This window comes from Chiloscyllium plagiosum, unplaced genomic scaffold, assembly GCF_037043375.1.
Source record: "Chiloscyllium plagiosum isolate Xiang-an unplaced genomic scaffold, Cpla_swu_hap1 HiC_scaffold_40, whole genome shotgun sequence".
Taxonomy (NCBI): Eukaryota; Metazoa; Chordata; class Chondrichthyes; order Orectolobiformes; family Hemiscylliidae; genus Chiloscyllium; species Chiloscyllium plagiosum.
In genome coordinates, this window is record NW_028270178.1 from 23,895,433 (window position 1) to 23,967,521 (window position 72,089).

The following is a 72,089-nucleotide window of genomic DNA, read 5'->3' on the forward strand; positions in this document are numbered from 1 at the left end:
TGCTGAACAAAAAGGACTTGCCAACTGTTGGGTTTGTGCAGAGGTCGCACACCATGGCGAATCTGGGATCCCTACCTCGGTAATACCGCTCACCAAAAGAGAAGTGTACGATGTACAACAATTTGACTCAGGCTCAAATGATACAAAGTGGAATTTTGACAGGGGTGAATATAACTTTGCGGGATGGTTCCCTAGATCAGCCCCGAAAACCCAGGGTGCTGTCGATGGCCTAAGAATTTCCCCACTGAAAGGAGCAGTAAATACCACCTGTTTCTGTAATCAGAATGACGCCCTCACCCTTCCAATTAGGAAAATCATCTTGTGTCTACACCAGCCAAGCCACTGCCACAACCGTTACCCTTATATTAAATGGAACATATTGGGTATGCGGCCTGAAGGCCGATCTATTTATTCCCGGGGAAAAATACATTTGCGTAACCGAATATATCGGAATGCATACATGTTATGATGTCGATGAAACGCTGCCTCAAAGTCCGAAAGGCTGGAGTGGCTGCTGTTACCTCACTTATATAGTTCCTCACCTCCGATTAGAAAAAACATGAGCACACCTGAGAAAGGAGGGGGGAATAAGACATAAGGCCCGAGAGGTCTCTGAAGGAGACCGTCTGTTGTGGATACTATTCCCAAACTACGGCGCTGCAAGGGCAGGGCTAGAAATACAGAAACTGGCGGCTGCCCTTGAGAAGTTAATTAATGAAACTGTCGACGTAATGGGAGAAACTCAGTCCCAAATATCGGCCATAACCACCGAAATGATTGCCACAAGATTAGATTAGATTAGATTACTTACAGTGTGGAAACAGGCCCTTCGGCCCAACAAGTCCACACCGCCCCGCCGAAGCGCAACCCACCCATACCCCTACATTTACCCCTACCTAACACTACAGGCAATTTCGCATGGCCAATTCACCTGACCTGCACATCTTTGGACTGTGGGAGGAAACCGGAGCACCCAGAGGAAATCCACGCAGACACGAGGAGAATGTGCAAACTCCACACAGTCAGTCGCCTGAGGTGGGAATTGAATCCGGGTCTCTGGCGCTGTGAGGCAGCAGTGCTAACCACTGTGCCACCGTGCCGCCCACAAAAGAGTAACAGCTTTACAGAATCAAATGGCTTTAGACTATCTCTTGGCCGAAAAAGGGGAATCTGTGCTCTGATTGGTAAGGAATGCTGCATCTTCATCCCAGACACCTCTTCCACAGTGGAAGATTAGGAAGAAATAGTAAAGAAAAAGAATATAAGAGAAATTGGGGATGAACTTCGAAAAGATGAGTATTGGGGTTGGGGCGACTGGGGACTGACTGGTTGGGGAAAGTGACTAGTTAATTTAGGCATTTATGTATTACTGATGGGATTTAACATGTTAAAGTGGATAATGAGTAAGTTGGTAATGTCTTTAGGAGGACAACAATCAATGTTGGTCATGACAACAGCGCGTGCACAAGAAAGAGAGAGTGGCAGATGACTCCTAGAGTTTGAAAAAAAATCACCTGATGAAGGAGTGTCGCTCCGAAAGCTAGTGTGCTTCCAATTAAACCTGTTGGACTATAACCTGGTGTTGTGTGATTTTTAAGTTTGAAAAAAAGGCAGACTTCGGAGGGCAGAAATGGCAAGATTGTGAACCTCTGCACCTTAGGGTGAAAAGAGGGCAGAAAATAAAATTGCAAAACAACAAATGGTAAAAGAAAAGAAATAGGGGAGTTGTAAGAAATGGGGAAGCGTGTTTTCGCAGATATAGCAAAAAGGCAGTGATAATAAGCTTAAGTATAGTGCTGATAAATCGAGTGTAAAGGGCAGCTGCAGACAATGATTAAATCAGCAAGCACTAGGGAAATGTATAATTGGGTACTGACTTTAGTGCATAATTATTCTAGTAAATTATTTCTTTCATCATGATAGTTTAAATAATTTAGTCTCAGCAAAATAGCTGAGATAGCTGAAACACATAAACTTGGCAAAAAAGACACATTGTTAAATTGTATATTCAGGAACGGAATGTACCTATGAACAATGGAAGATGTTACAAGCAAACAGATAAAGGGAAAGGAACATCAAGATCCAAGTTTAGCAAAATCTCCCATATATCAGCACTTACAGAGGGAAGGGTCACCAACTTGGAGAAGGGGGAGAATAATAAGAGCGGATCGCAAGTTAGTCAGAGAATAAAATTGATTGGGTAATGTAGGAGTCAGAAGAGGTGACCTCATGCAGCTCAAAAGTATAACTGTGTACCAGTTTGAATGTTCATTGCTCATTTGCTTCTGCATTTGATGCCCTTTATTGCAAGATCATAGAATAAATTGTCTTGTTTCCAGTTTTGGTGGTCTCGTCTAGTTTTATTAAATTTGTTTCTAACAATCATCTTTCTATTACTCTCCATGTGCACCTCTCCCTGTTACTGAGTATTAAATCCCATCCTCTGTTCTTGTATTTAACCCTCTCCTTGTTGCCCTTGTATTTAATCATTTTCCTATTACTTTCTATTTAACCCTCTTCTTACTGTTGTCTATTTAATCCTCTCCCTATTATTCTCTATATTATTCTCTAGTGAATTCCCTCCCTATTATAATCTTTGACCATTCCCACCCCACCCATCTATATTTAACTTTCTCTCTCTTCCCCGGTGCCCTTCAATTATTGTTCCCTGAATATATAATGAGAGATCAGGTGTCCCTGATTTATAAGAGTCCGAGAAGTCCATAAACATTCTTAACAGTTCGAGGCCCTGATCTCTACCGCCGATAGGTCCATGTCTATGTAATTTAGAAATGGCCACCATGACTTGTAAAATTGCTCTGTTCTGTGGTGCACCATACTTGTCAGATATTCTGGGGGATGTGCTCCATCACAAGTCTGCACCATCCTGTATGACCTGGAGATATTTCTGATATCCAGTTCATTAGAATGTTCTTCCTCACACAGTGGGTAAGAATGTTAAATAACCTCTTCCTGTGCTCACACAGAGAGGGCAAACTCGATAATCCCAAAAGAAGGGATACCGGATCCTCCTTAACTTTCATTCCCAGGATTTTCTCCAGCTCATTTACGATGGCACTCCAATATCAATGAATCTTGTAGCAGGATGAAAAGCAACGTGTGAGGGTGCCTGTGCTGGTTTTCCATTTGGGAAATTTCGGAGAAGACCCTTAAACTTTGCTAACCTCTCTGGTGCCATATGGGCGCTGTGAAGGATCTTCAATTGCACAGCTTGTGCTTTACTGCATGTCGAAATTTTCTTTACATCCCCTCATATACCCTGCTATGTGTCCGATGAGATTTCTTCCACTACCTCCGGATTCCAGATCTCATAGAGTCTCTCCATATCCCCCAAGACACTCCCTCTCTGCAGATGGTATGTGGTAGGAACAGAGTGAGCGCCCCCACATCGGAGCACCCTTCTCTCTATATCCGACCTGTGAGGCTAAGCCAAGAGTGGGGTCTTCTTCAGTACATAAACCCTAACCTGGAAGTATCGGAAAACACCCCTATTAGGAATCCTGTATTTCTGACTTAATTGGTTGAAATACAAGACCTCTCACTCTAATAAATCTCCTAAACAGGAGATTCCCTTACCCTCCCATGCTCTAAAGCTGGAGTCCATTGACCCGACATAAACCCTGGGACTCCCACTAATGGGGTGAAGGGCGAAGCCTTAAGTAAATTGCCCTCAACCTACCGTATTATCCTCCATGCATCCACCGTATTTAAGATAATTGAGCTCTCACAGTACTCAGCCACAGATCCACATCTTGTTCATAAACAGTAAGTTGATGAGGGGACATCTCGCCTGCCAGGTCTCAACATCAAGCCATATCGACCTCGAGTCCTTACGCACCCAGTCACCCACATATGACAGCAGGTTGCCTATTTGGTATCTCTTCAGATCTAGGAGTTCCCCCCACCCCATATCCTGTGGAAGTTGCAACTTGGTAAACTTAATTAGGGGGCGCCTACGGCACTAAATAAAGGTTCCAAGCCAACTGATAAACCTCCACAGCAACTGTCTGGGTAACAACAACAGGAGCATCCTGATGGAATATAACAACTGAGGAAGTACATTCATTTTAATCAGAGTTATACGGCCTAGCCACGATATTGGTAGCATCTCCCACCATGGAAGTCCTGCTTTATCTTAGCTGAAAATGTGTTGCTGGAAAAGCGCAGCAGGTCAGGCAGCATCCAAGGAGCAGGAGAATCGATGTTTCGGGCATGAGCCCTTGAATGCTGCCTGACCTGCTGCGCTTTTCCAGCAACACATTTTCAGCTCTGATCTCCAGCATCTGCAGTCCTCGCTTTCTCCTCCTGCTTTATCTTATCAAACAATTGCACAAAGATAGTTCTGTGCAGCTGATGGAAGATAGGGGTAATAAAACTTCCCGGATAGAGAAAACCTTTCTGTGATGACCTAAAAGGAAATTGAATTCCATCCTCCAGCTTTGGTACTTCCACCAATCCTCCCCACGGGCATGACTTGCGACTTTGAAAAATTTATCCTGTATCCGATAAACTGTCGAATAACTTAACCTTGTGTATTAGCCAGGGCACGGATTTTCTGGGTTCGCCAGAAACAGAAGGACATTATAATTCCTCACGAGCTAGTCCGGAGCAGCCCCTCGGAGTTCTCTGACACAATCTCCGAGACTGCGGTCCTTCGTTCGACCGCTTTCACGCATTGATCCAACGCCTGAGTCCAGTTCTCATGCTTTGTCAGCACGGCAATAATCAGTTCCAGCGCTGTTTCGATTTTTTGCAAACTCTGTGAGTCGGTGCTGCTGCTCCACCGAGCTTAAAGGCGCCACCACGGGAGTTGAAGCAGTGGCTACGGGTGTGCCCGACACAGCAGGGGAGTTCTCTGCCTGCCTGCACAGCCCGAGCTCCCTTTCCTTTCGTCGTCTTCATTTCGACTCCAGAACCTCCAAATCGAAATTTAAAAGGTTCAAGTTGCTCTGCCTGCTTTATACTGAAAATCTTCCTCAGGACTGGCTAATGGGTTTGGGGGATGTGGTGAGTTAGGTACACACCTTGCATGGGGTATGGCACAGATCCCAACACAGCAGACGTTTCAGATTGCCACCATCTTGATAGGTAACGTAAGTGAGCAAAAAGTTGTCAATTGAATTTGGGAAATGATGAAGTCGTTCGTTTTGGAAGGTAGGATAAAACAGCAGAGCATTATTTAAAAAGGAAACGCTGGGGAAAACTGCAACACAAAGGGACTCGCAGTAGTTGTGCACAAAGCACAGAAAATACAAGACACAGGTACAGCAGATATTCAGAAGGCCCTTACGGGAGGTTGCTAAATAAGATAAAAGCCCATGGTATTCCTGGCAAGGTACTATCATGGATAGAGGATTGGCTGACTGGCAGAAGGCAGAGAGCAGCAATAAAGGTATCTTTTTCAGGTTGGCAATTGGCTACTAGTGGAGTTCCGCAGGGGTTAGTTTCGGACCACAAATATTCAAGTTATAAATTAATGATTTGGATGATGGAGGTCATTTTTACAAAATTTGCACACGATGTAAGGATTGGTGGATAACAGTTAGAGTTGAGGTAGCACAGCAGCTGAAAAAGGACGCAGACAGATGAGGAGAGTGGGTAAATAACCGGCAGATGGAATACAATGTTGCAAGTGAGAGTTGATGAACATGGGTCAGAAAAATAGAAGTGCAGACTATTTTGTAACAAGGGGAAGTCTTTGGAAACCTGAAGCTCACAAGCGATTTGGAGTCCATGTACAGGATTCTCTTCAGGTTAATGTGTAGTTTCAGTTGGCAGTTAGGAAGTGTTACAAAGGGGAACAGGTGGGTCACTTCTTATAATTAAACCAAACAAGTCCCAATCTGCTTTGGTGGAAGGAGAGTTTTCCTTCTAATAATTAAACCTGAAACAACCAGAGAAGCTCACTTTGCCTCTCGTAATTTGTTAAAAGTGTGGTTAAATGAAAGGATTCCCTGGTAGTCAGTTTATAAGTAACAAGTAACAGTTTATTTATTTAAGCCTAACAGTGAACAAATCAACAGAATTACAAACCATCTGAACAATTTCCCCCAAACTAATAACTCTTCCCTAACTGAGCATGCTGTTCCAATAAACCTAGGTCGCACATAAATAAATCTAAGTAATAATAAAACAATAAATTAAAACTTTGTCTCTCAAAGTTCACCCAGAATGGGTTTTTCAGATTGCTCTGCCTTCTCCACAGTCTCTCAGCATCTTTTCTGATCTCAAGTCACAAATGACTTTCTTCAGCTGACCCTGCTTTCAGGGATGTTTTGTCTGCCATTCCTTTTGTCTGGAGTATTAGATAAACTTGCCATGGTACTTTTTATGGATTGATGGTGCTTTCTTTGAGAGATGAAAGTTGTTACCTCTTCAGATGGCAGTTGGCTCTCCACAATATTCCAAATGTCCTCGTTTTTATATCCTTAACAATCTATTAATTTCATTACAATCTGATTGGTTTGAGGTAGTCAAAGCCATAAGATTTAAATTTAATTGGGTTTTGGAATCGAGGACCTAGTCTAAATTAATTGCGAATATTCAAGCTGGTTGCCGTAACATCAAGACAAGCCTAAGGTTTCCAATCACACAACCAAATAATACGTTTCAATATCAGAATTGTCTGTAATCTGCAGCTGCTTGCAAATACATTTTTCTGTATTAATCTCTAAGCTTAGAAAAGCACTTGACCTCTTAAAGGGGCCACACACTCTTTCCTCCTGTCATTTTTACAAACAAATTCTAGCTTCCTGCCTTCCACTTCCGGAGTACTCTACACAACTTCATAATAGGCAGCAAATGCAATGTTAGCATTCATTTAAAGATAGCTAGAAAACAAGAGTAGAAACACACTGCTGAGGCTGGATCAGGCTCTGGTCAGACCGTGTTTGGAATATTGTGAGCAGTTTTGTACCCTGTATCGAAGGAAGTCTGTGCTGGCATTGGAAGTGGTCCAGAGGATGTTTACAAGAATACCACATTCACCTACTTCCCATATTAAACTCTGCTACTGTTCCCACGTTTCAGCAGCATTTTGAGGTTTAATGTGTCTATACGAGTATATATATTACCATAATGTGCTCACCAGAACTGCACACAGTGCACCAGCTGTATCCTCACCAAAGCTCCAACATGACCTTCTATAATCAGCACCATGATTGATACAACATGTGTCCCGAGTGCCTTTTGAACGAATCTACTAAACTATCATGACACTTTCAGTGATCTGTGGGCAAGCATCCCAAGATCCCACTGTTGCTCTGAGCTTCCTCGTGCCCTGCTTTTCATTCAATATTTCCTTGTCATGTTTAGTTAGTTTGACTTGGGTTTTTGAACCAAGTAACAGTTCAACCTTTAGGATTTCTGTGGTAAATATACTGATATTTAGATCTTTTCCAGTTTCTCAGAAATACTCCATTGAAAGCGATCTGTGCACTTGATGTAGGGTTCACTCAGCCATTTTTTAGGAGAGGAAATGTCATTATGAGACAGAGACATAGCCACAGCCTGAAGGGCACAGAAACACACCCACACAGAGAAATACACTCAGACTGAGAGAAAGGAACATACTGACAACAGAAACACCCCCAAACACGCTTGCAATCCCCCCCACACATACACAAACTCACACAAATCCACACAAAAACACACCCCGCCCACACGCAAACACAAACACACACACACACAGACAAACATACACATTGAAACTTCCCCCTTCCATCCCCACACTTGCATGCAAACACACGCACACACACACACAGACAAAGTTAGATGTGGGTTCACACAGACTCAGAAACACACCCACGCACATAAATACAATCAGACTGAGACATAGGATTATACCATGAAACAGGAAGGCACCCAAACCCCCACACATATGCTCACAGACACGGACACACACAGACACACAAAAACAAAAACTGTTTCTCTCTCTCTCTCTCACACACACACACACACACACACATATACACACACACACACACACACACAGATATGGAAACAGACTAACACAGAAACACACACGCTCCCACAGACACACAGAGGAATACAAACATACTGCAGAATGCAAACACAGCAACACACAGACAATTAACGCACAACTTCACACTCACACACAGAGAAACACAGTTATACTGAGATATAGGAACAGATGGGTACACAGACTGGGTACACACACATACACACACACAAAAAAAAGTCATCCTCTATTATAGGAACACATTTATTCACAGACACTGAATCACACCCAGATCCTCACTCACACATAAAACATATATACTAAGAAACATTACACACCTACCTGCCAGAACTCTCAGAAGCATTCCTGTATGCACACGTGAGCACACAGATAGCCACAGAACTATACACACTGTCAGATACAGATAGAGAGCAACACTTTTAAACAAACACAGAGACGCACCCATAAAGAGGCACAGAGTGATCCTGCCAGAGGCACAAAAAGATCTTGACATGCAAACCAAAAGCCAAACACAGTTTGAAAAATACATGCACCGACATAAAAAGGTGCACAGCCAGGCAGAGACACACCCTGCATTCACGCAATAATGCACCTGCACTCAATGACAGGCACACATCGAGGAACCGAACCAGTATGACACGCTGACACACACAAGCAAAAACAGCATATCCTGTGCACAGGTGGAAATGCAACATAGACAATATGCAAAACATACATAATACACACAGCAACATATCCAAAGACAAAAACTGAGGAACATGCACACAGTAACATCCCCACAAAAGCAATGAAACATACCCATACATAGACATACACAAACACCCTCACACAATGGAAGAGAAATGCACAGGAACACATACACGCACACACACGCACACACACATACACGCAGATGTAAATAATCAAAGTGCAGGAGATGGAGGGACAGTGCACTCACAGAACTGTAATGAGTATTGTGACAAGATATTGCTGGCGGGGTCCGTGTAATTTGTATTTGTTGCAGAATTACATCCTGGGGTAAAAACAGAGAATGTAATAATCAGGAATGGATTTGAACCAATGCACATGAACATATACAAGTATCTGACATAGTTTACGATAGCAAGATTTTTCAGCAAACACAGATACATACCCATAGAGAGGCACAGAGACATAGAGAGAGACAGAGATAGACAGAGAGAGAGAGAGAGAAAGAGACAGAGGAAGAGGAGAGCAAGAGAAAGACAGACAGGCAAAGTGAATAAGAGAGAGAGAGAGAGAGAGAGAAAGAGACAGTGAGGAACACAAACAGACAAAAATTCAGAGATGGGGAGAGAGAGATACAGAGACAGAGAAAAGGAAGAAGGGAAGGACAGAGACAAAGATACACAGAAAGAGGCAGAGGAAAAGAGAGGGCAACATCCTTGTGATGGGAGGAGACAGGAGCTGGGCTAACGAAACTCTCTCAAAAATAAAGAAAAGTGAACGGAATAATAACCAACTCAGATGAGGGGATCACCAGCACCAAGAGACTTTCTCTTGTTGGAATAAGGTGTTTATTGTGAGCTGACAGAGAGAGTCTGACAATCATTATGGTTCAGGAGGGACTGTTTCTGACCCTCCCCCTCCTCTGCTGCAGGGGAAATGCAGAGATCCCTCCTGCCGGTCTTTAACACTCATCCACAGGGCAGTCAGTGAAGACCCAATGTTCCAGCTGAACCCATCACTCACAGCCAGTCTGTCATTTTGAATCACTCCTGCAGCCTCTTTCCATCCCGCCCTGCTCTTGACAATCACCTCTTTCTCCTTTACCCACTGCCCCGTTGTCACGTCCTTCAGTATTGTTGAGGGTGGAGGTGTATAAATTATTTTTCAGATTTTTGGTGGTGGGTATGTGAGTTGGTTGTGGATGGTCCTCAAGTGCACATGGAAATGTGGGTTTGATGTTACAGTTGGATGAGCTGAGATCTTCTGGGCTGGTAGGAGGATCAGACTTGAAGGGCTGAATGGCCTCCTATTGCTTATTGTCTGTGTGTCCCCGTGTGTCTCAATCCGTCAGTCAATCAGGGATAGCAGTGTGTTCCTGAGCATGGTGAATGGTGACCCATCCTGTTCCCCCCTCCCCATCCACAGCTGGGTGTTATAGTCAGATCCATGTGATTGTGCTGATGGAATCCTGACCGTACATATGCAATTCCTGCACTGGGAACATGCGGCTGTTTTTGGAGCTCTCTCAGTTGTTTTGCTGAGTCATTAAGTGAAGAATTTACATGACAAGTTGGTGCACGGCATTCTTCACCTTCGCTCTGAATTTCGACAGAGTTACTGCATAAAATACTGTGTTTGTGCTGCAGCTGAAATCTTTGAGCATTTCTCCGGCCCATGTAAATTGGGTTAGAGACCTGCTCCTCCAACGATCTACTCCTTTAATGCTAAAATACAGGATGTTTGCACCGTGCATTATCCATAGAAGTATAAAGCTGATGGATATGGTGAAGAGGGAAATTACCGATTTCTTCCGATTCTCCATCTCTGCGTCTTTGTGACTCTCTCCTTTCCTCTGACCCCTCAGGCTCTTGCGGACTCGACTGCTCACTAAAATGTACCTGACCGTCAGAGAATTTATCAATAGGATTAACACAAATGGGATGAAAGGGGTTAAAATGATACCAAACCACTTAAACCCGAGCCACCTGGGATCAGTAAAATAACTTGACCTTATTTGGCAGAACCACCGAATATTGCCAATTATCCTCCTAGGTTCAAACCGAAAATAGAAAGGAATGTTTTTTGAACAGAGCAAAATGCCAGTTGTAGCCAGAGCCAAAGCCAAGGTCTTCTCTGTCCAAAATTTTCTCTTCACTTTCAGGCAGTAAATGGCCACAAAACGATCAAAGGAGAAAAGAACAGTGAACCAGACGGAACAGTCTGAAGCTGCATTAACCAAGACAAAAATAGCACTGCATGCAGGGGTTCGGTCCAGATAATTCAATTCGTAGTAAAGGTCTTTGAGTCGCCACAGCATGATGTGCATGATAATGAACAGTACATCCGCCATTGCCATTGCCAATAGGCAGCGCGTTGTGCAGTTAGAGAGGCCGCATTTTCCCCGTGAGAGAACCAAAATCATCAGGAAATTAACTGAAAGAGACAGGAGGTCAAATACAAATCAGAAATTACTGATCAAACATTCTCTGAATCTGCCCAGAGAGCAATTGAAGATCTTCATATTCACATTGGGCATGGAATTGACAGATGGCAAGGAGGTATACTTTTTAAAGTGGAAGGTTAAAAGTTTGGATTTGAGGAAAAGGCTTTCACCCAGAGTGTGGTGGGGGTTCTGCTAATTCAGTGCTTGGGACAGTAGTTGAAGCAGGAAACCTCACAACCTTTAAAAATTACTTGGGACGAGATTAGATTTTGTCTAGTCTTGATAGCACAAGCTTGATGGACTGACAGTCCTCTTCTGTACATTCAGGTTCCATGCTTCTACGAATTACTTCTGGGAGGTAGGTGGGGATGTGAAACATTTTCATGTGATAAATCAAAGGCTGGGGATACTGGAAATATGAAACAGAAACAGAAATAGCTGGTGAAATTCAGCCGGTATAGTAGTATCTCTGGAAAGAGAAACAGAGTTAATGCAACCATTCTTCAACAGACCACCTTTGTATGAACACTTGTTAAGGAACTCAAAACAGCAACTCGGTTTTCACCTTGCACATGGCCCTATCATTGAAAACAAAGGACAGGGATTGACTTCTAAAAGGGAATTGAGATTGAAAATGTTGATATCACTCTACAATGGAACATTTGTTTGACTGCTCTTAACATAATGGGAGTAGTTAGAGTCAAAGAGATGGAGAGCACAGAAACAGACCCATTGATCCAACTCATCCAATTGACCAGATATTCTAACCTAATCTCTTCCCATTTGCTCCCATATCCCTCCAAACCTTTACTCTTCATTTATCCATCCAGATGCCTTTTAAATGTTGTAATTGTATGAGGCTCCATCATTTCCTCGGGCAGTTCATTCCATACATTCGCCATCCTTTGCGTGAATAAAGTATTAACTTAGGTCCTTTTTAAAACTTTCCCCCTTCACTGTAAGCTTATGCTTTCTATTGCTGGGCTCCTCCACCACCCAGGGCAAAAACCTTGTTTAGTTATCCTGTCCATGCCCCTCATGATTTTATAAACCTCCGTAATGTCACCTCCTCAGCCTCCAACCCTCCATTAAAAACAGACCCAGAGTCTGCAGTACCCACTTCTGCCGAAAAGCAGTCCCAGCCAATTTAGCCTCTCCCTATAGCTCAAACCCTCCAACCCTGGCAAGGTCCTTGTAAGTCTTTTCGGAACCCTTTCCAGCTGTCACCTTCCCTGTAAACATCTGCCCCCCAATCAACTCTTGAAAGTTCTTGCTCATATTATCAAAATTGGACTTCATCCAATTTAGATCTTTAACATTTAGATCAGTCTCTACTTTTCCGTCACTAGTTTAAACTAGTAGTATTCTCATCGCTGGCCCCCACCTCTACCTCAGTCACTTGTCCTGCATTATTTCCTAAGAGGAAGTCAAGTTTTGCACGTGCTATTGTAGGTGAATCCACATACTGAATCAGAATATTACCACATACACATTTAACAAATTCCTCTCCATCTAAACTATTCATAATGTGGTAGACCCCGTTTGTGCTTGGAAAGTTAAAACCCCCGACCATTACCACCCTATTAATCTTACAAATAACTGAGATCCCCTGACAAACTTGTTTCTCGATTTCCCACTGACTATTGAGAGGTCGAGAGTGCAATCCCAGTGAGGTAATCATCCCTTTCTTAATTCTCAGTTCCACCCAAATGACTTCCCTGGATCTAGTCCCAGGAATATCCTCCCTACGTTTAGCCATAAAATTTTCCCTGATCAAAAACGCAACCCCCCCACCCCCTTCTCTCATCCTCTTTCTTTCCTCCCAACAGCATTTCTATCCTGCAAGTTTAAGCTGCCATGTCCTGTTTGTCTCTGAGCCACATCTGTGAAATTGCCATGACAGGCCAGTCCCGTGTTCCTAACTATGCCCTCAGTTTATCTACCTTCCTTGTTAGTCCTCTTATATAGGAATAAATGCAATTTAAATAGTCACTCTTGCCTCATTCTCTGCTTTGTTCCTAACTCTCCTGACTGTTTGACCTGATGCTTTCTCTTTTGGATTCCAACGATCCAAAAATGTGAACCATTCTGCCCTGCACCAGCTCCTAGACCATGCATTCATCTGCTCTATCTTCCTATTCCTATCCTGACTAACTCGGAGCTCCTGGAGGAACCCAGATATTACTATCCTCGAGAACCTCCTCTTACTTTTCTATCTAACTTCCTGCTTTCTCCCTTTAGAATCTCATTCTTTTCCCTTTCAATGTTGTTAGTTCAGATGTGTACTATGAATTCCTGCTGGTCCCACACCCCTTTGAGAATATTCTACTCTCTCTGAGATATCCTTGATCCTGTCACCATGGAGGCAACACCTCATTCTGATTCCTCGCTGTTGGCCGCAGACATACCTCCTGTGCCTTTGACGAGAAAGTCCTGTATCACAACTGATCATTCGGAACCTGACATAACCTCAATGCATTCGAGCAATACTCGATACCAGAACCTTGGCTGTTCCTCGGAGATTCCATCACCCCCTACATTTTCCAAACCAGCATATTTGTTTGAGATGGGAATAGCCACAAGAGACTCCTTCAGGATCAGCCTCTCCTACCTTTCTTGGAGGTAACCTAACCGTATCTGAGATTTTTCTCTCTTACTATAGCTGCTATCCATCACACCCTCGAGCTCCTATAAATCCCTCATTGCCCGTCACTGTTGCTCCAACCGATCCATGCGATGTGATAGGATTTGCAGCCAAACACACTTACTGCAAACATAATCATCAGTAACATGGAAGTTCTCACTCATCTCCCACATCCGACCGGAAGAGGACATCAGTCTAGTGAAGGCTATTTTTGCACATGAATTATCTACAGACACTGATAATACCACTGTCTTACTGCTCTAAAAGACACAGCTCCAGGCTAATGTAGTGCCTGCGTTTTATATTTTTACATTTTAATCAAGACACAGATCTCAATAAAACCTATAACCAAAAAGAACTAACTCTACTCACTCTTGTCGATTTACACAAAACATGTCAGCAAGGTTACATTTAAAAACCATGCACTTATCTGCTCTGTGCTGTGAACTCTCCCACACAGGTTCCTCCGGGGTCAGCTGTGATTTTTGCTGTTTGTTAATTTTTCTCAGGTGCACACCGATGCCCAGAAGTACATGAACTCAAACAGCAAAAGCAGTAGCTGTGCGGATTCATGGGTGTGTCCGACAGCAGTGTCAGTTTCTTTCTCTTCTCTCTGTCTCACTGACCATGTGCTCTCCAACATTCTCTCTTCCTCCTTTTTAAACTGTTGTTGCTTTGATCTTTCTTTTCCCCAAATTTCCAAAACAATGCAGTTTATAAAACAATGATTTTTCTTCCAGGAATTAATGGAAATAATCTATGATACCTAAAATACTGCAAAAATGGATCAGCTCTAACAGCCACAATCATTTCTGGCCTTCCAGTTAGGATTATTGAGAATTGCTTGTGCACTATATTACAAAAGCATGAGTTGTTGCACTTGAGAAAATGTAATTATTTGATGGAGAATGTTAACAGAGCTGAGAGAGCTTTGTTTCCTCATTAAAGGTACAAGCCATGATCTAAGCCTTCTCTGTGAAGGAAAACTGATGAACGGTTAACTCACTGAATCCCACATTTATTTTGGAAAATGAACAATTCCTTGCCATGTTTTAATTTTGCTTGTACATTCAGTCAACAAATAATGCAAAATGCAAGTAGAGCAACGTGACTTTTTTTTCTTGCATTCTCTGCATTCTTTGACTTAAATGATTCTAGAATGTGCTTGATGGTATTTTATGAATAAGCTACACACTGCAAAATAAAACAGGCAGTTCACTACTGCAATTACTGAATGTGACAGCTCCAATCCATTGTATAACAAAAGGTGATATGATAAAAATCAGGTCTGTCTGACTCTCTGTTGTGTTCTGATCATGTTGGGGCAATTAACGTTTAAAGCGATAATCTGAATACTCAGCAGTTCGTAGTCAGTATAAAGTTCCTCAATACTTGTTTTTTAAAATAAACACTATATTTTGTGAAGAGAATAGCTAAACAAGGCAAGCAATATTAACCTAATGAATTGATAAGTTCTTATGTTCTAAACGTAGTCAATATTATTCCTCCCCATGTAAATATTTTTATGCATTGTAAAACTGTAAAACTACAAACATTTCTTCAGAGAACAACTGGAAGGTAGCCATAGCCCTCTGGAGTTTACTTTTAAAATCCACAGTGTTCCAGTGTTGGAAACAGACAACACAGAAACAGGCCATTCCGCCCACCAAGTGAATTCACATGAATGTTCCTCAGTATTCTACAAACCCAAAGAACCGCAGGAAGATTATGACACTGAACAAGGTCATTCATGTCAGCATCAACTGAATAAACTAACTATCTGCTCTGAACCCATTTTCCAGCACCTGGTCCACAGAGTTGAAGGTTTCTCTACCTCAGGTGCAGATCCAAGTTCCCTTTAAATGAGTTGAGGGTTGCCACCTGAAGACACCCACCCAAACTTGGCAGTGAATTCCAGACACACCATCACCTTCTGAATGAAAGGGTAGGCCTCATGTCCTCGATAATCCTTCCATCAGTTTTTCTCACTCTGTGTCTCCTGGTGAATGGTCCTGCATTTGGGGTGACAGGTTTCCATCTAACACCCTGATTATTTTGTACATCTCAATCACGTCAACTCTCATTCACCTCTCTTCTGGGGAAACTTCCCTCAATGTTGCAGTGATTTCCACATACTAACTCCATTCGTGTAAATCTCTTCGATACTTTCCTAAGTGCAATTCTGTCTTCACGGTGAGGTGATGACCAGGACTGTACACAAAACCGCAGCTGTGAGCCACACAGTGTCTCATGTAGTTCCAACGTTATAGGTCTGGCAGGGGATGAGGGGATTTGTTTTGCATTGGCTGTGGTGCAGAGTGACAGACTCGTAACTTTGGGAGAGGTAATATGGAATTACATCTCAGTGTGGATGGCTGATCAGGGTCTCGGGCACCTAATGGATCTGGATGGATGTCGTTGGGGCGCAATCTATTTGAAGTGTGGGGTGACTTTATCAGTTTCAGGAGTCAGTCTAAATGTTTAATAGCCACACGTCTGTTCTGACACAGGCTGATTAATTATTGAACAAGTCAGAGAGCAGACTGAAATCCAGCTTAATGGATCATAACCTTATTTGTTTTGATTTAACAACGCGATCTCGTGAATCACTGCAAATATTGCTTCCACAACAAAACAGAAGTTTATTGCAAAGAAAATGATACAACAGAATAAACCAAACTCCATACTTATACTGCATATTCACAGGCAATGAACACGCAGAAAATCTATAATTCTCATTAATCTCAAAACAATGCATAAATGAAATGAAAGAACACAACTTTTATACATAATATAACACCCGACCCCAAGTGCCATTCAAAACAAAATAACCCTCATGTAATATTCACCCCAGAATCCCTGAATCGAACACTTGGTTAAATGACTTGTGACTGCCACTTCTGAACTGGAACTGCAGTAAATTTCCTCCTGGAGCTACCGCGAACCTAAGCTTTAATCAATCTCTTCAGAGATTTTTTTCGTCCCAACACCTCTGCTGGGACCAACACACATTCATTCCAAGGCAATGTCATTTACTAAAACTCTTACTTCCTTCGCATGAGCTTTACACATTCACTCAGTTCCAGGGTCTTACAGGAACTAAAAGAAATGACAAAAATGATAAAAATGACAGTAAAGCTTTCTCAGCTCAAAGTTTCTTCCTTAATCACGAATTCCAGAACTCTCCAACAAATCTTTCAGGCTCCATTAATACCATGCTGGGTTGCAAACATCAAAAATAATCAAAGGTTCACTCGTGCACAAAGCCATTCAGCCTGCAGCCAATCCTCAACTTATCTGCAGTATAAGTATAGAGTTTGGTTTATTCTATTGTATCATTTCTTTTGCAATAAACTTCTGTTTTGTTGTGGAAGCAATTGTTGAAAAAACATTTCTGTGATTTATAGAAATAACTCCAAGTTAGCCATTAGCTTCAGATGCACAGAGAAGCCCATTGCTTATCCACTGAACAAACCAGAACCAAACTCAAAGTGAATGATTTTGCACTCTTTATATCAAAATACCATTGCTTATATATTTTTCCAAAGAGATCCCTTTTCTTAATTCCATCGAAATTCTCTGCAGTCTCCGTTTGAAATGGAGATTTTTGGAACGTTCCCAGAAGAGATGAATAATTTCCCAGGCAGTTCCTGCGGAATCTGCGATGATGGGGGTTCCACGGGGTCTCTGTAATCTGAGACGACATGACTGATTCTCTGCCACTATGTGACTTTTGGGCACAACATGCCCATGTATCATTGTCAGTGGCAGAGCGAACCAGCAGAGAATCCTCACATAGATTGACACAAATTCAATGGTACAAGGCACTTACCAGGAATTGTTACAAATGGAAGGGTCGTGTAAAACATTTTCCGCACATGATGAATTGAGAACGTCATTTTCTTCATGAATCTCTTTGTGCAGGCAATCTCTCTGTACTCAATGCCGAGGTGATACAATCTCAAAGCCTTTCCTTTATACCTGTTGCCACCGCCTGGGGCACTGTTACATTACAATGTGGTCTAATTCATTTATTTAAGAATTTGAACAAACGAGAGACAGCAGTGAGTTAACTCCCAGTTGACAAAGAGTATTTTTAGAACTGAGGTATACTGGATGATACAAATCTCAATCTGTCAATGACAAACATTGGAAAATGCTTATTAAATAAAATCATAGAACTCTTACAAAGTGGAAGCTGGTCAATGGGCCCATCGAGTCCACGCTGACCCTGCAAAGGGCATCCCACCCAGACACACCCGCTGGCCCTGTGAGGCAGCGGGACTAACCACTGAGTCACTGTGCAACCCTGTATACCAGCACTGACACACCAACACCATCAATCCAACACTGTAATCTAATTTTATTTCAGTGACTATTTGGAAATTAAATTCCAGTTGTTGAGTGTCTCTCTGAGAAATGTTCTCCTCAACAGTGGGATGTAGCTTCCCCAGTTATCAGCAGCTGTTCTGTGAAGGGCTGATAGTTTATTAATGGAGGTGACACATTGTAGGTTTTAATAAATCCCACATCGTAATAGAATTGCTAACCTTGCACGTATAAAACATTTGAATTAAATGTAACTTCTCCAATTAAGGTAATGATTGAAAGAAGTAAAACAAGTCACTGAAAAATAGCTTCATAAGCTTCAGTCAATACTGATCCGTTGAAAACTTTACTTATCTCAGACCTTTCTAAATGTGAGGAATTTAACCCTGTGTTTGGAACACTTCATTCCCTCATGATTGAACCCTTACTGTCCAGATAGCATTCTGATCAATCGAAGCTGGACTCAAACGGACATGGGCTCTCAACTCCCCAGTATGTTTTTCTTGTTTTTCCCTATTTGTTGGAAAGTCAAACATGTGTATTGTACCTTTAAGAGAGCATGAAGTCTGTTTTGGCAGTGAGAATTTGCAGGCACCTGGCATATGACTGAATAGCAGTCCCAGAAAAATCTCTTCAGACAAGACTACCAACAGAAAATTGAAGATATGTAACATTTGGCTGTTATGTTCACAATGTTTTTAATTAAACCAGTTTAAATTATACACGATAGGACTAAAATAAACCGTATTTGAATTTGACTGTTTTGACAACATTGAACTAATAAGACAATCTGATGTTTGGGGTAAATAAAAAAACAGACACTTTGAAAGCCAGAGAGATAGTGACAAACTGCCATCTAGAGAGAGACTGCTATCGAAAACATTCTCTATCAAAGGTTCCCTTTTCATATGGAACATCTTTGCAACAAAAGCCTGAAGGCTACCCAGGGAGCTCTATAGATGAAAGATTACAGACACTGACTATGACAGCTGCTGCCTGGTTTTGAAAGGTAAGTTGATGTCATTTTAATAGGGCTATTTTGTGGATCAGTATATTGTTCTCGAGTGAGAGGTAGACAACAAACATTTAAGAGAAAGGAGGCTTGGAGTTATAAATCATTGTTGTTTAGTGTTTGCTTTTAGTGCTAAAGACTAAATTGATATTTCTTTCATTAAGAATTGGAAGTGAGTTTGCTGTCACACATACTTGAGCAGATTATGAGGTGAGGTGAACTATCCTGCATGTTTAATTTAATTAGCAGTAGAGTTCAAGCTGTATTGTAACAGTTTGGGTGCTTGACCAGGGTTTGAATCGATTTGGATGGATCAAGTCTGAGATTTGCACAGATATGGGGTAGAAAAAAATCCCAGCAGATTTAAACAGTTGTCGATTAGGGTCCTCGATCTTTAAATAAAACGCAGGTGAGACAATTTGTTTAATTTCAGTGACTGGTGTTTGCTTAAATTAAAAGTGAGAAAAATGGCTCTGAGGGTTGCGAAAGAGGTCCATTGTGTGAAGAAGATTCCCAAATTTGCCAAGATAGTGTAGAAGGACAGAAAAAGACCATTTGTTTAGAATCAGCAAATAGGATAGAATTAGGTTTGACCAAGGACAAAAGTAAAGATGAAATTGTTGAGAGTTACTCAGCCACTTAGGGGTATCAGAGCAACAGGCAAGTACAGTAGACTTAGAAAAAGCTTAAATTGGAGTCAACATATAAACAAAGAGACAAAGAAAAAGAGTTAGAGAAGAAAGAGAGAGAGGAAAAAAAAGAGAGAGAAGGGACTTAGCTGAGCAAAGACAGAGAGAAGAAAGGGAGAGAGAAAAAGGGAGAAAAGAAAAAGGAGAGAGAATTTGAAGGTCAGAATGTGACTAAGTCAGGTAGTTCAAGTTAACAAGATGGAGATGAAGAGAGAAGGCAGTGATATTTAAATATATTAAAACTGCTACATTTTGTTGTGAAAGATGTCGAAAATGTCTTTATTTCTTTTGAAAAATTGGCCAGACAGATAGAGTAGTCAGAGGACTTGTGAGTAATGCTGGTTCAGACTAAGCATTAGTCTGGTAGGCAGAGCTAGTGAGGTATTTGCCGTGCTGTCAGATGAGGGGGCAAGAGATTATGAAGAAGTCAAACAGGCTGTTTTGAGTGCTTATAAACAGGTACCAGAAGTATATAGACAGCGGCTCAGAAACATAAAGAAGGAACCAAGTCAGACATATGTTGAGAAGGAAAGAGGTAAGTGTGGTAATTTTGACAGATGGGTATGAACCTTCAAAATAGCTCTATGAGAGATTATTCTGCTGGATGAGTTTAAAAACTCACCTCCAGATGTGATCATAATTCATGTGGTCGAACAGAAAGTTCAGGAAGTGCGAAGAGCAACAGAGATGGCAGATGTATACACATTGGTGTATAAGTCACAGTTTCTGGCAAGAATCTCACCCTGTGAGGGACAGAAGTTGGGAGAAGGAGAAATGCTACACTAACAAAGAGTAGAGAATGCCGGGAAATGTTTACCACAAGTTAAAAAACAAGACCAAGATGGTGGAAAGGAGGTGAAAGGCCTCAGATGTTTTCACTTAACATAGTGGGACACACAAAACTACAGTGACAGTGGTTTCAGAAGGACACTGAGAAAAGGGGTTTTCACCACCAAAAGGTGGAACACGAACAATCACAGTGCTGCTAGTTAAAGGGAGGCAGTGGGGGAAATGATTTGATTGTGGAGGTCCCCTCCTGAGAACTAAATGTGGAAACCAGTTATTGCTAACCATAATAGATGTGTCTGCAAGATTTCTGGAGGCAAATCCATTACGGGGCATTACATCAAAAGGGTGGAAGAGGAGTTAGTAGCTTTCTTCACGTGGTATGGGTGACCTAGAGAGATGCAGTCATACCACGGGTCTAAATTTACTTCTAGGCTGTTTAAGAAAGTCATGGATAGCTCAGATAGCGAGAACTTTACATCGTGTGAAACATCCTGAATCCCAGTGAGCTTTAGGTTAGATTCAATTCCCTGCAGAGTGGAAACAGGCCCTTCAGCCCAACAAGTACACACCGACCCTCCGAAGAGTACCCCACCCAGACCCATTTCCCTCTGACTAATGCAGCTAACACTGCGGGCAATTTAGCATGGCCAATTCACCTGACTTTCACATCTTTGAAGCAAACCCACGCGGACGCAGGGAGTATGTGCAAACTCCACACAGACAGTCGCCCAAGGTAGGAATCAAACCTGGCACCCTGGTGCTGTGAGGCAGAAGTGCTAACCACTGAGCCACTGTGCCACCCCTTTAGGAAGGTGGCATCAGACCCCGACGAACATGTTGAGAGCATACTCTCAGGATTACCCGAATGATGGGGAGAATGGTATTCCATTCATATTGTTTGACATTGGAGATGACCCAAATGGAATCTACTCATTTTGAGTTTGTATGCAGACACGAAGTGAGAGGCCCTTTGAAATTAATTAAAGAGAAATTGACAGGACCAAAGTCAGAGAACTCACATTTGGATTATGTATCAGAGGTGAGGGAGAGATTAATTCGAGTAGGTGAGTTAGCTAAACAGCACCTAAAGAGTGCACATTATAGAATGACCAAGGGTCAGTTAGACTCGAAAAGTCAGCTCTTTTCTCTGCTGCCAGACCTGCTGAGATTTTCCAGCATTTTCTCTTTTGATTATAGAATGAAACAGGTAGCAGAGAAGAACACTGAGATTTGGATGTTTTCCTGAGGGCATGACATATTAGTATTATTACCAGTGATAGGAGATCCCTTCAAAGCCAGGTTTAGTGGTCCCTAGCAAATTGAGAAAAAGTTAAGTCAGGTGAACTGCCTGGTAAAGATGCCAGATAGAAACAATACTGTATCAGATATGTCATATGAACTTACTAAAATCTTATTATAACAGGGAGAAGGATTTGGAGAAACAGGTGTTAGTCACTGTCCCACAGAGTGCAGAATCAAATCCAGGTGTTGTGGAACTTGATATGCCTCAAAATATATTAAATAATGAGGAAGGACTTGAGAAGTGGGTTAGGTTTATAAACTATCTGTCTCCGGAACAAACAACACAGTTTAAGTGTTTGTTCCAGCAGTATGAGGACACATGCAGGAGTAAGTAGGGAGGACTAATGCCATTTTAGATGAGGTAGATGTAGGAAATGCTGTTCCAATAAAAGAACACCCCTATCAGCTTAATCCTTTCAGAGCCAGGCGATGCTCAATGAAGATATCATCGAACCATGTCAGAGCGAGTGCAGATCACTGATTGTGTTAGTTCCCAAATCCAACAGGACTCAACAATTTTGCGTGGACTATCAGAAGGTCAACACTGTAACGAAATTGGATTCATATCCAATAGCGAGATTGAAGGACTGTAGAGCGAAAGTTGGACAAGCCAGTTACATCACAAAGTTTGTCTTACTGCGTGGTTACTGGCAAGTATCTTTATCAGAGACAGCAAAAGAAATTTCTGCATCTGTACCCCCAAATAGGTGATATCAATTCAAAGTGATGCCCTTTGGAATGAAGATACACCAGCCACATTCCAAAGACTCATGAGCAGAGCTGTGGCTGGGTTAACAAACTTTGCAGTCTATTTGGATGATGTATTGATCTTTACTGAGTCCTGGAAAGATCACATGATAGAGTTGGCAGAGCTCTTTGAATGACTACGAGAAGCAAAACTAGTTCTAAACTTAAACAAAACTGAATTCGCAAAAGCAGAGGTGACATTCTTCAGACATAACATCGGCTGTGGAAGTTTATTCCCTCAAGATCCAAAAACGAATGTGATCGAGGAATTTTCACGATCAAACTTGAATAAAGATGTGCTTCGCTTTTTGGGACTAAGCGGATTCTACCGAAAGTTTGCTCCAAGCCTCAGCAGTTCAGTGGCACTGTTAACAGATTTGCTGAAGAAGAACACAGTGTTTTGGTGGACAGAACAATGCCAGGAGGCATTTGACAATTTTAAAACAATATTAACCTCAGCATCAGTTTTAGCAACACCGAAATTTTATCCCCTTCAAAGTTGCCATCAATGCTCGTGACACAGGGGTTAGATTCTGGATCAGTGGTGCTGGAAGAGCACAGCAATTCAGGCAGCATCCGAGAACAGGCAAAATCGACGTTTCGGGCAAAAGCCCTTCATCAGGTTTTTACCACAAAGGGGTTAGAGCTGTGCTGTTACAGGAATGTGATGATGGAATCAAACTGCCAACTGGTTACTTTCCAAAGAGACACAACACCCACCAAAGAAAATACTGTACGGTTGAAAAAGAATAATTGAATTTGGTACTGGCCTGACAACATTTTAATGGTTATGTCACGAACAATGTGTCAGAGACATTTGTACACACAGGTCACAATCCTCTTACATTCTTGGAATGAATTAAAAACAAGAATATGAGAGTATATCATTGGAGTCTCATGTTACAGACTCATAATTTATAAATCGTACATGTTGCGAGTCGTAAGATTGTAATGACAGATATGTCATCACGGATTTAACCAACAAAAATGCAGACATGATTGAATAGAGACCAATGTTATGGGTGTGTATATATATGTGTGGACAGAAGTTAATATTAGCTTAGATTAATTATTTTTAATTAAAGAATTAGAATCCCTACAGTGTGGAAACAGGCCATTTGGTCCAACAAGTCCACATCGATCCTGCAAAGAGTGTCCCAAACAAACACATTCCACTACACCTGTTATTCTACATTTCCTCGAATTAACGCACCTAGCCTACGCACCCCTGAACACTGTGGGCAATTTCACAAAGACACCAGTATGAATGAAGCCACCATTACCAATCCAACGTTTCTGAACAAGATTTTAAGTAATTAATCCTAGTATATGTGAGTAATTAATTTCGAGACATCCATTTTATAGCTTAAAAAAAGACTTAACTTTAATAAATGCGCAACAACATTAGCACAGAGAAAATTGAACAACTTAGTAATTTAATTAATGTCTGGCTCCACCCTTACAGATAACATCTTACCGAGGATTCAATTATAACTTAATGACTGCCATCTGTTTCAGCATAGGGTACCTTCCAGACTTGCCAGAATCAATTCCTGTGGGTTGTGGGACCTCATTAACAGCTATCTGGTTAAAAACGATGCCCTTCCCAGTGGTCGCTCTGTCTGTAGAAATCAAAACTGAGACTACAATTAGCCTCAGGCCTGGCATTACAAACAAACAAAGCTGGATGGTCTGTTCTGTTTGCCACTGGCTGTCTCAAAGGCCACAAGTTATTTGCAGCCAGAAGTTTACAGTTCACACCAGTTTCAATGAAATAACATAATGAAAAGTCAATAAAAGTTCTACCACCTGTGTTCCCTGTTGTTTTGGTTATGTTATTCATGTTCTCCTTTGTGATGTCTGGATGGATACATGAACAGGAAGGATTGAAAAGGTTATGGGCCAGATGGGACTGGATTAATTCAGGGTGGCTGGTCGGCATCAATGAATTAGACCGAATTGTTTCTGTGCAGTGTATGTCTATAATTCCATGATTCAAAGTCTGAATTTAGTTTCTCAGCCATTTCCTTTCTCCCCATTGTGCCCATTTCTGGTTGTGAAGGCCATATATTGGCTTTCACCAATTTTGTTTTTTTTAAATACAGATTGAACCTGATCCAGAAATGTTTACATTGATATTATCTCTGCAAGCTTACTCTCAGCCACAGAAAATGTGGGAGATACTAAATGAATATTTTGCATCAGTATTTACCGTGGAAAAGAATATGTAAGAGATAGTCTGGAGGGAAATAGATGGTAACATCTTGCAAAATGTCCAGATTACAGAGGAGGAAGTGCTGGATGTCTTGAAACGGTTAAAGGTGGATAATTCCCCAGGACCTGATCAGCTGTACCCGAGAAATCTGTGGGAAGCTAGAGAAGTGATTGCTGGGCCTCTTGCTGAAATATTCGTATCATCGATAGTCACAGGTGAGGTGCTGGAAGACTGGAAGTTGGCAAACGTGGTGCTACTGTTTAAGAAGGGGGGTGAAGACAAACCAGGGAACTATAGGCTGATGAGCCTGACCTCAGTGGTGGGCAAGTTGTTGGAAGGAATCCTGAGGACAGGATGTACATGTATTTGGAAAGGCAAGGACTGATTCGGTAGAGTCATCACGGCTTTGTGCATGGGAAATCATGTCTCACAAACTTGATTGAGTTTTTTTGAAGAAGTAACAAAGACGATTGATGCGGGCAGAGCAGTAGATGTGATCTATATGTACTTCGGTAAGGCATCCGACAAGGTTCCCCATGGAGACTGATTAGCAAGGTTAGATCTCGTGGAATAAAGGGGGAACTAGCCATTTGGATCCAGAACTGGCTCAAAGGTAGAAGACACAGGGTGAGGGTTGTTTTTCAGACTTGGAGGCCTGTGACCAGTGCAGTGCCACAAGGATCGGTGCTGTGTCCTCTACTTTTTGTCATTTATATAAATGATTTGGATGCGAACACAGGAGATACAGTTCGTAAGATTGCAGATGACATGAAAATTGGAGGTGTCGTGGACAGTGAAAAGGTTTACCTCAGATTACAACAGGATCTTTACCAGATGGGCCAATGGGCTGAGAAGTGGCAGATGGAGTTTAATTCAGATAAATGCGAGGTTCTGCATTTTGGGAAAGCAAATCTTAGCAGGACTTATACACTTCATGGTAAGGTCCTAGGGAGTGTTGCTGAACAAAGAGACATGGGAGTGCAGGTGCATAGCTCCTTGAAAGTGGAGTCGCAGTTGAAGAAGGCGTTTGGTATGCTTTATTTTATTGGTCAGGGTATTGAGTAGAGGCGTTGGGAGGTCATGTTGTGGCTGTACAGGACATCGGTTAGGCCACTGCTGGAATATTGCGTGCAATTCTGGTCTCCTTCCTATCGGATTGATGTTGTGAAACCTGAAAGGGTCCAGAAAAGATTTTCAAGGATGTTGCCAACGTTGGAGGATTTGAGCTATCGGGAGAGGCTGAACAGGCTGGGGCTGTTTTCCCTGAGTGTCGGAGGCTGAGGGGTGACCTCATAGAGGTTTGCAGAATTATGAGGAGCATGGATGGGGTCGGGGAGTCCAGAACTAGATGGCATAGGTTTAGGGTGAGAGGGGAAAGATATAAAAGAGTTCTAAGGGGCAACATTTTCACGCAGAAAGTGCTACGTGTATGGAATGAGCTGCCAGAGGAAGTGGTGGAGGCTGGTACAATTGCAACATTTAAGAGGCATTTGGACGGGTATATGAATAGGAAGGGTTTGGAGGGATATGGGCCTGGTGTTGGCAGGTGGGACTCGATTGGGTTCGGATCTCTGGTCGGCGTGGAGAGGATAGACCGAAGGGTCTGTTTCCATGCTGTACATCTCTATGACTCCATGACTTCATTCTTTCCATTCTTAATCAACCCCTTGGTCCTCCTTTGCTGACTGCTGAAGTGTTCCCAATTGTCAGAGCTATGTTTGTTTCTTCCACTTTTTTTTTACAAACATTACTAACTCTAATTTCCCGCGTAAGGCAGCTTTGGCCACTGTTCTGTTTGCACTCTGGCACCAAACAGGAATAGATAATTGTTGCAGTTCAACGCTCTTGAGAAGTTCTTCAAGAGAAAGACGTTCGTTTTGGAATTGGAAACGGGGAGACAAGGGAGGATTCACAGGAGAGAGTCAAGGAGAGTTTGATTGACATCATGAAAACGAAATCATGTCTGACTAATTTATTAGGGATCTTGGAAGAAATCTCAACTGGAATGGATAGAGCAGAGCCAGCAGATGTGTTGTATTTGGACTTCCAGAGGATATTGAACAAGGTACCTCACAAAAGGTTAAATCATAAAATTAAAGACCACGATATTAGAGGTAGTACATCAGTGGGGATATTGAAATGAATGATGGAAAGGAAACAGTGAGTGGGGATAAAGGATTCTGCTTCAAATTGGCAACTCGTGATCAGTGGGGTTTCACAGGGGTAAGTGCTGGGAGAACAAATGTTTACCAGATATTTATGACATGGAGGACGAAAACGAATCGACTGCAGGCAAGTTTGCAGAGGACGCAACATAAGTTGAAACGGCAGGTTGCAAGAGGATTACGAACAGTTTGCAGAGAGGCATTGACAGGCTAAGCAAATGTGTAAAAAGATGGCAAATGGAGTATAATGTGGGAAAACACAAATTCGGTCCCTTTTAAATGCCTCCCTTCTCACCGAAAACCTCTGCCGTCTCGTTCTGCACTCCCCTACCCTCGGGAAACGCCATTGGCTATTTACCCTATCCATCCCACTCATGACTTTATAGACTTCTATAAGGTCACCACTCAGCCTATGAGGCTCCAGGGAAAATAGCCTCAGCCTATTCAGCCTCTTCCTGTAGTTCACGCAGCAACCTCGACCTGAAGCGACAGAATCAATGGAGGAAGAGGAAATGAAGTGGTGGTGGGGTGGGGGGGGGGGGGGGGGATGAATGCTGCTGAGAAACAACTGAAAAAGGGAAACACATTGGCTGCCACCCCTCCACCCCATTCCACAGTAAAACAGGAAGAGGAAGCTGCATGATGGACACACCAGTAGCACCTCAGAAAATGAAGATTTGTGGAGGGATGGCCACCAACAGAAAAAGAGACAGCACCGTGAGTGAGCAGGAGAGGCTTCCACTCCAAAAACAGAAACATCAGAAGTCCCGAGGGGTCCAGTGAAGCCCAGCCAGCAGCCATCGTGATCCAAGGAGTTCCAATTACACCAAACGAACAGGAAGCAACGAGGAGAGCATGACCGTTCCTCTGTCTGACTCAAGAGTTGGATCATACCCGGCTTCATTCTTGTCCGGACGCCGCTAGCACAGAGCACCACCCCCACCCTCACCCCCCACCCCGGGAGACATCTACCTCAGTACGGAGAGTGTCCGAACATTCGCTCCCACACCACGGAGATACAGTGTATCCCCCGGTGATCAGACCGCGGGTGAACGGAGTCTGGGTCTCTTGGTAAATCCATAAGCTCCCAAAATGGCATTCAAATTGCTTGTATTACCTGGCCAACGTGAAGGCAGACCTCCTATTTTTTCAGGTAAAAACAATGACTGCAGATGCTGGAAACCAGAGTCTAGAGTGGTGCTGGAAAAGCACAGCATCCGAGGAGCATCTGAGGAGCAGTAAAATCGACGTTTTGGGCACAGGGCTTACGGTAGCTTCCATTCTGGACTATGCATTCTGCTGCGAGGAGGCAACTTCATCATCTCCGAGGTTAAGGAGGTGGCTGCAGCTGGGCTTCTCCTCATAGCAGCAGCTAGATGTCCTGGAGCAGTTCCTACTGCTGCTAGCAATGCCCAGGTCAGTCATTCTGGGCAGAGACTATAACTGCATCATCGATGCAGATGGAAGATGCTGACAGCAAACCAGACAGCACGGCCAGATACCTGATGGAAACAGTTAAAGCTGCATGACATCTTCAGCAACCCCCTGCAGATGGAGGGCAGCCTGGATACACCTGGTCTTGGCCAGATGGGTCTATCTGCTCAAGGATAGATTTCCTGTTTGTATCCGGCATGTTCTCGATCAGATCCACCGACTTCATGCTGATGTTCTTCTCTGACCACTGCCTCCTACTGGCCAACAAGGCAACGTGGAATCTGAATGTAAACCACCTGACCCCAGAAAACGTTGAGAAGCTCAAAATTGATTTCATAGGTTGAAGAACTGTGAAGACTGCCTTTGAGGTTCCATTAGACGTGTGGGAAACTGTCAAGGGGATCAACAAGAGGTTCTTTATCCTCAAAGGTGTTGAAAAGGTGAGAAAGATGGGAAATACTGTCCAAACTCCAGAAAAGCATGTCGAGGCTACTCCTACTGCAGACAATGGGGATTGATGTCACAGACGATCTCCAACACGTGAACTTCAAAAGCAGTTTTTAAAACAAATTGCTATGATTACATAAATTCTTACAAGTTGAGTATTAACTTCAGAAGCACTGCTTATTTACTCAAAGATTTGTTAGTGACTTCTTGAATCTGCAATTAAGGAAGGTACCCTTAACTGAGGAACATTCAGCTTTTCTTGAATAATTTTTGTTACTTCTCTTAGTCCTTCTAAAATCCTGGAACTGGGTGGAAGTATACAGTTGCGCTCATGAGAAGGGAATGAAAGATTTAATCAATCACTTGACTGATGAGTGAAAAGTTCGTGTTCACTGCAGACCAGAAGGGTTGGTTTAAAAAAAAGGTCTGAAGAGACTACTTAAAGCTGAGTACATTGACACTCAGAGCTGAAAATGTGTTGCTGGAAAAGCGCAGCAGGTCAGGCAGCATCCATGGAACCGGAGAATCGAGATTTCGGGCATAAGCCCTTTTTAAGGAAGGGCTTATGCCCGAAACCTCGATTCTCCTGTTCCCTGGATGCTGCCTGACCTGCTGCGCTTTTCCAGCAACACATTGTCAGCTCTGATCTCCAGCATCTGCAGACCTCACTTTCTCCCCTACACACTCAGCTGTGCCTTAGCTCCAGGAAGACGTTTAATGGAGTTCCAGTTTAATAGTGGAAGTCACAAGTGTTAGATTCTGCTGTGACTATAATACAAGGCATGTTTTCTCTGTAATGGCACCGGGAGTACTGCATTGTCTAATCGATAAAAGACAATTTCTTCCTTTTCATTTATGCATTTCTTTGAAATTAATGAGATTATACATTTATTGCGTGTTCATTGCCTTTGAATCTTCATCAGAAGTACGTAGCTTGATTTATTCTATTGTATCATCATTTCTTTTATAACAAACTCCTGTTTTTTGCTGAAACAATCCAGCTTTGGGCGTGTGCAATTCAGGAAGAGATCACTTGTTTAAACCAAAACAAATCAGGTTGTAATCTATCAAGCTGGATTTCCATCTGGGGTCTGGCTTGGTCTTTGATTACATCATCTGGTATCACAACAGAGGCGAGACTATTGAACACATCATCTAACTGCGAGGAACTGATTAACTAACCCTGTACTTCGATCAGAGTGTGCCCCAACAGTTCCATTATATACCCTAGATCCTGACCAGACATCCATGCTGAGACATAATACCATATTACCACTCCCCAAATTACTGTCCGGTCAGCCTGCACCAGAGCCAATCCACAACAAATTCCCTCTCCCCCTGCCAGACCGGTAACACTGGAATTACATGAGACATTGGATCACTCAGCTGCAGTTTTATGCACAGCTCTGGTGACTACCTAACAGCGAGGACAGAATTACACTGAGGAGAGAACAGGGTTGATTTACAAGAATGTTGCTAACACATGAAAATTAGTGCAGCGTTGAGGAAAGAAGGACAGGTCAGGTTCAGTTTCCCCAGAACAGAGAAAAAAGAGAGGTAATGTGATTTAGCGTCCAAGTAATTAGTATCTTGAATGGAGACCTGTCACCCTGAATGGAGGATCATTTCCCAAGGGTACAAGAGGTATACTGATTGATGGAAGGGTTACAGGGGACATGAGGACTAACCCTTTCATCCAGAGGGTGATCGTATGTCTGGAATTCACTTCCCAGTTTTGGGGGGAGGGGATGCTTCAGCTGGCAAAGTTCAACTGATTTAAAGTGTTCATCCAGGTAATTATGATATACCCCTCACTCTTTGATTGAAAACCCTTCCCTCCAATCTCCTCGAAACTGCTTACTTTTCACCTTAAAAATTATACCACCTTCTCGCCTGTCAATTGCCTCTGCCCATTTAGTAAAAGCCAGGAGTGAGGAGCTTTGAAATAGGTCAGGCTTGAGCTGTCATGTTTAAACGTGACATCTGAACCCTCCCTCCTGACCCAGTTAGGTGCTAAGATCTTCCATTTCTCTCTGGGCAGACACGGATATTGTCTGATCTGTAATTTCCAATTTCCATTTTATCTTGTCTTTTTCAGTTACTTTCCTGGTTGATTTGGTTCTCTCACAGGTACAGTGAAGCCGTTCTAACTGCACAAGACACTGCCTTTGGCTATGGCAGCAGGGGATCTACTGTTCATTTTCTCTAACATCACACTGCTCCAACTCAAATACTTTGACACCCCAAGGTGTTTCCTGGACCTCACCCATGTGTGCAGTGCTGTCTGTGTCTTGGCTTGTGCAGCCACAGACTGTTCCATCTGGTTCACTGTCCTTTTCTCCTTTGATCATTTAGTGGCCATGTGATGCTGGAAAATGAAGAGAAAAAGTTGATCAAAGAAAGCCTTGGTTCTGGTTCTTGCTGCAACCAGCATGTTGTGCTGTTCAAAAATATTCCCTTATATTTTCGATTTCACCCGAGGTGAGCAATTGACAATGTTCCATGGTACTGCAAAACAAAGTCAAGTTATTTACCGATGCCAGGTGGCTGGGCTTTCAGTGGTTTGGTATCGTTTTACACCCTTTCTTCCCATTTGTCTTAATTCTGTTGATGAACACTCTGACGGTCAGGTACACTTTAGTGGCCAGTTGAGTCCGCAAGAGGCTGAGGAGTCAGAGGAAGGGGGACAGACACAAAGACACAGAGATGGAGAGCCAGAAGAAGTCAGTGATTTCCCTCTTTAACATATCCATCAGCTTTATACTTCTGTGGGGAGTGAAAGGTGCAAACATCTTATACTTTGACAATAAAGGAAGATATCATGAGAAGTACTATTTTCTCGACATTCTTATATACATCAGAGATATGCTGAAGGATTTCAGCTGCAGCACACACAAATTATTTTGTGCAGTCACTCTGTCCAAGTTCAGGAATGTTGTGCAAGAATTGGTTATGTAAATTCTTCATTTAATGACTCAGCGAAACAACTGAGAGAGCTCCAGAGGGAGCTGCAGTGTTCCCAGTGCAGACAGGATTCCATCAGCACAATCACATGGATCTGAGTATAACACCCAATGGTGGATGGGGTTGGGTAAAAAGGATGGGTCGCCATTCACCACGCTCAGGAATAAGCTGCTAACCCTGATTGACTGACAATTGACACATACGGGGACACACAGACAATGAGCAGCAGGAGGCCATTCAGCCATTTGAGTGTTGTCTACCTGCCAACCCAAAGGATCGCGGCTCATCCAATTGTAACATCAAATCCACATTTCCGTGTGCACCTGAGGACCATTTACATCCAACCCACGCACCTACCACTGAAAACATGAACGAGAAATTATCCACTACCACATTCAGCAATATTTTCTGCAACATTCCTGAGTTCGTTAACATTAATTGCAAAAGTCCGGCTAAAATTTCCTTTCCCAAAATGCAGCACCTCGCATTTATCTAAATTAAACACCATGTACAACTTCTCAGCCCATTGTCCAATCTGATCAAAATCCTGTTGTCATCTGAAGTAACAATTCCACGACATCTCCAATTTTGGTGTCATCTGCAAGCTTGCTAACTATACCTCTTCTGCCCAAATCCATATCATTTATATAAATGACGAAAAAGAGTTGACCCAGCACCAATCCTTGTGGCAGTCCACTGACCACAGACCTCCAGTCTGAAAATGAATCCTCCAACATCACGCTCTGTCTTCTACCTTTGAGTCAGTTTTGAATCGATATGGCTAGTTTTCCCTGTATTCCATGAGATCTAACTTAGCTAAGGTCCCATGGGGAACCTTGTCGAGTGCCTTACTGAAGTCCATAGAGATCACGTCCACCATTCTGCCCTCATCAATCCTCTTTGTTATTTCTTAAAAAAACTCAATCAAGTCTGTGAGGCATGATTTTACACACAAAAAGGCATGTCGACTATTACTAATCAGACCTTGCCTTTCCAGATAAATGTACATCCTGTCCCTCAGGATTCCCTCCAACAATTTTCCCACGATCAACGTCAGGCTCACCGTTCTATACCACACGGGCTTGTCCTTACCTCCCTTCTGAAACGGTGGAGCCACGTCAGCCAACTTCCAGTCTTCCAGCACATTGATGACACAAATTTCTCAGCAAGGGGACCAGCAATCGCTTCCCTCGCTTTGCACAGAGGTCGAGGGTACACCTTTTCAAGTCCTGAGGATTTATCCACTTTTATGCATATCAAGACATCCAGTACTTCCTCCTCTGTAATGTGGATGTTTTCAAGGTGTCATCATCTATTTCCCTACATTCTATATCTTCCGCGTCCTTTTCCACAGTGATACTGTTGCAAAATACTCGTTTAGTATCTTTCCCATCTCCTGCCGTTCCACACAAAGCCTGTCTTGCTCATCTTTGAGGGGGCCTATTCTCTCCTAGTTACCCTTTTGTCCTTAATGTATTTGTAAAAGCCCTTTGGACTTTCCTTAATTCTATTTTAAGAAAGCTATCTTATGTCCCCCTTTTGCCCTCCTGATTTCCCTCTCAAGTATACTCCTACTGCTGTTATACTCTTCTAAGGATTCATTCGATCTATCCTGTCTATACCTGGCATATGCTTCCTTCTTCTTCTTCATGAAACCCTCAATTTCTTTAGTCATTCAGCATTCCCGCCACGTACCAGCCTTTCCTTTCACCCTAACAGGAATATATTTTCTCTGAACTCCCGTTATCTCATTTCTGAAAGCTTCCCATTTCCCAGCCTTCCCTTTACCGCTGAACATCTGCCCCCAAACAACTTTTGAAAGTTCTTGCCTAATACCAACAAAATTAGCCTTCCTCCAATTTAGAACATCAACTTTTATATCTGGCCTCTCCTCTTCCATCAGTAATTAAAACTAATAGAATTATGGTCGCTGGCACCAAAGTGTTCCTCCACTGACTTCTCAGTGACCTGCCTTGCCTTATTTCCCATAGTATGTCAAGTTTTGCATCTTCTCAAGGCGTTACATCCCCATACTTGAATCAGAAAAGTTTCTTGTACCCACTTAGCAAATTCCTCTCCATCTAAACCCGATTACATTCTAATACTCATCATTTCATCATTTTTCTATTTCCCATTACTTACTAATCTCTATTACCCTGTATGTTAATCAGTCTCTTCCCCAGTGTTTAATTCTCTCCTGATTACTCTGTCTTTCACTTGTTTCTCTCACTGTATTTAAGCCTATAACTGTGTTCCATCCCCACTCCGCACTCTCTTGTAATTACTCCTCTCTCTACCAGACTGAATTGAGCCTCCACTATTATTCTTTAATCAACCCGATCGCTATCTGTGTTTGATGTTCTCTATTTCCTTGTAGTTAACCGACTCCGTTTCTTTGTATTCAATCCTTTCCCTGTTACTCTCTTTTTAATGCTGTTCCGAATTTTATATTTTCACACTTACTCTCGATAGCACCCGGTCCATTTAAACTGCACACATGCCAACCATTAATCTTTATTCTGTATTCAACTTTCTCCCTATTACTCTCTAATTCGCCCTCTCACTATTGTTCTTTCTTTAATCCTCCCCACTCTGGACGTAGCCATTCTGTTCCCCTGCATTTAACCCTGTCCCTGCTATGCTGTATACAACACTGTCCTGATTAGTCTCTACTTGTTTCTTTTTCTGTTGCTCAGTGTTAACGCCCCTTACTTTTCTCCTTATGTAACGCCCCTGTGTTCAACTCTCTCCCTCCTATCCACTCAAGTTCCGCAAAGGTGGTAATCCATCATCAAACCACTCTGCATTCACACTTGCAGAACCAGCCAATACAAAGATGGCTCATTGATTGAGCATAACCCTTGACAGTCCTGTTTATATCTGTCAGCCAGGAGTCCCTGATGTTAGCAGGGTAACAGCCCCAATCAGGGGCTCATATTCAATGAGATCCATCTGACTGACTTCAACGCAATCCCTGCAGCTTACCCTGAGTTAACCCTCTTCCTGTGTCCCTGTAATCTGGACTCTCCTGCTTATTCCATGTATACTTCTACCCCTATTAATTTCGATTAAATGCTCTTCCTTTTCTGTATTTAACCCTCCCCCTTTTCCTGCATTTAAACCTCTCCCTAATATTCTCCACTTTACTCCCTTCCGTTGTCTATTAATTCTCTCCCCATTATTCTCTCCCTATTGCAATTTTTAACCATCTCTCTATCTGTATTTATCCATCCCTCTTTTACAATTGCTGTTTTATTATTGCCCTCCACCTTCACCTCCTTTCCAGAATATGTGTTTAATCTCTACGATTACCAGAGACGGTTTTCCCGACATGATCATTTCCCACATCCGCTCAAACGCGACCGCCACTGCTCTGTGCTGCCGCCCCTCTGCCCAATGCTGGGACTGCAAATACATCCCAAAGTGCTGCAGGAGCACAGCAACAGCCCCACACCATCAGATACAGTATTACTGATGGGAAGTAGAAAGGCACAACTTTAACATTAACTAATACGATGTTGATGTATAAATAGGAACGGCTACAATACACAACAGGATTTACATAAAAACCAGGAACACTTGTAATATGAAAAATATTTCAATATAAACTCAAACATCTTCAATACGATCAATATTTAAGTTCCAATGCACAATAATATTCCATGTAAACACAATCAGCGCCAATACACAACAATATTTGTCCAGACAAAAAAAGCTTCAATATATCAAATGAAATAATGTGGATATGAAGGACTTGCAGGAAATTTGCAGATGACCCAACAAAATGCAAGGGAAGGCATGTTGTGACATTGTATGTGCTTTCTTAGGTACAGGGATGGTGGTGGTCTCCTTGAAGGAGATGGGAACTTCAGATTGTTGGAGGGAGAGTTAGAAAATGTCGGTGAATTCCTCCACCAGTTGCACAGGATCTAGGCACAAGGCCAGGGACTCCATCCAGGCCTGTCGCGTTCCTTGTGGTGCCTCTCAGTAAAACTATTTTGACATATGCAGCAGTAACCGAAGGAACAGGTGTGTCTGGTGCTGTTGGGGCAGGTGTCACTGCGCCACTGGCATTCTGCTCAAACAGAGCAGAGAAAGGATTGAGCGCCTCAGGGAGGAATGTGTTTTTGTCTGCTATCTTTCTCTGCTGTATTTTTCATCCAGTAATGTTCATTAGTCCTTACCATACTTGGCGGGATCTGTTTAGTAGGTATGGGCCTCTCACGTCTGGTACTCCTTCTTAGCATCCCTGAGGGCCCTGTGAAGATCAGATTTGGATTCCCTATTTAAGTCTGGCTCTTCTCATTTAAATCTTGCCTGTCTTGTCTTCAGTCAGGAGTGGATTTCCTGGTTCACACAAGGTCACACTTGGGGAACACTCAGAATGACTGATTCAATATGCAGTCTTCCACGCATTTGCAAATAATGTCCGTGACGGTGGTTAGACATCCAGGTTTTCTTCTTATTACTTGAACACGGTCCAGTCCACCGATTCTAAGCAGTCCTGTAGACTGTCATTCACAGCCTCAGATCGGCATTGTAGTTCCTTTTGTGAAGCATCCCCCCATTTCAATTTCTGCTTGTAACTTTTCCACATGTAGGAGAGACTACAACCTGAGGGCACAGCCACAGAGCGAAGGGACGAGCTTTGGAATTGAGATGAGGATTAATTTCTTCAGTCAAAAGATGGCTAATCTAAGGACATCATTGCTATAGAGGGCTGTAGAGGCCAGGACATTGAGTGTGTGATGCTGCTGCTCCTTTACTCAGGTTTTGATGTCCTTTGGGTTTTTTTTTCTGAGAATGTTTGTAAATGCAGCGCTTCTGGGATGTCGAATTTGCATGGGTTGGAGGGCCAATGTCATGTTAGCTAACAGCTAGTGCCGCAGGCAAAAGGCTTTCAAGTGTAAAAACATTTTTTCCAATGAAAGGGGAGTGGCCAATTCTCCCAGCTCAGTCAGATTTAGATTCGTTTGGTGTTAGCAAGCTGTAAGTTTTTTTTAGACTGTTGTTCAAAGTAACAGCTGCATGGAAGAAGTTTCTCCATGCTGAATCTCTCTCTGACATCTCTCCTGTAAGACCCTGTGTTTGACTTTACCTTATGTGACAAACGGTGTTTATGGGGATTGTTGCAGGAATTTAGAAAAATCATTAAGTTGGGGTAGTCTGTTGGGTTTTCTGATAGGTTAATTATTCTATATTCTATTCTCTTTTGTTTCTATTCTCTTTTGCTTGTGTTTTATTTGGTAATCTGTGAAGAAATCCTGTTTTCATTAAAATTGAGTAATCTTGAACAGCTCCATCACTCCTGGAATATCCACTCTACACCTGCTCAAAACAAGTCGAAATGTGAGGATCTGGGCCTCCATTTTGAAATGTTTTGAGATCGTCTGGCCTGGTCCATAACAAATAAATTAAAACTAGGTTCCTGATTGGCAAGTTAGGTTCAATTAGGTTCCTGACTGGCAAGTGAATCAGAAGTTATGGGGAGATGGCAGAAGAATAGAATTGAAAAGTGGATCCTACATGATGAAATGGCAGAGCTGACTCAATGGGCGAAATGGCCTAATTCAGCGCCCACATTGTATGGCCTCATTATCCAAGAAGTAACAAAATTTATGTGTGGACACAAACAGCTCCGAATTAAAAAAAAAATATTTGTTGCATCCTTGGTTCAAACATGGATAAAATAAATCGAATCTTGCCTTTCACTGAATATTATTCTGTCTTCTTTCGTTCAATGGGCTTAGGTCATTGAATTGAAGTAACAGTTCAGCTATCAGTGTGCAGGAGTTACAGATACTGATATTTCGATATTTCCCAGGTTGCCAGGAAAATGCCATTGAAATCAATCTGTGCATTGTGACGTGCTGAACGGTCACTTCTGCTTTATTCAGGAGAGGGATTCTCATGATCAGACAGAGACAGAACCACACCGTACATTGTCCTCAGGCACGCATGGTAGAAACGAGCAGCTGCAGTTCTCTGGGCTAGCAGAAGGACCAGACTCGAAGGGAGGAAAAGCCTCCTGCTGCTCCTTATCTGTGTAAGCTTGTGTCTTTCAATTCGCTAGTTAATCAGGGATAGCATCGTGTCCCTGAATGTGGTGATTGGTGACCCATCCTGTTTCATCCATTCCCATCCACTGCTGCGTGTTTCTCCTCAGACGCATGTAATGGTGCTGATGGATTCTTGACCGTTCATATACAATCCCTGCACTGGGAACACTGTGGCTGACTCTGGCTCTCTCTCAGTTGTTTTGCTGAGTCATTAAGCGAAGACTTTACGTGACCAGTTGGTGCACTGCATTCATGAACTTCGCTCTGAATTGGGCAGAGTCATTGCATAAAATAATGTGTTTGTGCTGCACCTGAAATCTTCCAGCATTTCTCCGACGTACGTAAAAACGCCGAGATATCTGTCCTTCCCACCATTTGTCTCTTTAAAGTTGAAGTATAAAATGTTTGCACCGTTCACTGACCACAACTATGAAGCTGATGGATATAGTGAAGAGGGAAATCACCGACTTCCTTCGGCTCTGCATATCTGTGTCCTTGTGACTCTTTCCCTTCCTCTGACTTTCAACGACTTTCGGACTCGACTGGCCACCAAAACGTGCCTGACCGTCAGAATGTTCGTCAAAACATTTAACAGAAATAGGATGAAAGAGGTTAAAACGATTTCAAACCACTTAAACCCCAACCACCATGGATCAGTAAAATAACTTGAGTTTATATCGCAATACTATGGAACATTATCAACTGTCCTCCTAGCTTGAATATGAAAATAGAAGTGAATATTTTTTTGAACAGAACAAAATGCCAGTTATAGCCAGAAATGCAGCCAAGACTTTCGCTGTCCAATATTTTCTCTTCAGTTTCAGGCAGCAAATTACCACAAAATGATCAATGGAGAAAAGGACAGTGAACCAGAAGGAGCACTCTGTGGCTGCACTGACCAGCACAAATATAACGCTGTACACAGGCATGATGTCCAGGAAACACCTTGGGAAGTCAAAGTGGTTGACTGCCGCAATGAACAGAAGATCCGACGTAGCCACGCCAACAGGCAGCAAATTTTGCATTTCGAGGGGCTGCACTTTCCCCATGAGAAAACCAGAATTGCCAGGAAATTAACTGGAAGAGACAGAAGGTAAAATGGAAATTGGAAATTACTGATCAAACAATCTCCGCTCTGCCCAGAGGGCAATGGAAGATGCTACCACCTAACTCGATCAGGAGGGAGAGTTCAGATCTCACATTTAAACATGACAGCTACAAGCGTGATTCGTTTCAAAGCTGATCACTCCTGGCTTTAACTAATTGGGCAGAGGCAATTGACACGACGAGAAGACGCATAATTTTAAAGGTGAAAGGTAAGCGGTTTCGAGGGGATTGGCGGAAAAGGCTCTCAACCAGAGCGTGAGGTGTATCTTGTGATTCAGTGCTTCAGACTTTACCTAGATGAACATTTGAAGTTTCATAACATTCAAGATGATGAGTATGATTCCAAGAATTGCTGCTGGGCGGCAGGTTGGGAACTGAAATATTGTAATCAAATCAATCAAAGAACCGTGGTTTCTGGTAACATGAAAAAGAATCAAAAGTAACTGGTTAAACTCAGCAGGCACGACAGCATCTGTTGAAAGATAAACAACGTGACCAGGACATCTGCATCTGAAAATGGGTAACCGGATTCTAAACATCATCACAAATTTCTCTCGGCACAAGATCCATTCGTTGCAAACAAAGGAGAGGTATTCATTTCAAAAATTGAATTGAGTTTCAGAGTGTTGATGTTCATCTACTATGAAACATTTGTTCGACTGCACTTAGCATACAGGGGTTTGGTCTGGGTGCTGTATTACAAAAAATGCTGAGTTTTTGCATTTGAGAAGATGTCATTATTCGATGGAAAATGCGAACATAGCTGACAAAGTTTTGTTTCATCATTCAAGGCAACAAACACGATCTAAGCCCTCTCTGTGATAATAAAGTGAGGAACTGTTAACTTACAGAGTCCCTCATGGCCTGATTTGGAAAGTCAACAATTCCTAATAATGTTTAGGAAATATTCTAATTTTGCTTGGAAATTGAGTCAACAAAGAGCACAAATTTCAAGTAGGGAAATATAACCTTTCTCTTGTATTTTCTGCATTGTCTGACTTTTGTTTAAATTGGCTTCTTGACGTTTCTACAATAAAGTACACAATGCAAAACAAACACGGTCCACTATTGCAATTACTGAATGTGGCTGTTCTAATTCATTTATAATAAAATATAATATGATATAATTCCGAACTCTCTGACTCCCAGTTGTGTTCTGGTCATGTTAGGAGTAATTATAATATAAACTGATAAATGCGAATACCTAGCAGTTCATGGATAGAACATGATTTCACAATATTTCTTTCAAAAATAACTACCTTTTATAATGTGAAAAACTATACAAGGCAAGCAATATTAACCTAATGATGAAATTGATAGATTCGTGTGTTTTAAACTCTGTTAAAAGTGTTCCTCCTCTTCATGCATTGTAAAACTCAAGAGGCTGCAGTCATTTCTTCAAGGAGCAGCTGGAAGGTAACCATAGCCTGTGGAATTCACATTAACAACACACAGTGTTCCAACCATTCTTTAGAACTGCTGGAAATGTACAGCCCATTAAGTGAATTCGCTATCATGCCCCTCAGCCTTTCTACAATCCCAAACAACCACAGGTTAGTTATGGCATTGAAAGATGTAATTCACGTCTGGATCGACTGAATAAGCCAACCACCTGCTCTCAGGAGAATCGATGTTTTGGGCATAAACCCTGCTTCAGGAATGAGGAGGGTATGCCGAGCAGGCTAAGGTAAAAGGAAGGGAGGAGGGACTTGGGGGAGGGGCATTGTGAATACGATAGGTGGAAGGAGGTTCAGGTGAGGGTGGTAGGCCGGAGAGGGGGTGGGGCGGTGAGGTCAGGAAGAAGATTGCAGGTCAAGAAGGCAATGCTGAGTCTGAGGGTAGGGACTGAAAAAAGGTGGGGGGAGGGGAAATGAGAAAGCTGGAGAAATCTGCATTCATCCCTTGTGGTTGGAGGGTTCCTAGGTTCCTAGATGAGGCGCTCTTCCTCCAGGTGCCATGTTGCCATGGTCTGGCGATGGAGGATGCCAAGGACCTGCATGTCTTTAGCGGAGTGGGAGGGGGAGTTAAAGTGTTCAGCCACGGGGCGGTTGGGTTGGTTGGTGCGGGTGTCCTAGAGGCGTTCTCTGAAATGTTCCGCAAGTAGGCGGCCCGTCTCCCCAATGTATAGGAGACCACATCGGGAGCAGCGGATGCTGTAAATGATGTGTGTGGAGGTGCAGGTGAATTTCTGCCGGATATGGTAGGATCCGGTGGGGCCTTGGAGGGAGGTGAGGGGGGAGATGTGGGCGCAAGTATTGCATTTCTTGCGGTTGCAGGGGAAGGTGCTGGGAGTGGAGGTTGGGTTGGTGCGGGTGTGTGGTTCTGACGAGGGAGTCGCTGAGGGAGTGGTCTTTCTGGAACGCTGATAGGGGTGGGGAGGGAAATGGATCCTTGGTGGTGGGGTCTGTTTGGAAGTGGCAGAAATGACGAAGGATGATACGATGTATCTGGAGGTTGGTCAGGTGGTAGGTTCTGTCCTGGTGGTGATTGGAGGGGTGAGGTTCAAAGGTGGAGGAGCGGGAAGTGCGATGGAGAGCATCGTCAACCACATCTGAGGGGAAATTGTGGTCTTTGAAGAAGGAGGCCATCTGAGTTGTTCGGTATTGGAGTTGGTCCTCCTGGGAGCAGATGCGGTGAAGGCGAAGGAATTGGGAGCATGGGATGGCGTTTTTACAGGGGGCAGGGTGTGGCGTTTTTACAGGGGGCAGGATGTGGCCATCCCTTCCAACTCTATGCAGTTTCCAGTTGAAAGGGGGATTTCCGGAAATTTCCCAGAAGAACTGAAAAGTTATGCAGAAGAAAGTTCAAATTCCCAGGCAGTTACTTCGGTATCCGCTGTGATGGGGATTCTCCAGAGTCCTTGGAATCTGAGACTAAGTCACCAATCACATGCCCTTGTGTGAAGGTGGCCTCAACATGCCCAGGTATCATTGCCAATGATGGTGTGAAACGACAGAGAATCCTCAGGCAGATTCACATCAATTCAATCATGAAAGCCACTTTCCAGGAATTGCTACAAGCGTAAGGGTTGTGTAAAACATTTTCTGCACATGATTAATATAAAACATCTTTTTCTGCCTGAATCTCTTTGTGTAGGCAATCACTCTCTACTCACTGCTGAGGTGATACAATCTCAAAGTCTTTCATTAATACCCGCGGACATCGTCTGGGGGACTGTTACATGACAATGTGGTTCAATTCATTTTTTAAAAAATTGAACAAGCAGGTGACGATGGTGAGTTAACTCCCAGTTGTGACAGAGTACTTTTAGAACTGAGGTTTATTGGTTCAAATCTCAATTGCTCAATGGCAAATATTGTAAAATGCATTTTGAGTAAGTTGAAAATATCACTACAGCTTGTAAGAAGGCCGATCGAGGCTACACTGACCCTACAAAGGAATCTCACTCAGACCCAGCCCCTGACACTGTGAGGCAGCAGAGTGTCACCCTATATGTCAACATTGACAAAGCAACACTATCCAGCCCACTTTACAAACTCATTTTAGTTCAGTTCATCATTCCCTCGCCTTGGGCCATTTGGAAATTAAATTCCGGCTGTTGAGTATCTCTCTGAGAACTTTCTCATCAACACTAGAATGTGGCTTCCCTGGTTATCAGCGGCTATTCTGTGAAGGGATGATAGTTGGTTAATGGAGATAACACATTGCAGGTTTTAACAAATCCGACATCGCAATAGAATTCCTCACCTTGCATGATTACAACTTCTCAATCGAACATAACTTCTTCAATGAAGGCAATACTTGAAACAAGTAAAATATTCACTGAAAATTGCCCTCAAAGGTTACATAAACTCAAATCAACACAGATCCTCACACCATGGCGAGACTATCCTGGAGATGTCTGCGATCTGACTCTGACACAAACACGATCTATGCAGCAGCAGATAGGCGTGATTGTAACCTGCACTGTACTGCACATGTATAGTGAAGAAACCTAAAGCATCTGACTGAAGATGCGATGGTTCTGTTTGAAGGGAGATGGAGAGGTGAGGTCAGGGAGAGATTTGCACATACACGGGTGCAGAAATGTCAAATTCCAGAAATGTTTGTTAGGGGGTTAGTACTGTCTATGAGGCCTGAAGTGATGGGGAAATGGGACTTGGTGTGAAAAGATACGGAGAGAAAACAGAGAGCAGGTATAATTATATCATTATCAGCTAGTCAGGTAGGTGTTAGTGAGTCCCACAGGGACTGCTACTTGAGACACAGTCATTGAAATTATCTATCAATGACTGAGACGATGCAATCATGTGTTACATTGCCTGACACAATATTCGGTGTGACATTAAAATACAAGGAGGACAAAGGATCGCTGATAAGGGGAAGTAATGGTTCAGTGAGTGAACGAGCACAAAATAGGGCGTGCAATATAATGTGGAGAAATGTATTGTTCCTTCATTTCAGTCTTGGAAAGCTTTCAGCCCATTGATAAATGTATAGATTGTTAAGTTAGTTCTAAATCAAGAGCAAACAAGAAACCTCTCTGTCCATTCAGTGCGAGTAAATTCCAATATTCTCTTTAAATGCTTATTCCTCTCAGATTTTTCTAAATTTGAGGAGCACAACACTGGGTTTGTGCCATTTCACTTCCTCGTCATCAAACCCTTGCTGACCAGCTATCATTCTGGTCAACCAATGCTGCACTCAAATCGACATGGGCTCTCAATTCCCCAGGTGTTGTTTTTTGTTTTTCCCTTTTTATAAAGTCAGGATCGATGCTGTGCTAACATCAAATGGCAGCAGTGGACAAACCCCAAAATAGCTGACTGACTCAGAATCCTCTGTCCTGACTTGACAGAGTCCAGGATGAAATATTGCCTCAACAGTGTCCAGGGTGAACGACGTCACAGACCAAATTCAGCACATCTTGAGTGTGGAGTAGGCTTGGGGTGAGAAAGGGACACGAGCTGGATAGTGTGAAATGTGAAGACCGAGAGGTTCTGGTCGGCATTGTCGCCAGAATTGTTTGGCAACGTTGTAACCCTTCAAAGTCCAGCATCCTATCATCAATCACCCTTCATCTCGAAATGCATCACCTTTCGCAATCGGCTTTCACTGAGTCAGGGATTCAGCATCTCAATATCCCTGACATTCACCCGATAACATCAGCTCGGTCTCCCTGACTGGACCCAAGTAACAGCACCAGTCAGGGAACACATATCCCATGTGATCCTGCTGGCTGACCTCATTATGATGACAAATAAAAACAGGAATGAATTTTTGGAAGTAAAAGTCTGCTAATCGGGGAAGAGATTGAAAACCTGATCCCCAGTTACTCCGTGTGCTCATTTAGGGTGATGAACGTATGGTGAGAAATGTTGGTTCCAGGAAGAAGGGCTGTGGACTTCTCAATTATTGCTGATGTGTCTGGATCTGGAAAGATGTGCTGCTAAAGAATCCTGGTCTTCCGCATCAAACAATTCCCTCACATGTCTCACAGATTTGGGAACAGGATTCCTTCTGGAGCGTTTGTTTTTAATTTTCGGGAGATTCTCAACAACTTATGAATTAAGTGATACAGACACTGTTGAAAGCTCACCATTATTATTTATTAGTTGTGATGATGCATGAGGCATTTGATCTGAAACAGATTGGAAGAACATGTCAAAATCATGAACTGCTTATAATCAGTCAAGCCCTTAAAGCCACATGGCAGATTGAAATGACTAATTCCAAGGTGGCCTGGTAGTTCTGTGGTTTGCTCTGCTGCCGCACAGCACCCATGTTGCAATTGCAGCCTCAGGCAACTGTCTGTGAGGTGTTTGCACACTCTCCCTGTGTCTCTGCGGGTTGCCTCAGGTTTCTTTCTACAATCCAAAGGTGTGCAGGTCAGTTGAATTGGCCATGCTAAGTTGCCCAATATGTTCAGGGGCACCAGGTTGTTTGCATTAGCTCGGGGAATGGATTTGGGTGTAATGCCATTGGAGGGTTGGTATGGACGTGATGAGCTGAAGGGCCTGTTTCCACAATGTAGGGATTCCAGTTTGTCACATCTTGCATCACTGAGTCAATACAAGAGCACAGATGCAAGCAGGGAGCACTTGTTCATTCTTAGTATTATTGTACTGGGATCAGTAATCTCAGAATCCTCGTTATTTTGAAGATGGAAAATGAAGAAATTGATTCTGAAACCCAGGTCCTGAACCTAAATAAAAAGAACAACAAAGAATTGATGCATAAATGGGCAATGATGGATTGAGCAATCTCACTAAAAATGTAGTCAGTGCATAGGCATTAGGTAAAGATTTAGAAAAGGACAACAATTATTCACTGCCGTCTCGTGCAACAATAAAACAGGAAAGGAGAGAGTGAGCAGCACTGCCTGACTTTAAATCTGATCAGGAAGCTTTGTGATTCCCATCCATTTCTTGCGACTGCGCTAATGATGTTGATATTGAGCAGTCAGATATATGCACAGGTTGAATCCACAAAGCCCAGTTTGGAGAGCACTTCCCACATGGAGGTGAGCGATAGCTTTTTAAAAGCCTTCTCTTCGTCCATGTTGATGAGACAGCCGTCCACACCCCCACCCTGCACATAGACGATCCTATCCCTGAGGAGCACGAGGTTCTCACAGGTCATCCTGCCTGCTACAGTTGACCTTAGATAGGATTCTGGAAACTGTATTTAGCAGTGAAACACTTTTCATCAGTCGTCCCTCTCCCCCTTCAGATTGTAGATGAGGTGGATGATACCTTTGTTCATGGGATCACACAGGCGACCTGTTCGAAGCAGACTATTGTCCACTCTCAGAAGGTCCTGGTCAATAAGTCCACAGAGGTAAATACAATTCGGCCGATAAGCCATCACTTCAGGGAATTTTACTCATTTCTAAGGACTCAAGGGCCATGGTCAGCTCACGCAGAGCTGGTTAAGCCTCTCCTGTGGGTTGTTGGTGAAGAACTCCATGATTGAGTACAGGAATGACTGGGTTGGCTGTGTGGTCTGTGGGCTGCATGCCATGTAGTCTGGCATAAAAGCATTTGCTGATCCTCAGGATGTCAGACTGGGTTTACTAAACCATCTTCTTCTTTCAGGCTACGGAGCACAGAGCTCGACCTCTGTACTTTCTGGATGAAGAAAGGTGACCACGTCTCATCCTGCTCCGCACTGGGAGATTATCTTGGAGACTTTTGAGGTAAGAGTGAGGCTGACAGGCTCTTCACCTTCTGGAGATCGTCTGTGACATCGATTCCCATCGTCTGTCACAGGAGCACCCTCTGCACACTTTTCTGGAGTTTGCACAGTTTCCCCCGGTTCTCCCAACTTTTCAACATCTTTGCGGATAAAGAACCTCTTATTGTCCCCCTTGACCGTTTCCCACTCGTCTAATATAACCTCAAAGACTGGCTTCACAGTTCTCCAACCTATGAAATCCATTTTTCTCAACGGTTTCCGGTTTTAGCAGTTTTACGTTCAGATTCTGCGTTCCCGTGATAGCCAGTAGTTGGCAGTGGTCAGAGAAGAACGTCAGCTTGAAGTGGAGGGATCTGAGCGAGAACACAGGGAAAAGTGCGGACTGCAGACGCTGGAGATTAGACTCAAGATCAGAGTGGTGCTGGAAAAGCACAGCAGGTCAGGCAGCATCGAAGGAGCAGGAAAATCGACGATTCGGCAAGAGCCCTTCATTAGGAATTGCTTCAGGGCAGAGGATATTAGTTTACAGTGAGAGAGACACTCGCTGAGATCTTTGTGGAGAGAGGGGGAGAACGTCTTCAAGTTTAGCATACTTGCAAGAGGATTCGCAGTAAGGTTAGTATCAACTAGGTGAAACTGAGGACTGCAGATGCTGGAGATCTGAGACTAGATTAGAGTGGTGCTGGAAAAACACAGCAGGTCAGGAGTCCTGATGAAGGCCTCCTGCCCGAAACGTCGACTTTCCTGCTGCTCGGATGCTGACTGACCTGCTGTGTTTTTCAGCACCACTCTAATCTTGACCCTGAGCGAGAAAGTGCCGGATACAAACAGGAAATCTATCCTTGAGCAGATAGCACCTTGGCCAAGTCCAGGTGTATCCAGGCTGCGATCCATCTGCAGTAGGGGACGGAAGTTATCATGTAGCTTTAACCGTTTGCATCAGGAATCTGGATGTAGTATCTGGTTCATTGTCAGCATCGTCCAACTGCATCAATGTTGCAGTTGAAGTCTCTGCCCAGAACATCGCGAGCAGCAGTGGGAGCTGCTGCAGGACATCCAGCTGTGCACGGTTTACCATCGGGGCGTACACATGAATTAGTCTCAGGGGAGTGTTCCTGTAGGAAGCCTTTGCTACACGGAGAAGCCCCATTACCACCGCCTCCTTAACCTCGGAGATGGTGAAGTTGCCATCTCACAGCAGAATGCACGGGCCAAAGGAACGGTATTGTGTTCCCCCGATCAGATCGAAGGCCTGCGGACCATTAAGCTCAACACTTTCTTGGAGCTGGTGGAGTGGTGAATACTACACTCCTGCAGAAACAGGAGGTCCGCCTTCAAGTTGGCCAGTTGAAAACGGCAATTTCAAACCCCATTTTGGGAGTACATAGAATTAGCAAGAGACCCAAACTCTGTTCACCCACGGTCTGGTCACCAGGGGACTTGCTGCATCCCAGTGCGGTGTGGGCGAACGTTTAGACAGTCGCCAGACTGAGTCAGTTGACTCCAGGGGTGGTGCTCTGGTCACCGGGGAGCTCCCTGTATTCCCTTGGTGTGTGGGCAAATGTTGGAGTCTGTCTGCACTGAGGTAGCTGTCTCTCGGGGTGGTGTTCTGGACACCAGTGGACTCCTGAGTCCTCATCGTGTGGGGCTGAACGTTCCTAAACAGTCCACACTGATGTAGCTGTCTCCTGGAGGGAGTGGGGTGGGCTCTGGCCACCGGGGGCCAACCTGTATTCCCGTGAAGTGTGGGTGAAGGTTCGGACACTTCCACACTGATGTAGCTGCCTCCCGGGGTGAGGCTCTGGTCCCTGGAGGATTCTCTGTATCCAAGTGGTGTGGAGATGAAAGTTCTGAAACTCTCTGCACTGAGGTAGCTGTCTCCTGGGGCGGCTGCTCTGTGCCAGTGTCACCTGGACAAGAATGAAGCCGGGTATATTCCGACTCTGTGTCAGACAGAGGGACAGCCATGCTCTGCTCTGGATTCAGAGCATCCCAGCTTCCCGGACCGGTGGTGCAGTCGGAACAACCCGGATCACGATGCTGCTGGTTGGGCTTCATTGCGCCCCTCGGGACATCTAATGTTTCTGGATTTGGAGTGTAATCCTCTCCTTCTCTCTCGTGGTGCTGTGTCTCTTTATCTGTTGGTGGCCATCCCTCCACACAACTTCATCTTCTGAGGTGCTGCTCGTGTGTCCATGTCACAGCTGCCTCTTTCTGTTTTACTGTTGAACAGGGTGGGGAGGTGGCAGCCAATGTGTTTCCCTTTTTCAGTTGTTTCTCAGTGGCATGCACCTTCCCGCCCCCTCTCCCCCGCCCACTTCATTTCCTCTTCCTCCATTGATTCGGTCTGTTCAGGTCGAGGTCGCTGTGTGAACTAAAGGGAGAGGCTGAATAGGCTGGGGCTACTTTCCCTGCAGCCTCAGAGGCTGAGTGGTGACCTTATAGAAGTTTATAAAATCATCAGTGGGATGGATAGGGTAAATAGTCAAAGTATTTTTCCTAGTGTAGGGGATTCCAAAACTAGAAGAGCAGCGGTTTAAAGGGAGAATTGATACATTTAAAAGGGACCTATTTTGTATTTTACCACATTATACTCCATTTGCCATCCCTTTACACGTTTGCTTAACCTGCCAATATCTCTCTGTAGACTGTTGGTAATCCTCTTGCAACCGGCCATTTCACTTATGTTCTGTCGTCTGCATATTTGCCTACAGTAGATCAATTTTCTTCCTCCAAGCTGTTTACCCTGTAAAACTCCAATGATCACGAGTTGCCAACCTGTAACAGATTCATTTATAACCCTCACTGTTTCCTGTCTATTATCCATATCGTACCCACACTGATGGACAACCTCGAATATCGTGGGATTTTATCTTCTGATTTAAGCTTTTGTGAGGTATCCTTTACAATATACACGGAAGTCCAAATTAAATATATCTGCTGGCTCCCCCCATCCACTCAAGTTGAGATTTCCTCAGAAAAAAACTTATAAATTAGTCAGACATGATTTCATTTTCCTGATGCCAATCTGACTGCTTGACCTTCTCCTGCGATTTCTTCCTTATCTCCCTGTTTCTATTTTCAAACCCAGTGTCTTTACCATGAACGACAAGAGTGTTCAACTACAGTAATTGTCTACTCCTGTCTGACGTCAGAGTGCAAACAGAACAGTGGCCAAAACCTGGTTGACGATGGAAGTTAGAGGTAGTATTGGATGCAGAACAAGTGGAAGAAACAAGTATAGCTCTGACAATTGGGAACACACTAGAAGTCAGCAAATGAGAACCAAAGGGTTTGATTAAGAAGCGGTAGAATGGAGTATGAGAGTAAGCTGGCAGAGATCATATCAAAGTAAACTTTTCTGCATAAGGTTCTATCAGTATTCAAAGAAAACAAAATTGGTGAACGTAATTCCTTGACAGTCAGAAATGGGCAAAAGTACAATGGGAGAAAAGAAATGGCTGAGAAACTAAATTCAGACTTTGAGTCATGGAATCATTTACATGTACAGCACAGAAAGAACTCGGTATAACACATCAATGCCGACCAGATATCCTAAATTAATCCAGTCCCATTTGGCCGATGTCCGTCTAAACCGCTCCTGTTCATATACCCATCCAGACATCACAAAGAAGAACATGAATAACATACCCAAAACAACGGGGAGCACAGGTGATAGAACCTTCACAGAACTTTTTTTTCATGAAAACTTGTGTGAACTGTAAACTTCTGACAAAAATAACTTGTGGCCTTTGAGACAGCTTGTGGCAAAAGGAACAGACCAAACCAGATTTGTTTGTTTGCAAGGCCAGGAACGGAGGCTAATCGTAGGATCAGTCTTGATTCGTGTAGACAGAGAGACCACCGAGAAGAGCATCGTGTTGAACCAGATAGCAGAAGTTGGCTGTTAATGAGATCCCACAAACATGAGAATAGTTTTTGGCAAGTCTGGAAGGTACACTATGCTGAAATAGATGGCAGTCATTTAGTTGTAATTGAATCCTCAGGTAGATGTTGCCTGTCAGGGTGGCGCCAGACATTAATTAAATTTCTTTGCCGTTCAATTTTCTCTGTGCTGAAGTTATTGTGCATTCAATAAATAGTTACGTTATTTGTTTAAATATACAATGGGTGCCTGGTAATTAATTACTCGAAAGTGCTGGGATTGATGACTTAAAATCTGATTCAGAAACATTTGAGTAATTACTGGTGTCTTCGTCCATAATGTTGGCTTTACTAATTTGCCCATAATGTTCAGGGTGTGCAGGCTAAATGCATTAGTTAGAGGAAATGAGGAATAATAGGTGTAAGGGAGTGGATCTGGGTTCGATACTCTTCAGAGGGTTGGTGTGGACTTGTTGGGCCAAATGGCGTCTTTGCCAACTGTAGGGATTCTAATTCTTTTATTCAAAAATTAATCTATGTTCATATTAACTTCTGTCTATGCATATATAAAACATTGATATCTAATCAATTACATCTCGTTTGTCGGTTAAATCCGTGATAACGTATCTGCTATTACAATCCTACGACCTGCAACATGCACGATTTGCAAATTAAGAGTCTGCAACATGAGACGCCAATGAAATAATCTCATATTCCTGTTTGTAATTCGTTCCAAGAACGTAAGAGTATTATGATCTGTGTACGCAACCATTTTCGCCACATTGTTCGTGACATAGAACATAGAACATAGAACATAGAACATAGAACATAGAACATAGAACAATACAGCACAGAACAGGCCCTTCGGCCCACGATGTTGTGCCGAACTTCTAACCTAGATTAAGTACCCATCCATGTACCTATCCAAATGCCGCTTAAAGATCGCCAATGATTCCGACTCTACCACTCCCACGGGCAGCGCATTCCATGCCCCCACCACTCTCTGGGTAAAGAACCCACCCCTGACATCTCCCCTATACCTTCCACCCTTCACCATAAACATTAAAATGCTGTCAGGCCAGTACCATACCCAATAATTCTTATTCGATCGTAGAGTATTTTCTTTGATGGGTTTTGAAAAGTGACCAACGGACAGTTTGATCCCACCATCCCCTTTCTGTAGTACCACAGCTCCAACCCTTGTGTGACGAGCGTCGATGGCAACTTTGAAGGGTTTCAAAACTTTCTGTGTCGCTAAAACTACACGATGGTTAACATTGTTTAAAATTGTCAAATGCCTCCTGGCCTTGATCTGTCCACCGAAATTGTGTTCTTTTTCAGCAAATCTTTTAACAGTGCCATGACACTGCTGAAGCTTGGAGCAAACTTCCGGATGAATCCGCATCGTCCCAAATATTGAAGCCCGCCTTTCTTCGAGTTTCATTGTGCAAATTCCTCAAAGGCCTTCACCTTAGCGTTCCGTGGGGTTAACCTTAGATGGCCGAAGTAATGTCTAAAGAACGTCACCTCTGCTTTCGTGAATTCAGTTTTGTTTAAGTTTGCAACTAGTTTTCCTTCTTGTCGTCGTTTACAGACCTCTGCCAATTGTACCACGTGGTCTTTCCAGGACCCAGTAAAGATGACTGCATTGTGCAAATAGACTGCACAGTTTTTTAACCAAACCACAACTCTGTTCATGAGTCTTTGGAATTTGGCTGATATATCTTCATTCCAATGGGCATCACTTTGAATTGATAACGCCCATTTGGGGCGGCAAACGCAGAAATGTATTTCGCTGTCTCTTATAAAGGTACCTGCCAATAACCACGCAGTAAGTCCAACTTTGTGATGTAACGGGCTTGTCCAACTTTCTCTCTACATTCCTACAAACTCACTGCTGGATATGAATTCAATTTTGTTAAAGCATTGAACTTCCAATAGCCCACGCAAAATTGTTGAGTCCCATCAGGTTTGGGAACTAACCCGATCAGTGAACTTCACTTGCTCTGACACTGTTTGATGAATACTTCATTGAGCATCGCCTCCACTTCCTTCTGGACCTGTCTAGCTTTGAAAAGATGAAGCTTTTGGAGGTGTTCTTTTCAGAGAACAGCATTTCCTACACCTACGTCATGTAAAATAGCATTAGTCCTCTTCACTTATTCCTGAAATGTCCTCATACTGCTGTAACAAACATTTCAACTATTTTCTTGACTCCTGAGACAGATAGTTTACTCACCTATCCCACTTCTCAAGCACTTCCTCATTATTTAATATATCTTGAGGCATATCGAATTCCACAACACCTGGATTTGGTTCCTCAGTTTGTGGGGCAGTAAATAACACCTGTGTCTCCAATTCCTTCTCCCTATTATGATAAGTCTTCAACATGTTCACATGACATACCTGATACGGTTTTTTTTCCATCTGGCGTCTTTGCTAGGCAGTTCACCAGACTCAGCTTTTTCTCAATTTGTTCAGGACCACTAAACCTGGTTTTGAAGGGATCTCTTATCGCTGGTAACAGTACTAATATGTCATCCCCATGGGAAAAGATCTGGATCTCAGTACTTCTATCTTCCACATGCTTAATTCTATACTGTGCCCTCTTTAGGTGCTGTTTACCTAGCTCACCTACTCAAATTTATCTCTCCCTCACATCTGATACGTAATCCAAGTGTGAGATCTCTCTTGCCAGAAGCTCAATAGTGTTTTATGCAGTGTATTCATTTGCCATCTCTGCTGCTCTGCTCACTTTCTGAACTTTCTGTTCATCCACGTGAATTCTAATCATTTCTGGAAGTGAGTTTTTAAACGTCTCCAGCAGAATAATCTCGCATGGAGCCTCAGAAGTCTCAGCTATTTTGAAGGCCTGCACCCATCTTTCAAAATGACCACATTTATTTCTTTCGGTCTCAGCATGAGTCCTTATCAACATAGTTCCTTCTTCATGTTTCTGAACCGCTGTCAATACGTTTGGGGTACAAGTTCATAAGCACTCAGAGTAGTTTGTTTGACGTCTTCATAATCTATTGACCCCTCATCTGACCTGCTGAAAATACCTCACTAGCTCTGCCGAACAAGCTCAGTCTGAACCAGCATTTCCCACAAATCCTCAGACCACTCCGTCTGCCTGGCCAATTTTTCAAACGAAATAAAGAAGGTTCCAACATCTTTCTCATCAAAATGTAGCTGTTTTAATAATTTAAATATCACTGCCTTCTCTCTTCATCTCCATCCTGTTAACTTTACTTCCCTGACAAAGTCATAATTTCGACGTTCAAATTCTGTCTCCTTTTGTCTTGCTTTTCTCTCTTTTTTCTCTCTGCCTTTCTGCTCTCTCTTTGCTCAGCTAAGAACCTTCTCTCTCTTTCATTTTCCTCTCTCCCTCTTTCTTCTCTACCTCTTTTTCTTTCTCTCTCCCTTTCTTTTTCCACTTTCTCTCTTTGCTTAAGTTCAAACTTAAACTTCCACAATTGTAATCTGATTTTTTCGAAGTCTACTGCGCTTGTCCGTTTCTCTGACAACTTTAAGTATTTGAATAACTCCCTTAAAATTTCAGCATTACTTCTGTCCTTGGTCAAACCCAACTATCTTCGTTGCTAATTCGAAAAGTATGGTATTTTTATGTCCCTCTAAACATTCTTGGCAAATCTGGGAATCTTCTTCAAACCCCAGAAACTCTTTAGCAATCCTCAGAGCCATTTTTTCCCACTTTTAATTTAACCAAACACAAGTCACAAAAATTACACAATCTAGGACCGTTATCGACAACTGTTTAAATCTATTGGGATCTTTTCTACCCCAAATCTGTTCAGATCTGTACAAAGCTCAGACTGGATCTGCCTAAAGCGACCAAATCCTGTACAAGCACGCAAACTGTTACAACACAGTGGTGGACCCGCCTGCAAATTAAATCAAACAACCAGAAAAGTTCACCCCGCCTCGTCATCTGCTAAAGTATGAGTGACAACGAACTCACTTCCACGACTTAAAGATAAAAAGTATCTATTTATCCTTTAGCGCTAAAAGTGAACATTAAACAACAACGATTTACAACTCTGAACCTCCTTTCTCTTAAAGGCTTGTTATCTACCTCTCACTCTATGACACTATACTAATGTACAAAAAAAACTCCTCTTAAAATTACGTCAACTTACCTTTCAAAACCAGGCAGTGGCTGTCATCGTCAGTGTCTGCATTCTTTCAGCAGATCTACCTGTGTACCCTTCAGGCTTTTGCTACAAAGATGTTTCATGCGAAAAAGGTACTGTTGATAGAGAGTATTTTGGATAGCAGTTTCTCTCTAGATGGCAGTTTGTCGCTATCTCTCTGGCTTTCACAATGTCTGTTTTTTTTTTGTGTTCCTCAAAGATCAGACCATCTTATTGCTTCAATGTTGTCAAAACATGAAAATTCAAATATGGTTGCATTTTAGTATTGTGGGGTACAGTTTAAACTGGTTGGTGAAATTAAAACTGTTGTGAACAAAGCAGCCAAATGTTACATATTTTCAATTTTCCAGTACACTCTGAGACTGCTGGTCAGTCACATGACAGTTGTCTGCAAACTCCGACTGCCAAAACAGCCTTTATTCTCTCTTAAAGGAACAGTACACGCGTTCAACTTGGAAACAAATAGGAAAAAAAAAACTACTGGGGTATTGAGAGTCCATGTCCATTAGAGTGCAGCATCGATTGATCAGTACGATATCTGGACAGTAGGGTTCAAAAATGAGGGAGTGAAATGTTTCAAACTCCGGAGTGAATTCCTCAAATTGAGAAGGGTCTGAGATGCGTAAAGTTTTCAACAGATCTGTATTGATTGGAGCTTATGTAACTGTTGAAGGTATTTTTCAGTGACTTATTTTACTTCTTTCAATTATTACCTTAATTGGAGAAGTTATATTTGATTCAGAAGCTGTATGCATGCAAGGTGAGGAATTCTATTGCGATGTGAGATTTATTAGAACCAACAATGTGTCGGCTCCATTAACCAACCATCATCCCTTCACAGAACAGCTGTTGATAACCAGGGAAGCCACATCCCAGTGTTGACGAGAACATTTCTCCGAGAGACACTCAAAAACTGGAACTTATTTTCCCAATGGACCAAGGCAAGGGAAGGATGACACTGAAATAAAATGAGATATCAAAGTTGGATAGATGGTGTTGGGGTGTCAATGCTATTATTTGGTTGGCACAGTGGTTCAGTGGTCAGACCTGCCACCTCATCGGTCCAGCTGGAGGGTTTGGGTTGGACACCCTTTGCAGGGTCAGTGTGGACTCGATGGGCCCAATGATCTGTTTCCACATTGTAAGGTTTCTATGATTTTATTCAACATACATTTTACAATGTTTGTCTTTGACTGATTGAGATCTGTATCATCTAATAAACCTCAGTTCTAAAAATACTTTTTGACCACTGGGAGTTAACACACTGCTGTCAACTGTTTGCTGAAATTATTAACTAAATGAATTGAACCACATTGTAATGTAACAGTCCCCCAGGCGATGCCAGCAGATATAAATGAAAGGCTTTGAGATTATGTCACCTCGGCATTGAGGACAGAGAGATCGCCGACACAAAGAGATTCAGGCAAACAATGACGTTCTCAGTTCAACATGTGCGGAAAATATTTTATGGAACACTTCCAATTGTAACAATTCCTGGTAAGTGCCTGGCACCATTGAAGTTGTGTGAATCTGTGTGAGGATTCTCTGTGGGTTCACTCTGCCACTGGCATTGAAACATGGGCATGTCGTGCCCAAATGGCACGGAGTGGCAGAGGATCAGTAATTTAGGTTTAGATTAAATACATACCGTGGAAACCCCTTCATTACAGATTTCGTAGTAATTGCTTGGGAAATTGTTCATTTCTTCTGGGATCCTTCCAGAGATCTTCATTTCAATCAGAGCCTACGGAGAGTTTCGGTGGAATTAAGAAAGGGACTCACTTTGGAAAATAAAAGCGGTGGTATTTTTATGTCGAGAGAGCAAAATCGTTTAGCTTGAGGTTTTTGTTTGAGTGAGTAAGCAGTGGGCCTCGTCTCTGTGCATCTGAAGTTAATGGTTAACTTGGAGTTACTTTTCTAATCACAGAATTTTTTGAAAAAAAATTGCGTTTGAGGTTTGGCTACAGGCTGACTGGCTTTGTGCATGAGTGAATCATTGTTTATTTTTGATGCTTGCAACCCAGCACGGAATTAATGGAAACTGAAAGGTTTGTTGGGGAGTTCTGGAATTTGCGATTAAGGATGAAACCCTTAACTGAGAAAGCTTTACTTTCCCTTCAATCATTTTTGTCATTTGTTTCAGTTCCTCTAAGACCCTGAAACTGAGTGGATGAATAGATCCATAGTCATGCAAATTAAATGAGAGTTTCAGTAAATTACATTGCGTTGGATAGAAAACGTTTTGTTGGTCCTAGACAGAAGTCTTGGATAAGAAACAGCTCTGAAGAGATTGTTTAAAGCACAGTATATTGGCAGTCCAGTGTGCGGTAGCTCCATGAAGGAATTTACTGCAGTTTCAGTTTCGAAAAAGCAGTCGCAAGTCATTTCACAAAGTGAGAGATACCGGGATTCTGGTGTGAATACTATATGAGAGTTGTTTTCTTTTGGAACGGCACTGCGAGTCATGTTTTGTTTAATACATGAAGGTCGTGTCCTTTTGTTTCATTTATGGATTGTTTACCGGTTAATGAGCATTATGCATGCACTGGGTATCATTACATTTGAATCAGCGTTATAAGTACGTAGTTTGATTTGTTCTAGTTTATCGTCACTTCCTTTGCAATAAAATTGTTTTGTTGTGGAAATCCCAATACTTGCAGCATTGCGTGTTAGCGATTCAGCAAGCGATCACTGTGTTACATCAAGACAAATCAGGTAGTTATCCATCAAGCTGGTTTTCTGTCTAGTTTCTCGTTTCTTCTGTAATTAGTCAGCTGGTGTCAGAACAGATGTGATGCTATTAAACACAGACTAACTCCTGAGGAACTGATGAACTAACCCCACTCTTCAAATAGATTGTACCCAAACTATATCTGTCAAGATCCATTATATGCCCCAGATCCTGATCAGGCATCCACACTGAGAAGTAATTCCATATTAGCCCTCCCAAATTACTACCCTCTCACTCACTCAGACAACACAAAACAAATTCCCTCACCACCTGCCAGACCTGAAAAGGGGAAATTATATAAAACACTGGGTGGCTTACAGCTGTGAGGACAGAATTGCACTGATGAGTGTTTAGAAGAGATTTACGAGAATGGCAGTTTTATTTTCCCGAAATCGAGGCAAATGATATTTGATGTGATTGGGAAAGACAGAATAAAAAGGGTCTTCGATGGTGACTTGTCTCCCCGACACAGAGTGAGAACAATTGACGGGAGGATGATCGAGAACATGAGGCCTACCCCTCCATTCAGAAGATGATGGTACGACTGGAATTCACTGCTCAGTTTGGGTGCTAGCTTGAGGTGACCAAACTTAACTCATTTAAAGGGAACTCGGATCTGCACGTGATGTGTAGAAACCCTCAAAGCTGCGGACCAGGTGCGGTAAAGTCGGATCAGAACAGGTAGCTTGTTTATTCACTTGATGCAGGCATGAATTACCTCTTTAAGTGCCAGAAGTTTCGTATAGTTCTGTGGGATTGCAGAAAGACTGAGGAGTGTCAACGTGTATTTGCTTGGTTGGTTAACTAGCCTGTTTCTGTGTTGTCCATTTTCTACCACTGGAACACTGTGGATTGTTAAAGTGAGTTCCAGAGGCTGTGGCTATCTTCCAGTTGATTTTTGAAGAAATGTTGTAGCTTCATAATTTTTACAATGCATGAAGCAATTTTACATGGGGAGGAATAATATTGACCAAGGTTCGAACATAAGGATTTATTAATTCATTAGGTTAATATTGCTTACTTTTTTGAATTATTTGCATAACAAACATAAAGGATTTTTCAGACAAGTATTGTGAAATCTTGTACTGTCTGTGAACTGCTGAGTATTCGGATTTTCACTTCAAATGTTAATTGCCCCGATTTAAACTGAACAGAGAGACCGGATTTTTATCACATTGTATTTTATTATACAATGGACTAAAGCTGTCACATTCAGTACTTGCATTATTGAACTGCCTGTTTCCTTTTGCATTGAGGACTTTATTCACAAAATATCAACAAACACATTCCAAAATTATTTGAGCCAGATAATGCAATTAAGAAGTCACATTTCCCTACTTGTGTTTTGTATTATTTGCTGACTGAATGTACGAGCAAAATTAGAACATTTGCTACACATGACAAAGAATTGTTTACTTTCCAAAACAATTATGAGAGATTCAGCGAGTTATCAAATCCTCAGTTTATCATCACATAGGCGGGCTTAGATCCTGGTTTGTGTCTTTCACAATGAAATAAACCTTTCTCAGCTTTGTTAGCATTATCCTTCAAATAATAATAAATTATCAATTGCAACAACTCATGGTTTTTGTATTACACTGACCAGTCGATTCTAGCTAATTCCTTCTGGAGGGTAGGAAAATATTGTGGCTGTGAGAGGTGATCCTTTTATGCGCTACCCTCAACAGCAAATCCTGCGCACACCCTCTCCCTCACCTCCATCCAAGACCCCAAAGGAACCTTCCACATCCATCAAAGTTTCACCTGCACTTCCACATATGTCATTTACTGTATCCATTGATCCTGATATAATCTCCTCTACATTGGAGAGACAGGGCGCCTCTTCACAGAGCACTTCAGAGAACATTTCTGGAACACTCGCACCAACCAACACCACCACCCTTTGGCCGAATACTTCAATTCCCCCTCCCACTCTGCCGAGGACATGCAGGTCCTGGGCATACACCATTGTCACTCCCTTTTTACCTGACGCCTGGAGGAAGAATGCCTCAGCAACAACCAATCCTCAGCATCAATGTGGAGTTCACCAGTTTCCTCTTTCCAGTTCCCCACAACCGAATCCCAGTTCCCGCCTTCAAGCTCAGCACCGCCCTCCTGTCCTACTTGTCTATCTTTCTTCCCACCTATTCATCCCATCCTTCCTTCTGACCTATCACCTTTACCCCAACCTCCATCCACCTATCACACCCTCAGCTACCTTCCCCCCGTCCCACCCCCTTCCCATTTATGTCTCCACCCCAAGGCTCCCATCCTCATTCCTGATGAAGGGCCTTTGCCTGAAAAGTCGCTTTTCCTGCTCCTCGGATGCTGCCTGATCTGCTGTGCTTTTCCAGCATCACACTCTCGACTGTATTCCTCGGAATACGTCCTGGTAAGTTATTTGGTTTGAACTGAGAAATAAGGAAGCAACGATCACATTATTGGGATTGTATGGCAGGCCCCCCTGCCCAGGAACACAGTGGTCAGCAGGAATTTGAGATAAACATTTTTTTAGGGAGATCTCAGTTATATGTAACAATAATAGGGTGGGAATGGGAGGTAATTTTAACTTTCCAGACACAGACTCAGACTTCTGTAGTGGGAACGGTTTAGATGGAGTGGAATTTGTTAAGTGTGTGGAAGAAGAAATTCTGATTCAGTATGTGAATGTACCTACTAGAGAAGGCTCAACACTTGATCAACTCTAAGGAAATAAGTCAGGACAAGTGATTGAGGTGTGAGTGGTGGAGCACTTTGGGTTCAACGAGAATAATTCTATTCGTTTAAATATTCTGATGGTAAAGCATAGACCAGAACTAAAGTATGAAGTTTTAAATGATAGAAAAGCCAATGTTGATTGTACCAGGCACGGTGGCACAGTGGTTAGCACTGCTGCCTCACACCGCCAGAGACCCGGGTTCAATTCCCGACTCAGGCGACTGACTGTGTGGAGTTTGCACATTCTCCCGTGTCTGCGTGGGTTTCCTCCGGGTGCTCCGGTTTCCTCCCACAGTCCAAAGATGTGCAGGTCAGGTGAATTGGCCATACTAAATTGCCCGTAGTGTTAGGTAAGCGGTAAATGTAGGGGAATGGGTGGGTTGCGCTTTCGGCGGGTCGGTGTGGACTTGTTGGGCCGAAGGGCCATTTTCCACACTATACGTAATCTAAACTTTCAAAGGTTGACTGGGGCAGATGTTCTCTGGTGAAGGGACAGGTGGAGAATGGGAAGTCATGAAAAATGAGGCAACGAGAGTCCAGAGAATGTATGTTCCAGTTTGGGTGAAAAGCAAGGTGGGTAGCTTTCGAGAATGCTGGATGATGAGAGAAATTGAGGTTTTGGTAAGAAAGGGAAGGATGCATATGTCCGATATAGACAGCAAAGATCGAGTGAATACGAGAAGAGTATAAAGGATGTAGTAGTATACTTAAGAGGGAAATCAGGAGGTCAAAAAGGGACATGAGATAGCTTTGGCAAATAGGGTTCAGGAGAAACCAGAGGGGTTTCATATATACATCAAGGACAAAAGGGTAACTCAAGAGAAAATAGAACCCCTCAAAGATCAGGAAGGCAGGAGATGCGTGTGGAACTAAAGCAGATACAAATTGGGTATTTTTGCATCATTATTTACTGTGGAGAAAGACATGGAAGATACAGAATGTGGGGAAATAGATGGTGACATCTTGAAAAATGTCCCTATTGCGGAGGAGGCAGTGCTATATGTCTTTAAACGTATAAAGGTGGATACGATCTGATGTAACCTAGAAATGTTTGGGACCTCGGGGAAGTGATTTCTGGTCCGAATGTTGATATATTTGCATCATCGCTGGCCATGGGTGAGATGCTGGAAGACTGGAGGTTGGCTCAGGTGGTGCCACTATTTTAGAAATGTGGTAGGGAAACGCCAGAGAACTCTGTGTTCAACTCTTTTAATATTACTCTCGAATTAATCCTATAATCTGCATTAAACCTATTACTGTCTATTTCACCTTCTCCCTTCCCCAGTATTTAATCCTCTCCATTTCCCCTGTATTTAGCCCTCACCCTTTTACTATCCTACATTTACACCTTCACCTAACGCTATGGACAATTTAGCATGGCCAATTCACCTAACCTGCACATCTTTGGACGGTGGGAGGAAACCCATGCAGACACAGGGAGAATTGCAAACTCCACACAGGCAGTTCATCCAAGGCTGGAATCGAACCCAGGTCCCTGGCGCTGTGAAGCAGCAGTGCTAACCACTGAACCACCCTGCCACCTTGACAGGTTTGGTTTAGGGAGTTGCCTCTTTCAGATATGGATGGTGGAAATTAATATATAATAGGAACGAGAGTAGGCTCTGTAAATTTCTCACCCCTCAGTACTCATCAGACCAGGGGAAATTTGTTTATACTAGAGCACGGCGGTATAGTGCGACAATCGCTTCTTGTGGCTGGGAAGGGGACCCCATTTCAGAACATGTGCAAGAATTTACCTGATCAGGAAAATAATTCACAAAACTTATGCTCCATGAATGATTAGGGGACAAGATTTCGCCCTGGGCAGGACTTGGGATATGGACTCCTGTGAGCAGGCGGTGAACCTGATTTGGAAAAAAAGAAATCGTGAGGAAAATCGGAAATCCATTATTAAGGAATGGAAGGTGAGAGCCAGCAGTAAATGGCAGGACACCTTACTAGCCAGCTGGGGAAATAATGCTTGTGAGCAGAGGTATTAACAGCGGCTGGGAGTTGGGAGGCGTTGAAGGTTGAGTGCGAATAGCTGGATGGTAGTCACAAAAGGGAATAGGAGAAACAGCATAAAGAGGCTAAAGCTGAGGAAGATATACAAGAGGGGTTAAAGCGACGTGGCTGTCGAGAGAACCTAAGCACTTCTGAGCTCACGTCCGGCATACCGACCCTGTTCGAGGAGGAAGGGAATGATACTGAGGCAGAGGAGGAATGGGATGTTACCTGAATGCACCAGTGCCTCCCGTTGAGTCACCTATGACTCCATCCCCACCACCATACCCAAGCCCCGGGAAAACTTGTATAGCAGATCGGGTTAAGATGTGCTCTAGGAAACCAGTGGCACCTTATGACCTTTGCACTGGAGTTCACCATCTCCATGTCACCCGCAAAACTATGCTCCCCACAAGGCAGCTACCAAACCCCAAAGCTGATGAGGAGGATGAGCCGCCAACAATCGGGGTCTATGTCCCTTGGAACCCCCAAGAGGACACTCATGCGAACCAAATTGTCCAGTCGTTAGAGCGCACCCTGCAACAGCCTATCAACATTAGATTAGATTACTTACAGTGTGGAAACAGGCCCTTCGGCCCAACAAGTCCACTGCCCCGCCGAAGCGCAACCCACCCATACCCTTACATTGACCCCTTACCTAACACTACGGGCAATTTAGTATGGCCAATTCACCTGACCTGCACATCTTTGGACTGTGGGAGGAAACCGGAGCACCCGGAAGAAACCCACACAGACACGGGGAGAACGTGCAAACTCCACACAGTCAGTCGCCTGAGTCTGGAATTGAACCCGGATCTCTGGCGCTGTGATACAGCAGTGCTAACCACTGTGCCACCGTGCCGCCCACTACTAATGTCCTAGACTGTAAACGTGAGTCTGAAGAGCCGGAGGGGACTTTTGGGGAATATTTGTTGCCTGCTATGGGACTTATGCTGGGGATCAAGCTTTTCATGGCAGAAAGGACACACCATCGTTTAACTCTATGATTTTACAATGTGTCTCCTGGAGTGTCGCGGACATGGTACGCAGAAACGATATGGTTTGGTCTGAGAACAGCAGATCCCAGATGAGGAGGGTCCTTATTTATTACAGGGACGGCCAGAACCACCCCAAGGCGTGCTCTAAATGTCACACAAAAACTGAGTTTGTTCAGCTGCTCCATGATCACAACGCGCCTTCAGTCAGTATCGATGAGTTTCATTGGGAGTGGGATATCCCATGGGCTCATTCTCTTTTCCCAGATGTAGGCCCCTACCAAGTGCCCCTTCGTCAAGGGGACCCTGGAGAGGGGAACCAGGGGTGTTCCCTATTGTACCTTGGAAGAAGGGGAGATGGTGTCGATACCCAGTTACGCAGATAGGTTTGTGTTTTAGCTGTGGGAAGCCTGGGCACTGGAGGACCGAATGTCTCTTTCACCGGACTCCTTTCACCTCCAATAACCTCTGAGCCTGACTTCTGAACCGGAACCTCCCAGTCGTCAGTACTCTCCCACCACCCCAGCAGAAACCTCACATTACCTTAGTGGTTGCTGAAAATCCAATCCTGTTTATGATTGATATGTGGGGCGGGGGGGGGGAGGCAACCAAATCCACCCTCGATCGGGAGATTCTGAGGGATCAGCGAGAGTGTGTGTCCGAGTGTGCCACCAGGGCTCTGCAATATTGGATCAAATATGACTTTACTCCAGGACTTATTAGATATTCAACAATCTATTCCAGATCCTTGCTCACAAATCGCAGAAAGCCAATGTGATTGTGTCACCAAATTTAAAAAGTGCTTTTGTGATATTTTCCCCTCTTCTGTGCTGATAGAATTCCAGATTCACAACTAAAGTCTTCTCTGTTTTTGCCTCCCAGATTAACATTGTACCATTTAGTCTGTATTGTCCCTCCTCAGTCTAACATCCAAACACCATCGCTTCGCTCAGCCCTCATATGCCTGCTTCACTGGAATTCAGTGCTTCATGTTAATTGGCCAACAGCCGCAAGGAAGTTTCTCTGTGAGTCTTTTTCTGAGATAACATCAGCAATCCTGTGGACCACTCTCATCATCAAATATCTTCCCAATGACTGTAAACAATGTCTGCTTGTTTCGTCCTAAAGTCTACTGCTCTTCCCTGTTTAATTCACTGGCAATTTGTGCATCATCTGCACCTTCCGATGATTTATCATGTTTAATGGAGGAGATACTGAGTAAAGCTCGCTACACTGTCCGCATTAATGACTCCTGGGACAGGTACAGCACGGAGAGAGCTTTCCATGATGCCGCAGTCAAATATCTGAAGGACAGGCATTCCCCAAGCAGAGTTGCAGCGGTAAACTGAGTTGAACTGTCTTCATACCCCTCTCTCTCTCTTTCACACACACACATACTCACTCACTCCTGAACTCTTGACCGTGGTACAACAGGGTCAATATATCACTGGCTCAACGTTCTCAACAGTAACAACTCTTCCACAAATTCAACACCAAGTTCCTTGTTTGATTCTCTCTGTTCTGTTGTCATTCTCTGCTAGATTCCGGGTTGTGAACATCCACATGAACAGACATCTGATTTCCAGGGACCATGTACTGTTTGCAAACATACTGTCCAATTTCCTTCTGGTGTGATACTGCAATCCCTCATTGTCGGGGTGGGGGTGGGGGTGGGGGCGGGTGAAGATGAATCTCTCTCTCATGTACAAACTCTCTCTCTCATTCTGGCTCATGCACAATCTCACTGTTTTCTCTATCTCTAATGTAAAATCTCTCAATTTCCTTCTCCCTCCCATGTACAATGTCACTATCTCCCCGTCTGTCAACATCTATCTCATACATAATGTTAGTGTCTCTTCCTCTCTCGAACACAATCTCAATCTCATATATTGTCCCGCCAACACTCTCCCATACACCATTTGAGTATCACTCTCTTTCTATCATGCACCATCTCAACTATTTGTCTCTCTGACATCTCAACAACTCTCTCTCTCTCATACACAATCTCTCTCTCTCTCTCTGATACAGGATCTCGGTTTGGTTCATGTGTCTAAATGAACAAAGGTGACCTGAGGGGGAGGATAGGATTAGGAAATTGAGCTCTAAGATCAGTCTTTATCATCTTGAATGAAAGAGCATGCTCGAGGGGCTGAATGGCCTACTCCTGCTCCTATCTTCTATGTCTCTATGTAACATCTCCAGAGTCACTGACAAGACCCATGTTGGGTGGGAGAGAAAGCTGTGGGGACAACCAAAGAGACTGTGATCCGATATGGCCAGCTTCACTGAGTGGGCAAGTCATTGGCAGATGGTATATAATATGAAGAAATGTCCATGCGCAGCACAGATTTCCAAACTAACTCAGTGACAGATTAAAATTCCCTTTCCCTGCATAGTCCACACTTCCAGACCCAGGGAGGTTTTGTCCCTGAGGGGAAGACAGGTTTCTGACTGGATATTATTACTTTGCAACATGAAGATACTGAGTGGAGCAGAGTTTGCTGCATCACATCATATCATCGACTTTGCAATCACTGTTGTGTGAATGATATTTAAAACATTGGCAGGTGGAATATAATGTATTGGCATGTGATTTGCATGAAGATTAGAAAAAGCAGAAAGTTTCTGTTTAAAATGGTGAGAAATTCTGAAACACCATTGTCCATGAGGTTTGTTTGATCTTGTACAGAAATATCAGATAGTAGTGCCAGCAGATAGGTGGATAAGTGATACATTAAATGTTGTTGCCAGGAGATTGTTATAGAAATGTGAGCTTATCATGATAGGGAGTGAGTTACAGACTGGAAGGTGGAAGTTTCCATGTGTTCTGAAAGCAGGGAGAGAAAAACAGACACTCACACAGTGACCAACAGTCAGGAAGGGACTGAGGGAGATTTAGATCGGGCCTAACCATACAGGATTCTCAGATTCTGATCCAAGGCTACAGATCTACAATTCAATGGCTGAGCTATTTCAGGTTTTGTATATTTGTGTCTCTCAGATAGTTGGAGCTTGGAAAGTAAGGCAGACCTTGCTGTAATCTGACATTGTCTGAGGCATTCATTATAAACAGGTTCTGGAATTTGCATTTTAATCACCTTCAGAGAGCTGTCTCTATTTCCGATTTGAACATGCCAGTGTTGGACTGGGGTGTACAAAGTTAGAAAAATCACACAACACCAGGTTATAGTCCAACAGGTTTAATTGGAAAAGGTAGTTTTTGGAGTATTGCTCCTTCATCAGGTGGTTGTATTTCCTGCCTCTACAAGGATCTATGAATGGAAATGGCTTTTGACACATTCCCCCCTCTCCCTTGCTGACAAATGAATCAAGTCAGACAGATTTGTTCACAGCCACCATTTTATATTAGCACAGCACTGACATTGACTTTATAAATAGGTAAAAACAAGAGAGACTGGCATCATCAATATAGTTTGAGAATATTGAACATTGGTGCAACACTAACATCTAAGATTCTCTGACCAGAAATCCCCAAAAATGGAATTTTCCTGCTCTCAGTGTGACTCCCAGTAAAAACTCTCTCTCTCTGACTTATATTTCTCTATTTCCATCATGTGTGTCTGTTTTGTGTGTGTGTGTGTGTTGTGGTTTTGACTGTAAGTGAGCATATCTATGTGAGTGAGAGATCGTGCCTTTGTGTGTCCTGCTTGAGAGTCAATGATTCCATGATCAAGGTCTTAATACTCTCGTATGTACACACACAGACACAGACACCATCAAAGTACAATCTCCATTTCCTATCTCTGTAAAGGAATTTACATTTTGATGATGCAGGACAGAAAATAGATTTTGAGACATTCCCCATTGTGACAGTAATTCAGCCCCAATCTGAAACTTGGAGATATGCAACAGAACAAAAATGAACCAGCAGCTTTCTGTATTCCTGCTCCCAATTTAACATTTGACCTTTTAGTTTATCTTGTCTTCAGTCTAACATCCAACAAGCATTACTTCACATCTCACATTATTTCAGTTCACCTGCCATTTCACCAGACTCCCCATATCTAACTGGTCCCATCTAAAACTCCAGGGCTGGTCGAGAGACTGATGTTAGATACAGAGGAAAGCTCCCTCTGCACTGCAGCGTTTCAAATTTCCTGCCATGTTCAGCATGCGATTACGTACTGATTGCATTACTCACTTCCTCCATCCTGTCCCCATCACACACACTCAGGTCAGCTCCTTCACTGGGTTAACTAGAGAGTATGTGTCCCCCTACACTTTCCCAACTGAATCTCCCAGAGTTTGGTGAGAATGGGTTTAGATACAGAAAACGCTTCCATTACATTGACTATCATCTGCTCGCAGGACAGAGACAGCATGGAGTTAGATCCAGGGAAAGTTCCCTCTACACTGACACTTTGGCCACTCCCAGGACATGGACAGCACGGGACTAGTTACAGAGTAAAGATGCCTTGATAGTAAACCCAGCAAACACTACCAAGACAGGGTCAGCGCGGGGTTACTTACAGAGTAAAGATCTCTCTATACTGTCCCCATCAAACACTCCCAGTACAGGGACAGCACGAGTTTCGATACAGAGTAACGCTCCCTCGACACTATCCCCCCCATCATACACTCCCAAAGCAGGGACAGCATGGGGTTAGATACAGAGTAAATCTCCCTCTACACTGAAGCAGAGGGTAATAGTGGAAGGCTGCTTATTGGACTGGAGGCCTGTGACTAATGGAGTGCCTCAGGGGTTGGTCCTAGGCCCATTGTATGAGTAGTAAGTTTGCAGATGACGCTAAAATAGGTGGTATCATGGACAATGAGGGAGGTTCTCAGAAATATCAGCAGGATCTTGATCAGCTGGGGAAGTGGACTGAGAAATGGCAAATGCAGTTTAATTTAGATAAGTGTGAGGTCTTGCATTTTGGAAAGTCCAATCAAGGGAGGAGTTTCATGGTGAATGATAGGGCCTGATGGAGTTTAGTGGAACAGAGGGATTTTACGATTCAGATGCACAGTTCACTGAAAGTGGAGTCACAGGTAGACAGGCCAGTGAAGAAGGCTTTTGGCTCACTGGCCTTCATCATTTAGGGCATTGAGTATAGAGGTTGGAAAGTTATGTTGCAGTATTACAGGACGTTGGAGGATTGTGTTCACTTTTGGTCACCTTGATACAGAAAGGATGTTATTAAACTGGAAAGAGTGTGGAAGAAATTTACAAAGATGTTGCCAAGACTGAAGGGACTGAGTTGTAATAGCAAGCGGTTGGACAAGCAAGGACTTTTTTCTTTAGAGCGTAGGAGACTGAAGGGGCATCTTATGGAATGTATAAGATCATGACTGGCATGAATAGGGTGAATACACTCAGTCTTGTTGGGGAACCAATGACTGGAAGACATCAGTGTAAGGTTAGAGTGGAAAGACTGAAAGGGAACCCGAGGAGTAACTTTTTTACACAGAGGGTGGTACGCAGATGGAATGAGCTGCCAGTGGAAGTGGTTGAGGCGGGTACATTAACAACATTTCAATGGCATTTGGCCAAATACATGGATAGGAATGAATTAGAAGGTTATAGGCCAAGTGCAGGAAAATGGGGTTAGTGTGAATGGATATTGTAGTCAGCGTGGAGCAGTATAGGCTGAAGGACTTGTTTCCATGCTGGTGGATTCTGACCCGATGATTCTATGACAAAGTTAAGCAGCATTGTAGACAATGCAGATGGTACCATCAGTTACTAGAGGAGATTGATAGACTGGGTGAATGGGCAAAACTGTGTCAGATGGAGTTCACGGTAAACAAGTGTGTGGCTGTCAGGCTGGAGAACAGAGAGGTGACACAAAGGAGGGTTACAGGAATGATACTGGACCTCATTCTGAGGAGATATTATTGAGAATGTATTGAGAATGTAAAGGGTTGATCTGATCGATATCTTATGAAAGCAACAAGACAAAATAGATCAAGGTCAACGATTCCCACTGATGGGAGATTGCAGAACGAGAGGGAGGAGAGTCTGAGAATGAGGGTCGAGAACATTCAGGAGAAATGTTAGGAAGCACTTTGATACGCAAAGCGAGGGAGAGATTTGGAACTCTCTTCCACAAACAGCTGTGGATGCTGGATCAGTTGTTCAGGTTAAATCCAACACTGTCTCCATCAACACTCTCAGGACAGGGACTGTATGGAGTGAGATACACGGTAAAGCTCCCTTTACTGAATCCCCATCAAACACTTCCAGGAAAGGGACAGCACAGAGTTAGGGACAGTTCCCTCGATGATATGACTCTCAAAATATTGAACAGCAGATATAATTTGTTGAGAGATGCTGATTTAAACTCACGCCTTACTGTCTCCATTTTACACACAAACATACACACACACTCTCACACACAAACGCGTGCACATACATGCACAGATATACGCACACAGAGACACACAGACAACAAAAAATGGATGAACTCAACACATTCGATACCAAGTTCTTTATTTGATTTTCTTGGTTCTGTTCCAATCCCAACATCGCAGTCATTCATTGAGACTGTGCACTGTAGGTCACAGAGAATGATTCACTCCCATCTGCTGCTGTATAAAATGTGTCTGTCTCAGAGTTAGCTCTGAAACATCTCCAGGATCCTCCAATCCTGTCTCTGTGTGTTCCTGGCTCTATGTCTGTGTCTGTAACTCTCTCGCTCTGTCTCTGAAATTAGCTTCCCCATTCCCTCAACCACACGGAGGACATTAGAAAACTGCTGCATTCCCTGTAGCCCAGTTTGAGATTATACTGAAACCACAGGATGTGTTTTATAAATGTCCATCTCTCAGTTGTCTGGTGGGTTTGCAGTGATTTGGGCTAAATTCAGGCCTGGCCTCTTCCCACAAGGACGTTAGGTGACCGTTTTGCTCGTTATGACAAACAGAAATCCCTCAGCCCTCACATGCCTATTTCACAGGAATTCTGTGCTTCATATTAATTGGCCATCAGCAGGAAGGAAGTCTCTCTGTGAATCTTTTCCTGAGATGACATCAGCAATCCTGTGGATCACTTTCACCTTCAGACATCTTCCCAATGACAGTAAACAATGTCTGCTTGTATCCTCCTAAAGACTCCTGCTCTTCCCTGTTTACTCCAGTTACAATTTGTGTCATCTGCACATTGCGATGATATCTCCTGTTTAATGGAGGGAGATACAGAGTAAAGCTCTCTCTACGCCGTCTGCATTAACGACTCCTGGGACAGGTACAGCACGGGGAGAGCTCTCCATGATGTTACAGTCAAATATCTGAAGTGCAGGCATAACCAAGCACAGACACAGAGTTAAATTCAGTTTGAACTGCTCCATCACACACAGACACACACACTCACTCACTCCTGAGCTCTTGACCGCAGTACAACAAGTTCAATATATTACTTATCTCTCCACTTATCTCTCCACCTTGAAGGACTTTTGCCCGAAACGTCGGTTTTCCTGCTCCTCGGATGCTGCCTGACCTGCTGTGCTTTTCCAGCACCACTCTAATCTAGAATCTGGTTTCCAGCAAGTGCAGTCCTCACCTTTTCCCAATATATAATTGGCTCAACATTCTCAACAGTAACTGAACTCTTCCCCAAATTCAACACAAAGTTCTTTGTTTAGTTCTCTCTGTTCTGTTGGCTTTCTCTGCTAGATTCCTGATTCTGAACATCTGCATGAACAGACGTCCAATTTCCAGGGATGATGTCCTGCTCCCAAACACATCATCTGATTTCATTCTGGTGTGTGATACCAGAACCCCTCAGTGTCAGGGGGAAGGTGAATCTCTCTCATGTACAAACTCTCTGTCTCTCTCTGCCTGGATCATACACATTCTCACTGTTTCTCGTTCATGTAAAATCTCTCAATTTCTTTCTCCCTCCCAGCATACAAGGTATAGTCAGTAAGTTAGCAGATGACATCAAAATTGAAGGTGGAATGAACAGCGAAGAAGGTTACCTCAGATTACAAAGGTACCTTGATCAGATGGGTCAATGGGCTGAGGTGTGGCAGATGGAATTTAGATAAATTTGAGGTGCTGCTTGGGAAAAGAAATCTTAGCAGGACTTATACACTTAATGGTAAGGTCCTAGGGAATGTTGCTAATCAAAGAGACCTTGGAGTGCAGGTTCATTTCTCCTTGAAAGTGGAGTCGCAGGTAGATAGGATAGTGAAGCAGGCGTTTGGTATGCTTTCCTTTATTGGTCAGATTATTGAGTACAGGAGTTGGGAGGTCATGTTGCGGCTCTACAGGACATTGGTTCGGCCACTGTTGGAATATTGCGTGCAATTTTGGTCTCCTTCTTATCAGAAAGATGTTGTATAATTTGAAAGGGTTCAGAAAATGTGTAATTTGAAAGGGTTCAGAAAATGTGTAATTTGAAAGGGTTCAGAAAACAGCACACAAACCAACATCCACTCTCAGACAACAACTCACCAGGACAAAGGACCCGATACCCAGCATGAGCAAAACCAATTTAGTGTACAAAATCCCATGCATGGACTGCACAAAACACTACATAGGACAAACAGGAAGACAGCTAACTGTCCGCATCCATGAACACCAACTAGCCACGAAACAACATGGCCAGCTATCCTTAGTAGCCACACACTCAGATGACAAACAACATGAGTTCGACTGGGACAACACTACTATTATAGGACAAGCCAAACAGAGGACAGCCAGGGAATTTCTGAGGCATGGCACTCATCCACAGATTCAATTAATAAGCACATCGACCTGGACCCAATATACCAGCCACTGCAATGGACAGCTGGAACTGACAACCGGAAGCGGCAGGTACAAATCACTATAAATGCCAGAGGAAACATCACAGAAGCACTTCACAGGAGGCTCCCAAGCACTGAGGATGTCACCCTGACAGGGGACGAATTTGCAACACAAATTCCCAGCTCGGCGAACAGAACCACAACAATGAGCACCTGAGCTACAAATCTTTTCCCAAACATTGATCATCTTGAATGGCACAGCATGCTCAAGAGGCCGAATGGCCTACTCCTGCTCCCATATTCTATGTTTCCATGTAGTGTCTCCCAGGGTCACTGACAAGACCCATGTTGAGAGGGAGAGAAAGCTGTCGGGACAACCAAAGAGACTGTGATCCGATATAGCCAGCTTCACTGAGTGGGCAAATCATTGGCCAATGGAATATAATGTGGAGAAATGTCCATGTGCAGCACAGATTTCCAAACTAATTTAGTGACGAATTAAAATCCCGTTCCTTGCCTAGTCCAAACTTCTAGACCCAGGGGTATTTTGTCCTTGAGGGAGGACAGGTTTCTTACTGGATATTATTACATTGCAACATGAAGTTACTGAGTGTAACAGAGTTGCTACATCCTATCATATCATCTACTTTGCTGTCTGTGTTGTCTGAGTTATGTTT